The sequence below is a fragment of the Pinus tabuliformis genome, chromosome 5_2, assembly GCF_031772625.1.
Source record: "Pinus tabuliformis cultivar Carrire ecotype Pingquan chromosome 5_2, CPIR1, whole genome shotgun sequence".
NCBI classification, from domain to species: domain Eukaryota; kingdom Viridiplantae; phylum Streptophyta; class Pinopsida; order Pinales; family Pinaceae; genus Pinus; species Pinus tabuliformis.
The window spans coordinates 880,282,988-880,352,987 of NC_142306.1; the positions used below are offsets into that span (position 1 = coordinate 880,282,988).

Genomic DNA, 70,000 nt, shown 5'->3' on the forward strand with positions numbered 1-70,000 from the left:
GGGTGTCAATAAGGAGTTCTTGTGGATTTGGATTTCCCTTATCTGTTTTGTGCAATTTCATGATTTACGTCAAGTACTAATGTTGTTGATTTGGTTATAAAAAATTCACTTGGATTTTTCATTGTATGAACTGCAACATCTGAATATGCTTTTACTTCAACTAATTTATCATCTTCTTAAGTTGTGATATCGACTAGATTGGTATTCGTTCCATTTTTTCAACTTTGATTGTTACGTCTTTAGACTTCGGTATTTATTTCGTGATAAGTTCTTGTAATTTATTTTTCAATGATTTCTTATCATCCTTGAGTTTCTTAATCTAAGTAAGAATATTTTGGTTATGATTTACAAGTGATAGTTTATAATTATGAGTACATATCTCAACCGATACCAATGTAATGAACAAAGTTTGTACTTCGCAATAATCTTCAAAACACTTAGAATACCAAAAAGTTCATTGAGGATCTCTCTCTCTCTATATATATATAAAAGAATTGATATGAGATATTATTATTACAAATGAGGCCATGCTTATAGACCGAGACATGTGCCCCTTCATGAATGGTCATGTCCTTAAAGACATGCATATTCATTAACTAATTATTATTTAATTAACTATTATTATGATTATTTATTATTTATTATTATTTATATTATTTTTATATAAATTATATTCATAACAAAAGATGATTTCAATGAAGTTGAAGAAGAAATTTTGAGTTATAGAAAGACAATAAGGAATTTAAAGAAAATTAAAAGAAGGGTGGTCAACTGTTTAAAATGCAACCCTCATTAAGGGGTCTAAGAACATAAAGTGAAAAAATAGCAAAGAAAATTTGGAACAAAATGAGTTAAGGGAAGAATTGAAAAACAAAGATGAAGAAATCAAAAAGATCACATAATCATGGTAAGAACTTATTATTGATGTTAAGAATGTAAAAGGGCATTTACAAAAGGCAAAATCAAAATATATCATTAGTGAAGAAATGAGTAAAATTGTTGAAGAAGACCTAGATGACGATGAGACCGAAGAAGAAATGCAAGCAAGAATTGAAGAAGGAAGAAATAATTTGATGGAAAATATCATCATTTAGTTTTAGAAGGAGAAGGAAGTCAAGATTCAAGAAAGTCACTATAAAACAATTGAAGAAGTTGAGCTCTAACTTGAGAATGTCAAGGTTGAATATGATAGAATTATCTCAAAGTAAGCAACATTAAATATCATACATAAAGAATAGAGGATACCATTGTCTCAAAAAAAGAAGACTGATGGCTTGGGTGTGCAAAATGAAGGAAAACCATCATAGGTGAAACCATATTGATATATTCATTACTAGGAAAGTTTTCAAGAAATACAAGAAGATCAACATTGACATTACCAAGGAAGAAGATGGAATAATAAAAAATATTCATAGAACGAGGCATCATAAAACCATTAGTTGGTAAGATATTATTAGAGCACAACAAGTAAAATAAATTGGGGAAGCCACAAAAACATCATATTACTTGGTTTAATCATAGGAACCTTTGATTACAAATCTTCAAGGACATAGTTTTTGGAGAGTACTTGTTAAGTAAACCTGACTTGGTCAAAGAGTCAAAGTTACTTGGTCAACAATGGTGGTTTTGATTTCCCATGATTTTGTGCTCGTGGATTGCATGTAATGAGGCCTTTAAAAGGTTGGGAAAGACTTCATTGTAATGTGACTGGGATGTGAGCAATGAAGGTTCACTTATTTGGCTTGGCTAAGTTTTGGTCAAGGGATTAATAAAATATTATGTTAGCTGGATTTTTCCCTAGATTGGGTTTTTTCCAGAATAATCAATGTGTTTATATGTTTTTTGTTGTTGTTGGTAAATTTATCTTTCCTAGTTCATTTCTTTTGGTAAATTTTAATATGGTATTAAAGCCATGGGGTGAGGTCAAAGTTAAGAGAGAAGCTTAAAGGGTTTGTTCAACATCTGTGAGAGTCACAAGAGCCATGGATACATGCAAGGAGTTGTACAAGACAACCCATGCTAATCCTCTTGTTGAGACAATATTTATGTCAAGGATGCATCCAAAGTGTTTGAAAGAATGCTTCAATGAGATGTTTGTTTGCTTCAAACTACAGATTTTCGGTGGTGAAATGGGTGACTTATGGAAGAGAGATTTATTGGTTGTGTATTGTAAAGAACAACAACAAAAACAAATAAACAAATTAGTATGATGGAATTGAAATTTGTTACATGTAAATGGGCATATTATTGTAAGACCTGGTAAGGCACTCACACCCTAAGGAAATTGCCAATAAAGTTTGGAGTTAGACTTAGGTGATAGGGGGGCATGCCGAATTACTAGATAACCTGGATATAAACTTTGAGGGGGCTAGGGTATGGAGGTGATTAGTTGTTGATTCACTTGGCTGATTTGGTCAAATTTGGTCAAGGGAAACCTAAGTCAAGTTTGAATGGGGGATTGTTAGGTAAACTTGATTCTATGAAAGAGTCAAAGTTACATGGTCAACAATGGTGGTTTTGGGCACATGGTTTTAGTTTCACATGGTTTTATGCTCATGGATTGCATATAATGAAGCCTTTAAAAGGCTTGGGATGTCTTCATCGTAATGTGCTAGGGATGTGATTAGTGGAGCCTCACTTGTTTGGGTTTTGTCTGGTGGACTAATATAATATTTTGTTAGTTGGTTTTTATCCCCATATTGAGGTTTTTCTAGGATAAACATTGTGTTTATGGGTGTTTTTTCATTACTAGTAAATTTATATTTCTCGGAGATTTTCTCCCTATATTTTTCAAAAGTACCATGAAGTGACCCCAAGCAGGGCATGTATGGGGGTTAAATATGTGTGTAGTGAGGTTCTATATGCAATAGTGGTTTGCCTAATAAAGGGGCCACATGTCAATATATGAATATGTATATTTAAAGATCATGAAGTCATTATTAAGGGGGAACATGTGATTTGGATAGATAAATATGTTGTGGTATTTGAAATAGGTTCTCTTACTCTTTAAGGAGTTATTATGTAACTCATCTATGTTATCTCTTTTGGATTTGTTCTCCAAGATCACATTGGCATATATTGTGCGTACTCTGGTATAATATACTATTTTAAGGGTTGGTACATAACACATGCCGATTGATTTTGTAGCTCACCCTTTTCTATAAAAAACATGTACATAACAGTGTTTATAAAGTATTCAAGAACCTTTTATTAAAATAAACTAAAAAATAATTGCAACACTCACTATCTTGTTTTCTTGAATGAAGTTGGATGTGCTTTCAACAAGTTTAAAGCCATGACTAGATATTTAGATTATAAATATAATTTTCTCAAGTTGAGCAAGGATATGTTCCTTGTTTTTGCTTCCACTATGAGTAGTAGCTAACTCAAGTTCAAGAGAGGTTGGGCTAGAGTTTTTGATGTTTTGCTCAATGATTGGAACATGAAAAAGATAGTTAAAAAAGTAATATCAATAATATTAAATTTCACAAATTTGTGAAGTTTAAAGATTTGATATGGAATAATAATGAAATCAACATCAAGAAGAAGTCAAATCACTATGAACATTCTATCAATCCTAATTTGGCAATTCAAAACTAATTCTCCATTTTTACAAGTGTAAAGAACAAAATGAATATTGCTAAGAGTAGAATCAATGGTCATGATATCCATAGTGAAATTGGTCGTTGGGCTAATCCCAAATCGTCATGTGATAAGTGAATTTGTAAACTTTGTGATATAAAGGATGTCGAGGTTGAACATCATTTCCTTTAAGATGCCACACCTTTAACAATATAAGATATAAATTCACACAATTCCATAACTTAATTACTTTTAGGGCCTCCTTGCTCACAATAACTGTATGGAGATTGATACATTCATTTTTAATATGTTCAATTATAAAAATACAATTTCAAAGAATAATTACTTTTATACCCTTTTTTAATCCGAGGAGCCATCTAATCATGCACCAAACTACCCTCTTCTTGCTAGAATCTTGCATTAAAAAAATATTTCTCATAAATGTTTCACTATTTTGATCATAATTTTATTGATTTAGGTTGATTTGGAATTGGACAAAACCCCTTAGATTATTTTTCCACCATGCAAAGATCTTGGATCATGGTAGAACTCTAATCATGTTTGAAATTTCTATTATATTTTTGCCTTATTTGTGACTGGAAAGGGGTCTTGTTTGCCACAATGTTAGCTTACTCCTTTGTCTAATAAACCTTGTTGTGTTGTCAAGAGGTGCTCATCATACTACTATGGAAGAGATGTTGTAATATCTTGTTATGTTATGTTATGTTATGTTATGTAAACATTTTGACTCGGTCAATAAAAATAAAATAATAAAATTAATAATGAATTGTTGGTAGTTTTTGGGATCTAAGTTTTGACAACCCATGGTTTTTCAGATGGTATTTTTCCACGGTATTCGTTATGATGAAGCGTATTTAAAGGGACTTGTTTAGGCAGGCGACAAGTTCAACCAAACGACGATTTTTCGTTAGAATTTGACAATTGTTTTTCAAAAAATATGAAACTACAAGTGTTTGAATCATTTTTTTAATGGCGGAAATGTATTAGCACCCCCAAGAACGCTTGGTGCACCTAAAATTATAAAATTTGATAGTTGTAACCTAGATTTCCAAAAAATTCTATTACATTTCATCAAAATCATGCCGAAAAAACCATTATTTTCTAAGCGAAATTTTTGCTTGTTAGACTATGCTTATTTGAAAGATTGAAGAAATCCATTGTGGAATGTAGAGTACCAAATCAACTACGAACTTGATCCCTCTAGATGCTTGGTAGATCCAATTTAATATAGAGAGATCATAAAAATTATGATCATCAAAATCTAATTCATGTGTTTTATACAAGAAGTAAAATTCCTTTTTTTATACTAAATATTTTATAGTGAAACTCAAAATAATAACAAGTCAACCAAAAACCAATTAATATAGTACTTGAGGTTGACATGTAATGATGAAGAAGAGTAAGTAATAATTAATGATGATGATGTTGACTTATGTTCACAATAAAAGCTAAGAGAATGTGTAAATTTAATTATAACCACTCTTTCTTGGTTGGTAATTATAACCACTTTTATAGGTACATGCATACTTATATTTGCTTTGATGATGTTAATGTTGTTGCAAATATTTTTTGAATGTGTAAATTTAATTATAACCACATCTTCTTCTTTTTTTGGTAATTATAACAACTTTTATAGGCACATGCATACTTATATTTGATTTTGACCATGTTAATGTTGTTAAATTTTTTGTTGTTGTTGTTGTTGTTTTCATGATGTTATTATAAATTTATGTTGAGTCAAAGGAAGCTTTTATTGATTTTATTGATGTTATTAAATGAGTAACCATCACCTATTAAGTGGGGGAACAATATGGACTCTACAACAATGCATTAAATGTTGTATAGATTGGAATATACACTGCCAAATATATAATGGAATATACAACATTTAGATTCAAAAATGTATATCCTAACCTATATAGCATTTAATGCACTATTGTAGGGTGCATTTTGTTTTCCTTAAGCAATGGGGCATTCTTTATATATTTTTGGTGTAGTCTAACTTATAGGCGAAATATACTTTTTCATCAGAATCCAATAAAACAATTTCAAGAAAGAATGTGATTTTTTGTTGTTTAAAATGCATTTTTGAATGCATAAATGGATTCAGGACCCTAAAAAACTCCCTGGGGCACTTGAATTCTATAGATTAAACAACTTAAACTCAAGTTCTTAAAAATCTATTTCGGATTTTTTATTAAAATTAATCAAAAAAAATGTCATGAAAAAGGCGATTTTGTCTATAGGTTAGACTATGCCTATATTTTTTAATGTAGAAATCACTCATTGCAATTTAATGGTTATGACAACTTAAAGGAGTAAGCTAATCTTGTAGAAAATAGACCCCCTTTCTATCACAAATATGACAAGAATCTAACATAAATTTCAAGCATGCCTAGAATTCTATCATAATTCAAGGTCCATGCATGTTGGAACAATATTCTTAAAAAAAAAAAAATTAAGATTCTTTCTTTCTCTATTGATTCCCCCTTTGTAAAGAATTTTATTTTAAATTAATTTATAAAACGATTGCTCCGAGAGGTGCTTTATCGCTCAATATGAGGAAGATTTTGTCCGTGATGTTACATTTAAAAATAACTAGTATACCCTTGTAGCAGGGGAAGGGAACACCAAAGAGGAAGAGGTTAAATTTTGATTATGGTTATTTTTTTATTATTATATGTAAATGTATTGAATGCAAAATTAACAATTCATTTAAAACAAGTGTTGCAGGTAGCTTAGTGCCTGCCACTCAAGTTAGAAATTATGCTCTAGAAAAAATTACATAAAACATTATAACTTGCATTGGTCAATGCTAAATTAATAGTGGTTAATAGGCAAATCGAATCTTATAGTCTTGATTTGGAAGGAACTAATAAATTGAGATGTCTACACATTTACAATTTTACTCCTACATAAATAATGGTGGGAAGTAACTCCTGGTAAGTATATTTATTTACATCTTATTTTTATCCTTTTTTTATGTAAACGTTTGCTTAAATTATGGTGGGAAGTAATTGATGGGTTAAGTTATGTGGCCACAAAATGCCAAGGAATCATTGATCTACCAATCTACCTATTGTAACAAAAAATTGCAGGGCTAAATTTTTGTCTAGAAATGGAATTTGTTGTAGGTTAGTGGCACTAAGGGATACAACAATGTCCAACTATGTTTTCCACCACACTATAAAATTTGGTGCAGGCGTTGTCATAAAAATTCAGTGCAAGTCCACCTCCTTCTACAAATACACGCTTAAATATCTAAAAACTCGCAATTGCAATAAACATATGTCTAACATATTTTCTTGTCGCCTTCCTTAACACAACTAAGAGGGATCTATAAGAGTTATTACAATTATTGTCAATAGGTAACATAAAGTATCGTAGTCGGTATTCTCGACAACTATTTCGCATGCCATACTGCAAAATAATTGTTTATATAAAATAGTAACATGTTCCAGAACCCAAATATACTTAAATTATGTTTTATCTACATACATCATCTGGATCGTGGAGGTATCCTTGCCATTTCCAATTTTCATTTGCTAGCACTTCGACACCCAGTGCCTCAATGGCTCTTCCATGTTTTTATATAAGATGTACTACATTAAACTAAAACGTGGTTGGAGCATATTATTTCAACATCTTTGTCTCTTCAACCATTGTCGTCATTTATATTATTATGATGATCAGAGCATATATTTTATGTGCCATCCATGGAATTTCATAAAGAGTAGCATATCCTTGAATGTTTTGGATGACCAAATATGGTTGTAAATTACAAGATTTGTTAACAATCATTGTAAGTGTTGAAATTTGATAGATGAAGCTACCATCATAGGTCATTTTCCTATCAAACATCCAAGTAGTTAGAGCAGTCAGTTAAAAAAAAAAAAGATTGTCAAACCATATGCGTACATTGCTAACCACATGCTTACATTATTTAACCTGCCATTTTTTTTTATGAAATGTTTTTTAAATTTCGAGTATTGGTGTCTTGTCCTCTATAACCAAATATACCAAATGAAGATGTTGAGCCTCCACCAATGTCCAAGAACCATCAAAAGAAAGGAGATTTGTGGCCACTTAGGGATACTCTTGTCATGCCAGATGATTCGGTTACATCTGAAGACTCTAACGCTCATATTTTCACATCTGTATCCTCAAAAGTTACTCAAAATCTTCACGCACAATGAACTTTGATAAGTTCATGAATCATAATAACTGCAACTTGACTTATAAAGGTGAAGATAGAAATAATATGCAATCACTAAGGCACCAATCATTGGTTCCTAAGACATATTATGAGAGAAGTTCTGATTCAAGTAATAGAGTGTGTTTGGAGTAATGCAAGAGATTGAGGGAAAAAATCAGACTGTAGAGAACAAGCCCATGGACTATGGTGATCCTATGTATGATCATTACAACTTGAGGAAAGTCGAGAGCTATGATTAACGAAAAAGAGTGATAAAACTCTTCACTGAAAATTCTAGTCATTCTACCATTACAATAATTTCTAGCTAATTTTGTTCAATATAAATCAATCTTAAAACACAAGGTTATTGTTCTCTAATAAATTTAAGGAATGACTCTAATATTTTTTATATCTAAAATTTTAAGATATCGACCTACATCATTTTCTATTATTTTTCCTTTCCGTTTTGGAGGGTCCTCTACAATATAAAAGCTTCATCTTAATGTGATGTGGGCCTAAGTTGTAAGTTTTATAATTTTCAATTCACTCAGGTAGCCTCCTTGTGAATAATGCAATACTCCCTCCTTATAATACAACATGACTATGGTTTTGGTAATTGAACAAAACATTGAAAAATGAAAAATATCAAGTAACTTGAATAGGATAACACATATTGCACACCTAGAAACCATTGTTGCAACAACACCAACCCATAAGTGCTTGGAAGTATTGAAAACACATTCCCCTCCAAAGTTAACTCCAACATCCTCTATGGCAGTTTGGTTAGATTGATCATTGAGTTCCTCAACCTCGATATCTATATTTAGGATGGATTCCTTGGCATCATTCACAATGACACAATCATCAAGACCCTTATAATTCAAAAAGTACCTCGATAATTTCAAAATATTGTCATTGTCCTTCATCGACATTTTAATAAATAGAAATTGATGATCACCCTTAAGATTCCCATTTCTCCCCCTCTTCTGAAAACCCTGAGAGCCATCTTTTGTTGTCCCCAAATCAGAATGGGGTTGTTTTCTATAAGTGAGGAACATTTGCACGCAATCTCCCCATGACAATAACACACAAGAGAAAAGGCCCTTTGCCAAGCTTAGTTGATAATTGCTTGGTGTGCAAGTTTTTACATAATGGTTTAACAAGGGATCATATTGAGCACCTAAACGATAACGTTAATAGGGAGGCAAAAGGAACATAAGAAACCCCAATTTTACCAGAGTTGGTGGTCAATAAGTGTGAAGAAGCGAATTTGGGATTGACAAACAACTCACCCGGGCAATATGAATATGAAAATTCAAATGACTTGGTTTCACCATGTTTATAAAATGAAGATAACCAACCATTACCAAAATTATGACCTGTCCCTTGAGTGGACACTCTCTTCAGTCTCAAGCTCTCCGACATTTTACACATGCACAAATTGTTACTTTCAAATCAAAATCCTGAGCAACACAGTTGATTCGAAACCCTTGTAACAATCTTAAAGCAAAGAGAGAGATCCATAATATGGGTCTCATAATGAAACCTTAAGTGGCACACAATTATTGAATGGGAGGAAATTGATTAGAAAATAATGTGAAGGACAAAGAAGACGTTCGCGTGCTAACAACAAAAGTGCAAACACGTGCCCTTTTCAGTATGCTACCGACAAACGACAAAGGTCGGTGGGAGAACTCTCCCTTATAAAACACCTTTAGTATAATAAAATAATATTTACATCAACAAATTAAAAAATAATAATAACAAAAAAAAATCTCAATTATAAATAAAATACTTCAATTTCTTTTAGATTAATCACATTATTAGGATTTGGTTGACGTTTTGAACCAACTAATGTAGTCTATTAAACAAAGAATCCATGAGCATGTAGTCTATTAAACAAAGAATCCATGAGCATGTTGCAGATATTAGACACAATCGATCTTGCTCACCAACCATAGCCGAGCATGTAGAGAAAACAAAACGGAGTTGTCTTTAGTGCGACTTTTTGGAGTTTCCGATGCCGGAATTTGTCGGAAAAATTTGTGGTGAAATCTTGATTTGTGTTATTTAAACTAGTTTTTTGATTGTATATATGGATTCATAACCCTGAAAAACCCCTAGGGCACTTCTATTATGCAGGGGTTACCCATCAAACTGTGATTTTAATGAATTCGTACTGGATTTTGGAGAAATTAGACCGGAAAAATCCACCGGAAAAGCTTCCAAAAATTCACACTCAAGACATCTCCAAACAAAAAACCATGTCTGCATTAAATAATCCAAGGTTATTACCAGGGTTGATCACTTCCACCATAGGAAGCTTAGGGAGGCGTTTGAGATTGAGAGGCATGCCAAAAATCTTAATAGGGATGATGGTTGGAAATTAAGTAAGAACTGGATTCCGACTCTCACTTCTTGAGTCTACCTCCCTTTCTTCTCCTTTTTACTTTTTATTTCTACCTTTTTTTTAGGTTGTTTTCTTCTTTAACTTCTTTTGTTTTACTTAGTAATAATTTTTCTTGTTTCCTCCTTTATATTATAAATTTTTGTGTAACCCTCTAGATATTAGTTACTATCTTATTCCCCTCTTAACCTTCATTTTTCTAAATTTTTATAAAAGTTGAATCTTTCTCTACTATTTACTTTTCACAATATTATTATTAGGTCAGTTAATATAGCTAATATATGTATTTGCCTAATAACCTTTTTAAATTTAAATAATAAGAAGTAACCTCTTTTCTATTTTATATATTATTATTTATAGAACCATTTCTTAAGCTATAACTCTAGTTCTATTCATTGAACTTAGGTATATTTTATTTATTTGGAATAAGTTAGCCCTTAATAATATTTTATAAATTAATATCTATTTAGTTATTAAAACATTAAAATAAAATATTTTTTCCTAAATAGATAAAACTTTAAAATAATAATTTACTTAGCTTATTCATTAATTATTAAAGTACTGGAATAAAATATTTTATAATAGCTAGTTTTTTTTTTAAATATATAATAGTTTAACATTGTACTTAAGTTATTAATTAATTATTAAAATTAAAATAATATTTATTTATTCATGACAACGAGTTTTTAAGTAAATATCGCTGTTTTTAAGTAAATATATAATATTTTAATAGATAAATACTTACGTCATATTTCTAAATAATATTTTTCTTACCTTATTAAATAATTAATTATTAAAAGATTGGTATAAAATATTTATATTTATTTCGAACAACGAGTTTTTAACTAAATATATATTATTATTTTAATAGATAATTCATTACCTCTAATAATTAATAATTTTTAATAATATTTTACTTACCTTATTAACTAATTTACCAACCACTAATTTTCTACAACTATTTATTCCTTAAGATCGGTTGATTCTTCACCTTGTCCTGAGGATGAACCACATTAGTTGGTACGAAATGTGGACCAAATCCTAATAATGTGATTACTCTGAAAAACATCTATCTACATTATAAATCACAAAAATCTTAAATCTAACTTCAATTTCTATCTTAATTTTACATAAATAAAAAAATATAAAAAGCAATTTTTTTGACACATATATAATTTATTCCATATTCAAATAACACTAATATTTAAAATACAAATATATTTTAATCAATCCTAAATAATATAATTTGTATAGAAAAAATAAAATTATTATTATTATTTTAACATTTTCAATTTTAATTATAAAAAATATATATGAAATTCATATATAATATTTTGCTTTAAATTAATTTATAACATTAATGATATAGAACAATGATACATCATGCACTGTCTCTGCACCAAAGTAGACCCAAAATATAGAATATATGTCAATGTGTATAACACGGCTTTCATTCTCATTCGGATGGCGTGAGGATCTTTCTTTTATTTTATAATAAAGATAAAGTATTTCTTCAGTGGGTCCCACTTCCAAAAATTACTTACTAAAGGTAGAGATAAAAAGAATACTGCCACCCCCTGCCACTGAGTGGGATCCTAAGCATAAAGTAAGTCAAACATCCCTTTACACGTTCTTATTCCCCTCTATGTAAGGATTCCCACCACTTAGAAATATACACATTCCTGGTCCATTTATTTTTTTATATTAAATAATATATTTATATTATTACAATATTATTTTGCAATATTTAATATCGTTTAATTTAAAGAGGTTACAATTTTGTTAGAAATAAGAAGAGTTTTGACAAGATTTTGAGAAAATCTAATAAGAATTATGGAAAATCTAAGTTATAGTTGTCAAGTTTCACGATTTTGAATGCCTTGAGATTTTTGGTGATGTGAATTTATTTCTGACACTCCCATAATTAAATTTATAAAATCAAATTATGGAGAAAAGCTTGTCTTGGCCACAAAATTGTGACCATTGTAGACAAGTCCATTAAATATAAGTTAAGTTTTTTGATACTAAAATAAAGTGTAAGTGCTATAATTAAATTTAGAAATACTGATTAAATTAATTTGGATAATGGTTTTGAGTAAATTTTTGGAAATTAAATAAAATAAGTAGAAAAATATAATTAAAAATTTAAATTAATTAAATTATTTTTAATTTTTAAAATATGATATAAAATTGATGATGATGATGGTTAACATCCACTGAGACCAAAATTTGGTCTATCGGACCTAAAGAAACAAATTATTTAGTTTGATTTAAGATTTTATTCCTATGCTCAAAAAGCTTGGAGAGAAGCCTCCTATCAAATTTTTAACGATTTAAATTAATTCATAAAAATTCAATTTCATGGTTAATCATTTAAGTTATATTTTAAATTATGGAGTATGATATAAAATTAAGTTTAATTAATACATTATTATCTAAAAATTTAAAAATATTAATTAAATTATTCATTGTAATTTGGGATGGTATGAAATTTTATTTATATATATATATATTTTAAAAGAAAAATTAATTTTATATTATTATAACTTAGTAGTATAGAGATAATAATTTAAATTTTTAAAATTATTAATTAAATTATTCATTGTAATTTGGTATAGTATGAAATTTTATTTAAATAATTTTTTTAATAGAAAAGTTAATTTTATATTATTATAACTTAGTAGTATATTTAGATAAATAATCTAAATAACTATAGATAAATATACTAATAACTAGTGTCTACCTTTTTTTACTTTCTAATTTAATAAATAATCTTATTTTTTATTATGTTATTTGCAAAAATATAAATTTATATAAATAAAGTAATATTTATTTTTGCTAATCACTATAGATAAATCTAATTAACAATTCTTTTTTAATTTAATCGCAAAAAATTATAATCTTATAAAAAAAATAACCTAAATTTAAAATAATATGAAACATTTTTTTCTATTATCTTATTAAATTATATAAATCTAATTAACAATTCTTTTTTTTTAATTTAATCACAAAAAATTATAATCTTATAAAAAGATTAACCTAAATTTAAAATAATATAAAACATTTTTTCCTATTACCTTATTAAATTATATCAACCATAGTTATATACCATTAATAAATTTTATTTTTTAAATATATCATTAATAAATTTTATTAAAAAAAGAAGAAAGAAGGCTAACTTCGATCTTGATTTAATTGACAAATGTGAAAAGTGTACACAAGACTTTTTAGAAACTTGTTCTTTAATTAAATTGGAAAAATACAAGTCACGTTGAAGAGTCGAGGAAAAGAAGGCATAGGGGTTGGGGTAAGCTATATCAATATAACTTAAAGTTGAAGATTTGATATTAAGTATATGGGACTATAGGTTTTAATGAAAATGAAAAGGTCAAATGGAGAGGTTTGAATGAAGGCAAAACCTAACCAACAATATTTTAATGTAACTTAAGGTTTAAGATTAAGACTAAGACAAATTCCTTCCCCCACATGGGGTTTTAATCAAAATACTATAACCTTGTAAATAAAGAAGGGGTTGTCTGAGGCAAAGTCAAATTAACGTGAATATGAACCAGTAAATAGAGAGATGTTGGCCTAGGAAAGTCATATCAAATTAATATGGTTGGAATTTTAATATAATTTAAAATTTACGAATTAAGATTAATTATTTATAAAAAATTATGAATATATATTAATTTATATATAAATTATATGAATATATTTGTAAAAAAAATAAATTAATTTTAAATTAAATTAAGATAATTAATTTGTAAAATTATATTAATACATTTAAATTATAAAATACTAAATTAAACATTAATCAAAATATTTGAGAAAAGAATCCTATTATTAATAAAAATTTAATTTTTAAAATTATAATCATATATAAATAATTTAAATGAACATTAAATTTGGAATATTATATACAATATTAAATTTAAAATCAACTAAATCAACTATAATATAAAGTAAATTTAATAGTTTAAAAAATAAAATAGATAGTAAATTTAATAGTTTAAAAAATAAAATAGATAGTAAATTTAATAGTTTAAAAAATACGATATATGAATAAGATGTATTAAGAGTCGCTTTAAACTTTATTATATTGAGTTAAATGTATTTTTTTGAATTAAAATTGATTCTAAAATATAATTTGACATGGAGTATAATACAAAGAGTATATTTAATAATTTGTAAGTAAAATAGATCAATAATTTAGTTGGTGGAGAAATTTTATTGAACTTTATTAAAGTTAATAGGTGGAGAAATTTCCTTATTTGTAAGTAAAATAGATCAATAATTTAGTTGGTGGAGAAATTTTATTGAACTTTATTAAAGTTAATAGGTGGAGAAATTTCCTTGAACCTTATTACATTGAGTCAAACTATTTATTGGAATTAAAGTTGATACTCAAAATTAAAAATGATAAAAAAATAAAAAACAAATTCACTATCAACCACTTAATCTACTGATATTAAATATAACAATCATTTACATACATCTAATAACTTATAAATTAAATATATCAATAACACTATAAAATAAATATACCAATAACTTTATAAAATAACAAAAATTTTCTTAAAACTTACTTATTACAACTTATAAATTACAAATATCAATAACTGTAAAATAAATATACCTATAACTTTATAAAATAACAAAATTTCCTTAAAACTTACTTAGTGCATCGATTAGGAAATTTCCTTGAAACTTATTTCATTGATTTCAGAAATTTCCTTGAAACTTATGACGTTGATTCAAACAACTCCCTTGAAATAGAAGTTAATAAAAGAAGGAAAAAACAAACTCACCCCCCACCAGTCAAATGCACTAACAGTAGATATAACAATCCCTTACACACACCATCTGAGGTGATTCATACAGATATGAATCGTCAGCTAAATGCTGTACTGCGTATGGTCCATTTCACAAGCACCCACGTCATTGGTAAATATTGAAGCATAACATGGACACCACAAAGGAACTTGGACTGACCAGACCGGGGTGGGTGAAAATCAGTGTGTTCTTTTGTCAGGGTAAAAGGAAAGAGAGAAATAATATACAGAGCAGAGTTTGCTTAGGGTTAGTTGATTGGTGGGGGGAATGAATACTAAGTCCCAAGGGCGCTGGTTGCTTCTTTACTTGAAGTTGGTTGCAGCAGCTCACAAATCTCTCTTGGGCAGGAATCTTCCTTCCATTCTTATAATAGTGAGTGGCGGAAAGGTAAAGGATAGGTAAAGGATATTTGGCCGGCATTAAAGTTGCAGGATCTGATACCAATACCTACAGAGAATCAGAAAACTACTAAGGGCATGGATTTCAGCATACTATAAATCCAACTCTGCCCAATTCATTTCGAATTCAAATCGTTTCATAATTCTGATACCTTCAAGGTACATATTGCATCCTAATTATGTATTTTTAGAGGAGCTTCTTTCAGTTCGATGGTAAATAAGAAGTTTGTAGACTTTCCTTTATATTGTTTTGGATGGAGGTTTATTCAGGTCCAAACCCCAAAAATATTTGAGGTTGGCGTCTGATCAAAGGGTTTTCAAATCTCTTTCCATGCGATTGAAATAAGTTGTTTGGGACTGGGAAATTGTTGCCCAATTATTTCTGGGTGTTGATGTGGCTATGGCTATAGCTATGGAGCACCCAATTCAGGACATTCTCCGAATAAATAAATTGACAATGTCAATGCCGATAAGGAGTCTCTGCATTATTGGTAGTAATATCATCATTGTTTCTTGAAGTTTAGTAAAGAAGATGCTTGTTTTCTTCTCTGCCACATCTAAGTGTTAGTGTCAGGGCAAAAGTTCAAACCCAAATCCCCAAAACCAACACTAGTTGCTTAGTGGAAGTAAGGGGAATATTATAAGGTCAAGAAGAAAGCTCTATGGCTGAGGAGCGCAGGCTGCGTTCTTTGGAAGAGCTGCCAACCCATCTGCTTGAGGAGATATTGAGCAGTGGGCAACTGAGTGCTGCAGACTTGGCGAGGTTGGAGGCATCCTGCTATACGTTCCGGGCGTCATATGGGAATGGGCATGGGTTTGTGACATATAGAGGAGGAGGAGGATTGAAGTCCATGCCGGAGCTGGCAGCGTTTCAGTCATGTCTTGCGGATAGGATATTCTCGGCGATGCCGTTGTCTTGCCAGACCGAGCTTGTGAACCGATGCAGAGGGAATTGGAAGCTCGTTTTGAGGTTTCTGCAATCTGTGCACCAAGCCTTTGCCTCGGTGGACACTCCAAAAGGCAATGTACTACTTAGCAAGCGGTTTGGTTTTGCATTTGAGTTTGCTATCACTTTGTAATATGTATTTTGGTTCAGCAGATTTTTATTCATATTTTCATAGGAGCAGCTATCTCATTCTAGAGGCTAGAATTACAGTGAAATCCCTTAAAGCTGATTGTGTTTAGCTGATTTTATTTATATTAACATTGCAACGAAGTGGGTTTAGTATGGTGGTGAAGTATCAGTAAGCTGTGTTACATACTGGCTAGTTTCATTTTTTTGGTGTCAATGTGATCATTACTCCACTAGAAACCACTAGAAAACAGACCCATTTGGAATTCCAAGCCCACTCTTTATCACCTGGAGAAGTAAAATCATGGTTGCCTACTAGTAGTTTTCTAGACTCTATACAAACGCTACTGCTGTAGATGAATCATTTGGTGGATTACTACTCAAGGTCAACCTTGATTTTATCTAATTCAGGAAATGAGTGGCTTCGTTTCTCAAATACGATATCCTTCGAAGGAGTGGGGTCCCATTCTAACTCTGTGAGGATGGAACTCATCCTACAACTTGTATCTTGCTGCCATTACACCTACTCAGTGTGGGACATAAGCAGCTATGAAAAGCGGATTGAAAGATAAATGAAAAAACTTAGTCTTCCAGTCTTTATATCATTGCTTTGACCCTTACTTATCTGCTGTTATTTAGAAGGATCATCCTCTGTGTGTTATTACATGAGGTACTAATTGAAATAGAATTGCATGGGCAGGTCCAAGTTACCACTGGAAAATATCACACGCTTCTGGTTGAAGATGGGTCATTGTATACATGTGGATCAAGTATATGTGGAGTTCTGGGGCATGGGCCAGAAATCACTCAGTGTGGGGCATTGACTCGGGTTGAATTTCCCTTGGGTTTGAGCGTGGCTCAAGTATCAGGCTCTCATAATCATGCTGCTCTTGTGACTCAGAATGGAGAAGTTAGTAAATTTGTTGGAGAGCTTACAGTCATAACTTATTGAATGCATTTATGAATTTGAATGTGATCTGTTAAAAGTACGCATTTTTTTCAAAATTTTGGAATTTTTGACTAGTTTGTTCTGTTCCTTGGCAGGTTTTTACGTGGGGAGATAACTCTTCTTTTTGTTGTGGCCATGGAGAAGTCGGGTGTGTTATTTTCAAACCTACACGTGTTGAAGCTCTCAAGGGGATCTTTTGCAAGCAGGTAGTTCCACAATTCTTAGAACTTTCTATGTTGGTAGAACTGTATTGAATTTCTCTTAGAGCACGTTTACCTGAAGTCTGGTCGTCTATAGTTGGTCGTTTGCTATATTTTAATGATTTTCCAGTCATGTCACGCATAGACATGAAATTGGCTCCGAAGTTGCATTAGAATCCCACATGCCTTATAAGTTACAGCATATGTGTCATGGCTTAGGTTCATTTGTGTAAAGTTTAAACCATGCATGGTGATGGGACAACATAGTTGTTACGCAGCAACATGACTATCAACCTCTGGGGAGCAAGGTTGACTATCATTCAAAGGTTCCTAGATAATAGTGGCTTGCTTTCCTAATTAAAATTTCTCAGAATTCCGACTTACGAACTATCATGCTTGCATATCTGAGACTACCACAGAGGATAGAATGGGAGCTATAAGAAAAGTTAGCCTTTGTCCTAGAACCTGCCATACCCTTGGTTGAAATGTGGAACGATATTCACATGTGCCAGATATTCTGGCTGTTGGAGAATGAGTTGTGGCATTTTTTAAATTTTGCTTCTTTTCCTTTTACTTTCCTGGTCTGATATATGACCTGAAGAATGAAATAAGGACTTAGATTCTCTCGAGTATTAGCTGTTTAGTACCCTTGAGAAAGGTTTTCCTTGCAGCTGTTCTTTGACTTTGGTCATGAGGTCTGTTGGGGTTTATCACAAGACTTGGCAATTCAAGGATTAAATATTTTATTCTATCTAGTTATCTACATTTCTTCATATAAAGACAATATATACTTGCTTATTCCCTCCATCCGTATATCCTCATCTCTTCTTCTAGTGGGCTCATCTCATGGATGCAGAAGATGTTATCCATGCAGACTTGCATGGCATAAACAGTTCGGGTCCAAACAGTTTATGTGACAGTTGCCCATAATGTCTTGAGAGCTTACACGGTATAACGACCAGGGTGACATTGAATAACTAATCTTTTGCATTAAGTATCATGTCAGGTTGACTGGTTGACATGGGCTATTGCATTTCCAAAATTCCACATATATAGATACCCACATACACATATATACAGTGGTATTTGAGTTTGCTGTCAGAAAGATGTGACCAAGCCTGTAAGTTGAGCTTAATGTTTGCTGACTCTTCTAAAAGCCCAGTTTAGAGATGCTGGCCCTACCTTAAGAATTGCATAGACAAGAATACAAGAAGACTAAGTGTTTCAATCTGTTTGCTTTGCTGACTAATATCCATGCTGTAACACATTGTTTTGAATGTGGAGAGTCTCGAACTTGCGTGTTAGGATTGGGCTGTGGCATGCTTGTATGCAAAGTGGCATTACTATTGCAAACACACTAATGTAACTGGAAATTGTAACAGAGATAATCTCAAAACAGCAGAAGTAAAAAGCTAAAAGCAGACATTCAAGGGGATTGTAATTTGCACTTGCAAATCCACATGTATGGAGGAAGACTTCTCCAAGAAGGAAGAAAAAAGAAATTGTATTAATGTTTACATATGACCAAAATGGTCAATGGGACAAGAAAGTACATATCATTGTAGCAATGTGGCAGTGCCAAAGACAAGTCCTACCTGCAAAAATAAGTAAAAATAAAAGTGAAGTGCCAATGGGGGCTTGGCTTGTGGTTTCCCTCCACTATATTTCATTTCCCCTCTAGCACAAAGTGCCAATGGGGGCTTGGCTTGTGGTTTCCCTCCACTATATTTCATTTCCCCTCTAGCACATGTTTGCCCCTTTGGGCGGCTGCCATGGTCATAAAAGCTCGTAGGGTTTATGTGTAAGACTTTGGGATCCTATTAAAGGATTCCATCAACTTATTTTCCTTGGTGTTGTGAGGGTGGTATTCATCAAGAGTCAAATGAAGCTTTGTAAAACAAAGAAAAGAAAAAGATAAAGACTACAAAGGGTTTAACACAAGAGGTGAACCCTACTTATTGAAATAGAGATAGGTAAAATTTTGCATCAAGAGAAGCACTAAGGTCCACTAGAAATAAAAGAGGAATTAGTGCCATCGTCATCATGCTCAACCATTGTGTGAAGGTATTGGAATTTGGTACAACACCTAAGAATGCCCTCTAGGGAATGTCCTAGGCTAAGTGGACCAAGCTTGCTAATATTAGGTTGGGGGGTGAGGATGACAAGTGCTACCTGTAGGAACCATACCATTAGGAAAAAATAATCAATTTCATTCATGGACATTTTTCTTTTAATTGATGCTCTTCCATTGACTATGATTGCTGGATATCAACCAACTTCCATGGCCATGACAAACTATGAGTGGCTAACTTGTGCCAAAGGGAATTGAGGCTTGGGCAGGGGGATAACAACACTCTCCTTTATTAACCTGGTAGGTCCCCATTCATCATAGTTGATGTATAAGATAGCTTTAGTTTATTACTATTCTATACGATAATCACTTTCATCTTTTGCCAACTAGGAAGGAGGTGACCAAGGGCATCAAAAGAGTATTTGAACAGGGGAAGTTGATCCATCAATATGCAAGCTGTTTGAAATTAACATGAAACATTTGAAAACTACCAGTGAACTCTCCTCATTTGGCAGGGAGTGGGGGGTGAATTGGGAAATGGCCTTTGAGAATTAGAGGGTAAGATATGTTTAATAGTTTTTGTTGGCAACTAAGTCCATAAAGCTTTGGAGGTGATGCAGCAACTCAATCAATCCAAAAACAATCTATATTCAAAATGTTGTGTTACAAGCTGTGCCCAAATAATGGGCTAGGATGACATCCTCTTGCATTTGATGATGCGATGAAGTAATAGGGTCTAGACTCTTTGGCCTAGGTACATTTAGACTCAAGAAGGATAAATATTAAAACCCCATACTTTTAAACCATACAAGACCATGTGTCTATTGAAGGAGTTCATGAGGTCTAAATTAGATTATATGTCTTGGAAATGGTGTTCAAAGTGTTGTTGCTCTAGGAGGCCAACGAATCCATACTCCTTATCAACTTGGGGTTGGATAGCTGGCCCCAAGCCAACCCTAGGTCCTAAAATCCAAAACCTCAAATAAGTGTTTTGTGGTAATTGCAACCTCCACACCCTTGAATTAGAAATGAAAATATGAAATAGTCTTCTTCCAATAGACGATAATAAAACCACATCATTCACAAAGCGAAGTATAGAGATTAGGACATGGTGGGTGGAGCTAACTCTCACCTAGTTGGACATGCTCATGCAAGAATGACTCTAACTCGTCATTGTAGATCTTGAATAAGGGTGGTGACGATGGACATCCTTGCTTCACCTTGATTGTGCCCTTGATGAAATCTAACAATTCTTGTGTTGTGCGATCTTGAATAAGGTTGGTGAGGGGGCACATCCTTGCTTTACCTTGATGGTACTTTTGATGAAATCTAACAATGCATGTGTTGTGTAGAGGTGGTCAAGGATGCCCTCTTAGAGATGCCTAATCTCAGTGATGAGAGTTTTTGAGATATCAATGTCTCTGATCCTTTAGAAGAGGGATTCCCTTGGAATAAAGTCAAAATCCTTCCAAAAATATACAATGCAATATAAGACTTTCAAAGAGTAGTGCTTTGCCTCCTTAATATTGGCTTGTAGAGTGAGGATTTGGTCCATTGTTTGATACCTTGGTCTAAAATTTGCCTATCCTCTACCCCAAAGATCTCTCCTCTCCATGTCCTCGAACAATATCAAGTGAAGAGTTGTGACACAGAGCTTCAAGATAGCGTGTCCTGCCATAATCGTTTTGTGGTTGTTTGTGTTAGTGCAAGGACTCAACTTATGAATTAAGTGGGTAAGATGGTGGGACCAGGTCAGTGGAAACCCTAAGTGCACAACATGATTAAATAAGTCGGTAATGTGATGTGCTGGTGAATGTATACCATTCTTGAAGAGATTTGCCTAGAACCTTGCATCATTTGTAGCCCTCAGCATTGCGTTAGCTTTAATATTGAATTTCTGATTTGTAGTCTCCTATTGGCTAATTCCATTGTAGAATCTATTAGGACTGGTCCTTTTCTCCATCTTTGTTTTGGTTTGCACATAATCTCGCTGTACCTATTGCTCAAATATGTCATTCATTGCTTTTTCTTGAATTTCTTTAGCTCTGCTGTTTTATATTTATTAAATATTTGCAATACTGGGGATAATAGGACAATTATAAAATGTTTGGACTGTTCTTTACTGCTATATCTATTGACAATTCAATTACAGTCTGGTGTACCTTGAGAAACTTATTATTAATCTATATGTTTCTTTGTTTATAGCTAGAGTGCTGAGATGTTGGTGTGATGAGAAATAAATGGGTGGGATCTCTCTCAAAATGCTTACTGTATTTCCAAGATTTCTTGAGGATCACCGAGTCAATTACCTTTAGTGTCATAGTCTAATCTGTTTATCTTAATCACTGTTTTTTTACCAAATGTCCTTCGTTATTCTTAAGTGGAGAAGTGATAAAGATGTAATTACTCAAGTAGAAGTGCACAGATTAATTGAGGAGTTTGTCTTGAGATCTTTGGTTTTGCCAGGCTTGACATGGCATATTTTTTACGATGCAAATTTTACTTTTACTTTTCCCAGAAATAAAGTTTTGTACTGGAAATTAGAAGTGAAACCTTTTGTTTTTTGTTTATTTTTATCTCTAATTCAAATTTAATTGTTATTATTGTAAAGGTGTGGAAGGAAGTTTATCAATACTAAATAGCATAACTGGTTATAATAGAAGGTATGCTATTTGCTTTTGCAGGTTGCAACAGGTCTCAGTTTCACTGTCATTCTTACAAGGCACGGGCAAGTTTACACATGCGGCAGCAACTCACATGGTCAGTTGGGGCATGGTGATACTCTAGAGAGACCTATTCCAAGGAAGGTTGAGAGATTCAGTAGTCTTGGTCCTGTTGTTCAAATTTCTGCAGGTGTCAGTCATACTATGGCAGTTACTGAGGATGGTACATTATATTCTTTTGGTTATGGTTCCAATTTCTGTCTTGGCCATGGCGATCCACGAGATGTGCTGCAACCACAGGCAGTTCAAGCTTTCAAAAGGAATAATATTCATGTAATTCGTGTATCTGCTGGAGATGAACATTCAGTTGCACTTGACTCTAATGGATATGTGAGTTTCCATAACTTGTCATTTCTAACATGGTTTACTTTTAACTATATCTGTGCTTTACAGTTCTTTGTTATAATTCCTTAATGGGTTCATAACATCCATCTTGGTTAGATTTTTCATTTTTGAAGTATGCATCAATTAATCATTGCTCTTTTGGAGGTAATGATATACTTTCACACAATGTTCCACCACGTTTCCGGGATAAGGGGACACAAGAACGGGGAGTTGCACAAGGGGGATGTGTGGGAGCATCCCCAAATTTTAGGGAAATTCACTGGGAACAGGGGGACGTTGGGGTTTATATATAAACCCCAACACCCGTTCCCCCCTATATATATGATTCAAATTTAATAATGGAATATAGTGATTCATACATCATAAATGATGCAATAGCAGATACTAAACTGTGAAGACTGGAATAGTAAATTGAAATTACTCAAAGTAAAAAATAGTAAAAAAGTGAAGAGTCAAAGACTCTGTCTAAGGTCATCAGTATCTAGAGTCAAGACTCAAAAGTTAAAACTGAAAATGAATAATGGACAATGAACTAATGTTATCAGAACTGGAATGGTCATCGAACTAGTTGACCCCAAAACTAGGAACCGGAAAAAAATCGGACTAAAAAGCTGATCAACCAATAAACACATAAATATTCAAAATTGAAAAAAATATGCAAACATTCATGTGCATCGATATGAATCCAAACCATTATACACAAATATGTAAAGTTTCTCATATATATAGCAAGGGTACATATAACCAAAATAACATAGAGTGCAATCCATCTTTTAACCAAAATTACATCAACAAATAGGCTTTAGATGGAGCCTATAGTCCAAAAAAAATCACACTACAACAAATACCTACATATCGTCAAAACCATTGTCTATATTGGGATCATCATCAACAATATCACCATTTCAACATTAAAATAAGATAGAAAAAGCTTAACATGTCAAATCGAGAATTTGTTTGAGTGGTAGTTACTATTTTATTAGGGTCATTATAGAGGATTTCAACAATCGTTGCCACCAACATCGAGGTATATAGAGGGCTTGGTGCTCTTCATTAAATGCTTGTTCCATACCCTCATACATGATAGAATCCAATGGAAACGTTGCAATCCCTCCATTCCTAAAATCCTGAAAACTGCGAAGTATGTTGGATTTTGAGTGGGGTCTAAAATGCTATTTTCTCCATATGAAATCCAACGAGGTTGGAACCACTCTCAAACATCTCGAGTCAATTAATGGTAATGTTAAAAATAAGTAAAAGGATGAAAATGAAAGTCACTTTCATTTTCATCCTTTTACTTTAAGAATTTAACATTACCAATAATTACATAGCATAAGTAGGGGCCTAGGGTTGAATATCAAGCTTTCCCACTCATTAATTTTTGTTTTGGGAAAACTTTAGTGGGGATGCCCAACCCTTTTTGAGGGGTGATGTCCAAAAGCACTTATAGTTTTAAAACTTAGACTCGGACTCGAAATCGATTGAGGGTCAACTCCGGCTCAGTGTTGACTCAAACTATTGATTCCAATGACTTGGCCTTTGTAAAAATTAGATTAAATATTTTTTTATTATGAAAAAACATATTTTAAAAGATTTTCATTAATGTTTCCAAACTCAAAGCATTAGAATAATAGAGAGAAGACAACATATTATTAAAGTGCGCTCATGAATATATCTATTATATCAAAATGGCACCCAGTGCACTGTCCAATACATGTAATATATAAAGATTAGAACAAAAACACATAACCAAGGAGGCTCTAAATGGCCTCTACAACAAAACAATACAACTGCAGGACTACAAGTCACTAATACAAAATACTATCTAGTGATCACTAGTCACTACTGCTAGACAAGGCAACATCATCTAGCTCAAACTCTGAATCGAAGTCAGACCTCCTCAATGCTGCTCCAAAAACCAACTCCAACTGCTCACAAACTCCTCACAAATGCTCAAACAAATGCAATGAGATAGTTGTGAGGAAATATGAGGGGGTTGGGTCACCTTTATAGGCGTGGGAGAGGGGTAGAGGGGCTAGGAAATAGTTTAAACAAAAAAAATGATTTCAAGTCCACCCAACCCGCCTTTTTTTTCCCGTTGCCGAGGCCGACCGATTTAAGTTGGGCTCGACCAGTCCGTTATTGAACCGGCCAAGTCGGTGACCAACTCAACCGGTTTGGTAACGGACCGATCGCTGAATTGGATAATTGACCTAATCGGTCCGGGCAGGGGTATGGCTTGGTCAACTAGGCCAAGACTGAGTCAGACAGGCCTAGTTTTAAAACATTGGAAGCACCCCTTTGGGGAAACATGCCCCCTACAATGGGGAAATATTTCCCCAAGTTTCCCCAAAAGGGTGACATGGAGAAACGTTTCTCAAAACATCCCCCCACCTTGGGAGCACAAGGAATATGGGGTGCATGCTCCCCCACCCTGGAGGATGCATCCCCATGGAACATTGCTCTTACAGTATCCATTAAATTTGTTATTGTGCTCTTTTTGGCATCTATTACTCATTCAATGAACAAGTTTTCTTTCTTTTTTTGCCATTTTGTATATATGGTTGTGAGTTATCCCTGCTAATAGATATTACTAAAGTGTCATCACTTTCCTTTCTCATTTCATATTCTATATTTAAAGGAAATAAGAATTTTTTTTTGAGTACTATTGTTTCATTATATATATATATACTATCATTTTCATATGCACGCTTGATTTGCTAGATAAATATTAAATATTATAATGGTCATATTAGTACTTCAAATATTTATGATGTATATAGTTAAGTTTGATATAATTGGCATAGATCTATCTTAAATATTTTGTTAAGCATCGAGAAGAATCAAATTGAAATGGAGATGCAAATCTCTTAGTGATTAAAAGATCTCGAGTTAAGATGGATCTACATTGATGTGTTTGTGCTGTTAGTTTTTTCTAAGCCTAGCAAAATAATTAATGGGCCATTAAATTTTTATACTCAGAATTTACTTTTATTGAAAATATAGAAAACTCAAATATGAAATCTATGCACAATTAACACAACTGAGCTTCTAACAAATTATGTACAACATAAACAAGAAATCCAAGCTCATAAACTTTTACACAAATTTGAACTTGGAAAACCCCAGTGGGGGGGAAAACCAACAAAGAGGAATTTTATTAGGCTTCAAAGAATAAATTAGGAAAATATTACAACAATAGTTCCAGAGAATTTACCACCAAGAATAGCCCTTGAAAACGACCCATCTCTTGTGGACAGTTTGTAGGCCTCTCCCTCTGTAGCATACGACCCCTTTCTCTTCAACAAACTCGGCCCAAGACATGACCTCTCCTCCAATAGAGAACTTAGCCTTAAGGACTCCACCTCTCTCTCTTGCAACTCGTCTTAGGCATGGCCCCTCTCTTCAGCGGATGACGGCTTGAACACCTCTCTCTCTCTGCGAACTCGATCTCTTCTCCTCAACTACTTGACCTTCCTTCTTCTCCCCCAAATCGGTCCTCTTCTCTCTCACTCGATGTGATCTCCAAATCGTGTCCTTCACCCACTCATTCCAACAATTTATAATTTCTCTCATAACCCTGTTTCCTTCTTGAGATCTTCAAAGAAAAGATCAAATGCTGAAATTCGATCTTATCACTTCTGATTTGGTCAAAAAAGAAATATTAATTGCGAAAGTCATAAACTTTAGAAATTTGAGTTACAAAGCCAATGATAACTAATTAAATAAAATATCATGCTTTTCCTAAGTTTAAACTTAGAAAAATTATTGCTGAAATAAGTAATTATTATGGTATCATATGCATGCTTGGACACAAGGCCGATGTAGGGACACATGTCCGAGCTACAATTTTAACACTCTGTCTTAGGGAGGAAGGTGTTTTGCACCACCCCCAACTTGTCCTTGAAGAAGATGAGCTTGCCTTTCATCAAGGCCTTCGTGAGGATGTATACAACCTGCTCATATGTAGGTACATATTGTAGCCAGAGATATTGTGGCCCTTGGCTTCCATCTCCATATGGTGAAAAATAAAGATGGAAGATGCTACTACTGCTACCAACTACCAAATTGCATCTTCCATCTCTATCTTTCACCATAAAATCAACATTAGGAGCCATATGTTCAACCTTTATGCCCCCATGGACATGTGGGGGAAACTGGTATGGTAGGAGAACCTTCTAAAACACAAGGAAAGGAGGGAAGGACAACATTGGATGGTGGCAGGGGTGTCAACAGTGAACACAATCATGCCCTTAATGAGGAAAAAAATGTAATCCAGAGAAGGGTTGTCCACCATAAAAGCAACATTATGAGCCATATATTCGACATTTATGTTCCCATTGATGTGGGGAAAAGTGGTATGGCAGGAGAACCTTCAAAAACGTAGGGGTAGGAGGGAAGGCCAACACCCATGGTAGTTTTGTGGGGGGCCCGGGGGGGGAGGGGGGGGGCAGGTGGATGAAGTTATCGAGAAAAAAGTGGAATTTAGAGAAGTGATTATAGAGGGTTTATTAGAGAATCTGACTTTGGAACTTTGTTTTGGTATATATTTTCCCCACAAAATGGGCTCTTTACATGGAATAGTAAGCAAGGAGGTAAGAACTTGATAACATAAACATTGGATTGGTTCTTTGTGATGACTAGTTATTTAATGAAACTTATTTCAGTTAAAAAAAATGTGTTTCACATATCCGCATTTCAAATGTAGAAAGTTGGTAGTGTAGTTGTGCATCTCAAGTTAGATTTAGGATGTCTGATCTCCTGCAAAATTTAAAAGGCTTGAAACCAAACTTGAAGATTTGGAATAAATTAATGTTTTGGAATGTTCTCTAGTGTAAGCAATTGTTGGAAGAGGACATGAAAAGGCAATGATGCAGGAGGGTTTGACTTTTTGGAGGCATGGAGAAGGGTTGCTTTCCCGATATATGAATGCAGAAGAATAATAGGAGGAATGTTTTGGAAGCAAAATCATGGATTTGCTAGCTCCAAGAAGGGAATCACTACACAACTTTTTTCCAATAGGTTACAATGCTTAATAGGATCATAAACAAAATTACTATCTTAAGGTAAACTTTAGGTGAGGTGGTTGAGTCCCTAGATGGGATTGAACATTATCTACTGGATTTTTCAAGATTTCGTTGACCAAACCAAATGGGAATAAGAAGGAAGCGATACGATAAATCTGTGGTAATATTTTGAATCTGATTTCTCAAGAGCAAAACCACTCCTTAATGCAAGGAATAACGAAAGAAGTTCACACATTGTTTTGGCATGTGAAAAGGGTAGACACTAGGGCCTGATGGGTTCCCAACAGAATCTTTTCATGAATATTGTGATTTGGTGGTGAAAGACATTTGGAAGGTGGTGGAGAAATCTCGATCAAAGGGTACTTTGCTGAAATTCCTCAATGCAAATTTCATAACTCTTGTTTTGAAGGATGAGGATGCTAGGACAGTTGATAAATTTCAGAAAATATTCCTTCGTAATTCCATCTCAAATATAAATTATAATCTCAAAAATTATAGCAAATAGGTTCAAACTTTTGTTGGGTGGATCATATCTAGGGAGCAAAGAGGCATTGCTGGGGATAAACAGATCTTAGATGAGGTAATACTGGCTGAAGGATCTAATACACCATAAAGAACAATAATAGAATAAGATGATGTTTAAGTTTTCTTTGTCATAGGCTTTGGATAGATTGAATTGGGTTTAGTGATAATTGGATTAAGTTTGTAATGAGCTGTATTTTGCGAGCTCTTTTCATCTTTTTAGTCAATGAAACACTAGCCCCTCTCTTCCACCCAATTATGGGTATTCACCAAAGGGATTCTTTGTCACTTTATTTGTTCATCTTGATGGTAGAAGGCTTAGGAAGATCTTTGAATTCAGTAAAATCCAATGGGTCTTCTAGAGGCATCAATATACCATTAGACATGGAACCAATCTTATGTTCGCAATTTGTAGATGATACAATGCTAGTGGGTGCTACTTCGATTAGAAAATTATTACTTCTTGCTTCTTGCTTCAAGTGGCCTTATGAATGGGAACAAATTAAAGATATTCTTTGAATGAGGATGGATGTTCAACAAAGAGTAGACTGGATTTTGAAATCCCAAAAAAGCTTTCTTTCTTCCAAATATCTAGGGATCCCATTGGTGGAAAACTCAAGCAAGAATCACCTCCAAGAAGAGGTGATCAATATAACAAGAAATAAATTGAAAAACTAGACCTTTAGAGCCTTGTCATTCATTAGTAGAACCTTTTTCATAAAATCACAATTGTTGAGGCTATTTTGATATACATATATATTTCAATTCTAGTGACACCATAGAAAGTGCTAAAGGAATTGCAAAAATTGCAGGAGTTTCTGTAGGGAGGAACTACGATGGAATGAAGATGCATCCTTATCTCTTGGAAAGACATTTGTCAACCAAAAGTATGAGCAAGAGGAAGAGGAATCCACAACCTTTTCATCATGAATAAATCCATATGTGGCAAGGTTATTTGGGGATGTTTAAAGATTCACTAGCATTATGGGCTGCTATATGAAGAACAAAATACAATGTTAGGGTGGATCTAGATAAATCTCATTCAATTTTAAATGTAAAGAAATCCTTCATTGAAACAATGTTAAGAATAGGAATCCACAACCTATTTATCATGAATAAATCCATAGGTGGCAAGGTTATTTGGGGATGTTTAAAGATTCACAAGCATTATGGGCCACTATATGGAGAACAAAATATAACATTAGGGTGGATCTAGATAAATCTCATTCGATTTGAAATGTAAAGCAATCCTTCACTTGAAACAATGTTAAAAAAGGAGCTATATTAGTCTGGTCATTGAGCTTTTGGAAAGTGAATGATAATCAATTGACTTTATTTTAGGAAGATTCCTGAGATAAAGATACCTCTTGTGAATCTTCATTTTACCTAGGATATTAGAAACAAATTTTAGGAGGTTGGTTGGAGCTTTGTTCACTGATACTAGTCTCAAGAGATTCGGCCAAATCATGAAGGTTCGTTAATAAGAGTGTGGACATCTTCGAGTTCTTGGCTTATATCGTAGAAGAGGACAAGAGGAGATTATGGGAGCAATGGGAGATGAGAGTTATACCCATTAAGGAAGGTCCAAATTGTTTGAATTGGGGCTTTTTAGGAGATGGAGAATTCTCGATCAAATAAGCCTTTGATTTTTTAAAGTTTTTTCTAAGCTAAGGTAATCTCAATAGGAAGGATAACATGTGGAATAAGATATGGGGCTTAGGGACTTGGCGAAGGGTGGCAACCTTTCCCTAGTGACATCAATGGGAAAGAATATTAATATAGGAAAATATGCAAAAATGTGGCTTTCAAGTCTCCTTTTGGTGCATGGGTTGTTATCTGGTTGAAGAGTTCTTTGACCATCCATTCATCTTCTCCCCTTTAGCAAAGAAGGCTTTGGACTTGTAGTAGGGCAACGAATGGCAACGAATTAATTATGTGTTGGCCTAAAGGAAACTTCTAGAGTAACCTCACAAACTTTGTTTGGGATCTCATTCCATGTTTCTTTCATTGTAACTTATGAAAAGAGAAGAACTAGACTCTAGAAGTTGTTCTAAAACAAGGCAAGAGAATCTTAATGATTATGAAACAAATGGAGTAAAATATTAGGGAGACAATCCTTTCCAATTCTTGGAAGGTAGAGGAATATATGCTGAATAGGGAGAGAGGAACATAAGTAGGGCATGGGGCATTGGCTCAAATCATTTCGAGGCATACAGGGCATGGGGCATTGGCTCAAATCATTTCGAGGCATACTTTGTTTCCCAAAAACCTTATGACTAAAGCTTGGCCCAGTGGCTGCCTTTGAGGCACCCTTGTTTTGAGTATTTTAAAGGCTTTCAAGGTCTTTTGATGGTTATATTTGCATCCAATATCTGGATGGGCATTGCCGATTCTGTTGAGATTTAGCCAACAAAATATGGTCTTTGGTTTGCTATCCATTGAGGTTTTAGGCACCTAGAAGTGGAGGGAAAATTGTTGATAACAGTCAACCTTCTCAAGAAACTTATTGTTTCTTCTTCCAATGACTCCCTAGGATCCACTGGTGATGCCAACCAAGTATTAATAAGATGGGAAAAAACCTTGACATCTTTTGAACATTTAAGCTTTTATCATTTTTGTTAGGGTGGAAATTGAGTCGTGGATTTCCTTCCAAACTTTGGGGTGGAAACACATTTGTGTAAGATTTGTTTTTCCATCACTTGGGAAGAAGACTCTTTAGAGCATGTTTTAAAGCAGACAATTGGAGATGTAAAATATGAGGATCGGAGGGAGTATGAGAAGCAGAGGGCCCTGGATATCCACTGTGAATGCCCAAGGGGAAGCTCCTTTGATTGCAGACTTAGGTTTTAGTTCTTCAAGGCACGAGTCAACTGAGGTTGGGGAGGGTCTCTATGCGGGCAATCCACCTCGATATCAAGAACAATTCTGGCATATCATCTTTTGTGAGAAATTTTACCTCAAAAAAGTGTTGGTTTGAACTAGCAATGCTCTGAGGTTATATTGTTTACAAGTATCATCATGTTTTTCATCTTCTTTATTTTTTGTAAGTGTTTTGAAAGGCCTCAGATCCTGGAGTTTGTCTGAGAAGAGATCCTTGGCCACGACAAAAGTAGAGGGTATAATTATTGTACCCTTCTTCATGGATTCGTCCACAGTCTTCCATATGCCTTTGCCTAGCCAATCCTAACTTTCCTGAAAAATTCTATTGGAAAGCCAGCTGGTCATATTGCCGTGTCCTTTGGTAAATAGAAGACTACCTGTCAAACTTCTTTCTTGGAGACTGCTTGGGTCAGGTTAAGGTTCTGCTCAAGTAATCAGTTTGGGCGTTGAGTCTGTTGGTGTAAATTTGGCCTTTAGCAACACTTCTCTACCTGTTAGACTCATAGACTAGACTCAGTAGGTATTCCCAAAGTTCTTTTCAATTTCTGCTGGCGTTATAAACTCCTTACCTGAGCCTGCTTTCAATCTGGTTATTCTGTTTATACTTTGATTCCTCAGTGTCACACAGTGGAAAAACTTTTTGCCCCCTTTCCTGGAGTCATTGTGTTTGAGACTTATGTCTCCAAAAGAATCTCTCCCCACTGTTGCTGCTTCTATATTTGATGCGAGGGCCGTTTTTCGTGATCCTCAAATCCTGGAGATAGACTCTAGTCCAACATTCTTATTTGGACTGCCCTCATGCTCTCTTCCAATTGCTATTTTGATGGAAGATATTTCCAAAAATCTTTTGATTCCATCTCTTCAAGATTCTGTTTTAGAATCTTTTGATGCGAGTACAACATCTTTTTGGAGAGTGTCTATAAAAATTCTCCACACTGTTGTTTCTTCTACATTTGATGTGAGGGTCTTTTTTATCCTCCAATCCTGGAGATAGACCAGTGTCCATCATTCTTTCTTGGACTGTCGTCGGCTCTCTTCCAATTGCTATTTTGATGGAAGATATTTCCAAAGATAGTTTGACTACATCTCTTCAAGATTCTGTTTTAGAATTTTAGCTTTTGCTGAAGTCTAACATCTTAAACATTTCTTGAGTTGGGATAGTAGCCCACCATCATTTGTTAGTCAATTTAAAATCTGGATGTGAACAAGCAGATGGGGACATTCCTGGGTCCTGAAAAATTTGAAGCTGGAACACTATTGGCCAATGATCAGAGCCATCTCCTGGCAAAGTAAGGACCTCGACTACAGTGTCTCTACCAAGGATTGGCTCATCGTAGAGAAACTGATCTAGCCTTTTTTGCAATCAGATTTGTGCTGCCCCTTCTATTATTCCATATAAAACTCTGGGGGAGTATATCTACTAAGCATATTTCCTGTATTAGCATTCTCAACCTTTTGCTTGCTTCATCAATCCTGTGGGTTCCTCCTTTTTTCTCTAACAGGGATGTGATTGTGTTAAAATTCTCCACCCACACCCGGCTTCCTTCTCCTCTGTTGTTCAACGTGGCTAGACCATCCCAGTGTTGTAGTTATCTGGGAGGTATAGTGGGGGCATAGAGATTTGTCAAAATTCCTGATGGGTTACTCATTATATCATTGTAAGGTCCAGATAGCCACCATTTGATGGTTTTCAAAGTCTAAAATCTCTGTTCTTGGGTTTGGTGAGTGCTCTTCTTTCTTCATGTGAATCCATATCGACCACCTTCTCCTGCTCAATATAAATGATATGGGGACAACCCCCCATGAGGTGGGCAAGTTCATGGCACTGCCTAGAATGGAATGGCACCTGCTCATAATCCAGTGGCTAGGTCGATTCCCAATCTTGATAATCCAGTTCAGTGTATTCTGGGAGTGGATGTGAAATATTCATGTAAATGCAAATCTGGGCACTGGAGGTATATTTCAATCTTTGTAGCTTCCAAAGCCTTGACATAAATGCCAAGCATATAACAGTGTTCCACGGGGACGCGTCTCCCAAGGTCGGGTGTGCGCACCCTTGCACCCCACGCACCTGGGACGGGAGGATGTCTAGGGAAACGTTTCCCCACGTCCCCCTTTTGGGGAGACATGGGGAGACGCAGGGGGGGACGTTTTCCTAGTGTGGGGGACGTGACTCCCCCTCAAAATAGGCTATGCGTCCCCCCTTAAATTTGCTTGTAAATAATGATTTATGATAGGGAAAACCTAGTATTTGACCATATTTCCCTACTAATGCTATGCAATTCATGGTAATGTTAAATTCTTAGTGTAAAAGTGACATTCTCCTTTATCTATCATTTTCATAATTTTACTTAAATTTTTAACATTACCATGAAGTGACTCAAGATGTTTGAGAGTGTTCTGACCTCATTGGATTTCATATGGAGAAAGTGGAATTTTAGATCTCACTCAAAATTCAGCAGGCTTAACAGTTTTTCAGGAATTCAGGATTCGATGGATTGCAATGATTCCAATACATTTTGTCATGTACAAGGGTATGGAATTAGTATTTAATCAAGAGCACCAAGCCCTTTGTGTATTTTAGAGTGACTTCTAGACTCATCACTCCATTGTTTTTGAGTTTTAGTTATATCAATTTACTATTACAGTCTTTAGACTTCAGTATCTATTATAGTCTATTTTGCTTAGTACTAATTAGATTCTAGAATGATAAATGATGAATTTTAATTTTAAATCAATTTAGAATCTAGAATGATGAATTTAATTTTTAAATCAATGTAGATTCTAGAATGGTGAATAATGAATATGGATCAGAGTATTTCATTATTGAATCTCGTGGTTTATGGATGAATCATGTATGTATTAGTAAGGATGATGAGTATGGATCAATGTATTTCATTATTTAATTCAATTATGTATGTATCATTCTATTTATGCTTTCATTATTGAATATGAATTTGAAATATATATATATATATATATATATATTAAAATGGAAAAAAATATATACCCCGACGTCCTCCCATCCCCCCTAAATTTCCCTAAAATTTGAGGGTACTCCCATACGTCCCCCTTGTACGTCTCCCTGCCCCGGAGTCTTGCTGGAACAATGGCATATAATGAATGCCTTCCAAATCCTCCGCTCTTCAGAAGTGCAATGGGAGTGAGTATAAAGTTTAAACACGCCCAAACATCAGCCTCTTTTTAAGTCCTTTCTATCTGGATCAAAGTGCTCATGCCAAAAGCACATATACAGTATGGAAGAATTGAAAAATATGGACCACCTTCAAAAATTTGGTCGCGATCCTTTTTCCCAGAGAAGATCCACTATGACGAATCCTTGGCAGAGCTGTTTTGCTCAGTGGAGCTCTTCAACTTCCAAGTCATGTTAATCTGTTGTCACACTGCTCGTTCTGTTGGCCAAAAACCTGGAAGCTGCAAATAATCACATGCTCTTGGAGGTATTGAATGTATCCTCCAATCTCTAGAGAAACAATCTGCAGGCAGGTTTTCTACTGCGTTCTCCAGGCATTGACATACTTTTCTCCTAGGCAACCTCTGCCCTTGCCAGAATCTGTTGCAGAAAAAGGCTGCTTCCACCTTGCAACTGCCAATGCATCTTTGACTGAGGGAGGGGCCGATGGCTATCACCCCTAATCCTCCCTGAGCTGGAAGCCATTTTTCCAGCAGGAACCAAAAGCGCTAACCCTTATCAGTGGGGCTCATTCTGCCTTTTGCATATAATCATGCTATAATTGAATTATGTAATAATGTCACTAATTGGGTGTTAGGTGTTGGGGAGCTAAGTGACATTTTTGGCCTATATCTCCCACCTCACAAATTTGATTATGTGTTACATCATCACCCCATGGAATAATCATTGATCCAAGTCTCTTTTCTGTATCCTTTCTGCTGTGTAATTTCTTCCTTTTGTATATAGATATATCTCTGACACAATTGGCTCTCTCTTTATATAATTTTTTCTTAGATACGTATGATAATGCTCAACCCTTGAACCTGGAATCACTCTGTTCAGCTTCACATTTGTCTTTCTTATTTTATGACTGAAAAGGAAGAAACTTTAATCTGGTTAATTCAGATGATGAATGATCCCAATCTTTCCTGTAATAGAGAGAGAGAGAGAGAGATTCATGAAGTTACTCTTAGCCCTGTTGCCTGGATTTTATCCAATTTCTAGCATTTTCAATGATGAGTTACTTTAAGAATTGATCTGATCCATTTTGCACACAGTCTATTCATTGTACTTTTCAATAGATAAGATGAGATAGTTTTACTAATGTCTGACAAACGACCACATAAGCAGGGCAATAGGACTAAAAGGTGCATCCAGTAACAAAAGGTGCAATGCGGGAGTGTGAAAGTTGTTAAAAAATTAGAATGGCAGAAAGATTTCTTATCTTGACAATTACTTGTCATGTATTTGATTTCTTATTAGCTTCTTTTATCTTTTTATCTTCGAACAACTATCAAAAACCAAAAGCATGAAGATCAAGACAACAAGTGACAGTATGTAGGCTCTCAGCCAGGGAAAAACCCCCTCTTCTAGGGGAAAATCCAAAAAATTCTCTTCTTCTTCAAGAACCAAATCAAATGAGACAACCAAGACCTTTTGACCAACAATAAGACCTCCTCCAATCCACCAAGTCAGCCTCCCAAGATGACTAGTCAAACTCTAGTTAAGATCTCCAAAAGTCAACACAAGTCAACTTCCTTCAAGTTTAGTCAAACTTCAGATTTCGGCTTCCTGCATCAGAATTTCAGCCTCTACTACAGACTTGCAACCTTCGGCCCTCCTGCAACTCAGAAATCTCACACGTGCGAGGGAAAACAAGAGAAAAATGAGGTTCTCTCCTTCGCTAGGGTTCCTCCTTTCTTCGCTAGGGTTTTTCTTCCTTCTTTAAGCCTTTTTCACCTCCTTTTCTTGCCTTTGCACTTCCTTGTAATTGCAGATCGAACTTCACTTGGATGTATGCACAATAGGTCGAATGCACTGCTTATTGATAGGCTCTTGTGTGAGGTCAAGGTTCCTTCATGAGGCCGACTTGATGGAAGTTGAGGCCGACTTGGTGGAGGAGGGCAAACTTACATTTTTGAAACAAATACAAATTTCTTTCTTGATGCAAAAGCCCAATAAGGGTCTAGAACATAAGGACATTGACAATGACTCATGACTCGACCCTAGAAGCACACAATGGGTGTTTTGACCTATAACCCAGTGAAACATGAATCTTCGATCACTCACAATTAATCGCGAGTCAAACTCTGCTCTTCCCTCAAACGATCCGATTCAACTTTGGGTGAGTCAAACTCATGTTGACCAAGTTTGCCTCATGGTCAACATGAGTTTGACTTGTGACTCACCGATTAATTGCAATTTAGGCAACTGAGGCGATTTTCAACCCTCAACTCGGCGAGCATAGGTTTTAACTTTTAGGGTTCCTGCATTTTTTGCTGTGTGGTTTAGTTAGGTGAAAAATTAAACATTAGTCTGTAACTGACTTCTCACTGCTCAGGCCTGCAACTCATACGTTGAGAAGGTAATAGAGGCATGGTTTCAGTTTCAATTTACTCTGCATAATAGAGTCATAGTGTAATAGAGGCATAGTGTGCAGTGTGCTCCAGTGTAGCTTCAATGTGTGCTCTGTCAGAAATTTCAGTAGCAAACCATTATTGTATCATTTCAGCATCAATCAAGAGATTTCAGTCACTGTTTTTTACTGATTAATATGCAGTACTTTATAAACTTTCAGAAGCAGATGCTTCTGGTTCTATGTAGTCACTGGTTAGGAGTCAGGACTCAGTGCTTTGGATCATGTTTGGACTCATAATATATACGAGATACTTATTCATTCATGATATTTTGGACATCTATTGATATTATGCATTGTTTGGACATGGCTTTATTGAATATCAAAGAAAAATGTTGTTGTTGTTTTTTTTAAATTCAATATATGTGTATATCTTTATTTGTTGAATTCACCGATTTTTCCCTAATCCGATCAAAACTCTTCGCTCTTTTGCCTCGTCGATTTATTGCCGATTCCGAGTCTGGTAACATTGCTATAACCATAATAAATAGAGCATGAAATCCATGCTTACAAAAATAATTTTTCTTTGATCTTTACGATAGTTTTTCTTTTTCTTCTCTTTACAAATACATGAGATAAGAATAACATCATGTCATAAACAACAATTATGAGGACCGATACTAGTTACATTTTCAACAAAAGTGACTCCTTGAAAGATGCCAAAATCAGGAAATTTAAACATAAGACTCTGACTAAGCATCTAGCTAATCAAGCTAATAAAGATAGTAAGAAAGAGCATAAAAACATAGACCAACAGTACTAATGTGTACTAATTTATATTGCCAGAGTGGTTTTTTTTGATGGAATTGTTAATGTCAATAGGTGCATACATGGGGGAAAGGTTATTGTGGAGCCTTGGGGCATGGTGATGAGAATGATAAGACGGTTCCAGAATTTGTGGCCATTCTTAAGGAGCATCGGGCAGTGCAGGTAAATCTGTGGTTTTGGCTGTTCGGATCATTTCTTTTGTGTGATCACATTTAATCTATAGAGCTATAAGTTGTATTGAAAAATAATGGTGCAGTTTTTACTTCTTTAGGTTTGTGCCAGGAAGAGGAAGACCTTTGTTCTCTCTGATGATGGGTTGGTATTTGCTTTTGGATGGATGGCTTTTGGAAGCTTGGGATTTGTGAATAGAGGTATTTCGGACAAAGTTGTGAGTCCACAAATGCTTGAAACACTGAAGGGTTATCACGTTTCTCAAGTAAGCACTGGGCTGTATCACACAGTTGTGGCTACAAACAAGGGTTTGGTTTTTGGTTTTGGAGACAATGAGAGGGCACAGCTTGGGCAAGATTCCTTGAGGCAATGTCTGGAACCAAGAGAGATTAAGATGAGGGATATACTGGAAGAGGAATCTGGGACAGGTATTGTAACTGTTTAAACATCGGAAATGGCAGGTGCTTATGGAAATATCTCTTGCCTTATACTTATAAGAAATTCCACATTTCCAAACACAAAACACACAATGTTCAGTGTGTTGTAAAAGGAGCTCATCATGTTGAGCTCCTCATATAGTGTAAATTAAAATGGATATTTTCATTGGATAAACTGTGGGAGAAGGTTCTGGGGTATTATTGGGGGAAAGCTTCTGACAGAGTAAGCATAATGTATCTGCAAGTTCTGACAATTCAGATCCTATTTTAGAATGTTGCAGAGCTTTGGGTAGATTCAAGTGAAAGGTATTGCCAATTGTCAATTATCCAGATAAAATTGTCCGTTTCAAGTTACTGGGAATGCATCAGGTTGTATCCATGCATCTTGTGGAGGTGGCAATTTTCTTCAGCATTAAAATATAGATAATCTATTATTTTCAGTCCATGCAGCATGAAAATAGAGAATGTGGTCCTGATATTTTGGATTGTATATAATTTTGCTCCAAAATTGGGATGGAAAGAATGTAGTATTTGTTTGCATTCCTTGTAATATTGCAAAATGTTCTATTATTTTTTCCATAAAAAATAGACCGCATAGTACGTATGTTTGCAACAAGATATAAAAATTAGGCCAAACAGTACTATGTTTTCAATAAGAGGGCTGCATCATTTATTTAACTTTTTTAGCAAGAGCTTTAGGATATTAGGATGCTATCCAACTGTCCTGCTTATGGCCTTTCCTCCACCAATGTGACAATAGGTTGTTTGATTCCAATGGCAACTGAAATAAGATGTTACTCTTTTCATTGAAGGCTTGACTCTTCCCTATAGAGAACTGGGTATCAGTCAGCTTGGTAGCTTCTTTTCCTGTGCTTGCTTGCTGAAGGATCACATCTCCTATGCTATCCTGCAAGACTTTTATTTGAATCCCATAGTTCTTTAACTTTTTATTGTGTTCAGTATTTGGTTCACTTCTCTTTAGTTGTCCAGCAATCCTTATAATTGAATCATAATTTGTCGTTCTTCAACTTTTTAGGGTATGTTCAATATTCGAAAACTGATGTATTATCCAGTATATCTCGGATTTGTTGTATTCATTATTGATCTCCGTTTTTAGACTACATCTTCAAAAATGAGCTGCAATCTGTGTAGATATCTGGAAAATGCCTCCACGCAAGGAGAACCAAAATAAAACACTTTAAAAAGGTGCATGAATGAATTTTTGTTGTTGTTTGTGTGAATTTGGATTTTTTAACACAAATTATATATGCACTCGTTTGCTATTTTACAGTACAAGTGTTAAAATTGATGTCATTAGTTAGTTTGCTGTAACGTGCAAATAGTTTGTTCTGACAATCATGTTGACAAAGGAAGGATGTACCACAACATGGCGAGTTTTCAATGAAAAATTCAAATTATCTTCACCTCATTGCTATATTTCATGCATGGCGTGCTAATATTTTTATGTTAATTCATGTTAATGATGTACATACCTTCGTGTTGCGAGGATTGGGTTTAAATTAGTACTCCTTGTGTATGGAAGAACATTAATAATTAGATGTATGATGAATAAAGGGACATGAGTGGAGTTCCAGTCAACCTGATAATGAGTAGATAAATGAATGAAGTTAACTCTATTGGATGGAAATGAGAAAAATACCTTACCAGTGTTGCGCAGCTGGGAAGATTAAATGTCAAGGTTAGGTATCCTTTTGATATTTGTCCAGGATTCTCATCTCAAAGAATTGGAAGGCTGAAGTGGATAAAGTCTGTTTCACTGTAAGGTCTCTGCAAATTTAGCCAATAGGTTGACAACAAAGTGACAAATTCCAATAAAAAATCACTATTTTTGTAATGTTATATGTGCATATATCAGTAAAATTGGGAATTTGTTTTTAAAGATTATGTCCTCAAGAAATTACTACTTTCTTTCCAAATTTTTGGAGGATTACCTGCGCTTTATAATTGCTGAAAGCTATTAAAATTAAGGACCACTCTATACTATATATTGAATATTACTTTGTTATGCAACTCATTGTATGGTATTTAGTAAGGATAATGAGATGAATAAGATAGCTTCATTGAATGATAGTTACATGTTGGAAATGGTTATGTTAACAAAACATTGATGAAAACTAGTAAATTAGAAATCAAGGCTGGGCAATACAAATGGTTCTGTTATCAGACAGGCTTATCTGAAAGCAAAATTCAAAATTTGCAGTGGGACTGAACTAACGGTTGAAATTGGCCCTATGATATCTGTTGTCAATCTCATCAATCAAGTAGCTCATAATCATGTTGATATGGTTCTAGTTACTGGTTTTGCCCTTGGCTTGTAGGTATCTGCTTAGAGCAGGCATTTCAGTATGCTGCCTTTCACATTATTCCTCTAATGGCCAAACCCATTCCTTAACCTTGGAATTGATTTGGGCTTCTCCATTTGTAATTTTTACCCTATTGCTCCTTGCCGTTGTACTTGGTGCACTAATGATTTTGCAGTGTGCTCTACAGGGGCCAAAATGTTTGCTTCTAATTATATTGTTTACATAATAGCCCTCTAAACAAAAAAGGGCTCCAGTGGAATTCTATACCATGTTAAAATTTGCTTGGCAATGTCTTTCTATTGTCAATGAATTAAGATTCACCTTTGGCTGTCTTATTTTGATCGCACAAAAATATGGGGATGAAAGTTGGTGATGGTGTTTTATTTTTTGCGAGTCCCAATCAACCGTTGATCGAGATTACTCACATCTTGCTCGAGAGTCTATTTTTCTCTAAGTTGTGTGTGCTCTAATTTCTAACCGAATACAGATGTTCTGAACTCCATATATTTTCGTTTAAGGTGTTTTCCTTCCCCATAGTCTTAAGAAAGTGGCTGGTATGTGGTCTGTTACTCTGATTTCTTTCATAAAGTGTTTACAAAGATGGCTCCTAAATATTCTTTCGAGGGCTGTTAAGTTTTCTTGCCTTTTCTATGATTTCATTTATTATGACTATGACACCTCAACCCTGGTTAAACTGTACTTTCACAATTGCATGTTTTCTGTGAATGCCTAATGGAAGATTTCCATGCAAGAATAAGGCTCTGGTTATCCAAATGTCGTTTCTTAATTATAGACATGAATGGTTATAACTTATATCTTTATCAATGAGAATAACATACCTCGGTGATACCGAAAAGGTGGATGGCACAAACTGAGTGAGGATTTCAAATATTGCGTCAGAGTGTGCAAACACTAACTGAATTGATAAAAAATGTCTCTTTAGGGATTATTTTTGCTATTGAAGCAATAGGAATTCTGATAGACAAATTGAGGACAAAAAATATATATATAGTGCATACATGACTTATTCAGGCTTTAATTTGGAAGATCCCTTAAATGCCGCAGATGATTTAGTTTTTGAACCCAGGGCCTTGTCTCTCGCTGCTTCTTGTTGTTCTACGTCTGTTTTCGGCTTTTTCCTTATTTTGGGTTTGGGGCCCTCTGGCACCAAAGTAGAGATTCAAATGAGAGATGAGTAATATTGGCAATCCGACTTGGAGATGGTGATCTTATAACGACATGGGATTCTCTCATGGTAGGTCCTTGTGACTTGTGATTTTTGTTTTGGTTTGTTGCTTGATTTAGGGTTAGATGATGTTTTGTAAACAGCTCATTTTCTCTTTTCAATATTTCCTTTTTGAGTTGTCTTAAGTGCGACTTTTTGGAAGCTTTTACGGTGGGTTTTACGGTCTAATTTCTCTAAAATCCAGTAGGAATTTATTGAAATCACAAGCTTTATGGGTAACTCCTGCACAATCGAAGTGCCATAGGGTTTTTTCAGGGTGTTGATCCACATATACAGTCAAAAAACCAGTTTAAATAACACAAATCAAGATTTCAGCTCAAATTTTCTGCCAGATTTTGTCACCGAAAATTCCAAAAAGTCGCACTAAAGACAACTCCTTTCCTTTTCCACTATTAATGCATTGGGGTTGAATAATTAGGGTTAAATACTTGGTTACAAATAGGGTTTGCAATGTCCTCAAGGAGTAAATATTTTAAGAAATAAGGCTTTGAGTGGTTCTATTGGTGCATTGGGGTTAAATACTTCCTTACTAGTAAGGCAACCCTTGATGGATAAATACTTCAATAAATAAGGCTTTAAAAGACCTAAATAGGTAGGGTCTAAGTCAACCCTCCATCTCCTTGTTAAATCTTATAGGCAGTGAAGGAAATTTGACAACCCTTGATGGATAAATACTTAAATAAATAAAGCTTTAAAAGACCTAAACACGTAGGATCTAAGTCAAACCTCCATCTCCTTGTTAAATTTTATAGGCGGTGAAGGAAATTTGACAACCCTTAATATCCTTTGAAACTCTTATCTAGGAAATAGGTGTCGAGTCATTAGGGGTGACTACTTTGTTCTAGCAAGGCATTGAAAGACCTTATTGGGCATTTGGGTAAATAGTTTATCACACTAAGGGTTCACAAGGCATAGGTAAACATGTTTTTTTTTTTAGTAAGAATTTGAATCACTGTCAAAGTATAAATTCTTCAAGAAATAAAGCCTTGAAAGGACTAATCTTAAGGAAACTCTTGATCTCCCTATCAACAATCGTTAACAAATTAAAAAAGTTGACCTTCCACCCCCTTAGAAAGCCTTAGCTAATGAAGAGGTGTCATGCTGTTTGTGGTGAATACTTTGTTCCATTTCAAAAGACATAAAAAAGGTCCTCTTCGGGCATTACCATAAACATTGACACCACAACTTTGCAAGGTCGGGTATAGTACGACTTTGTAAGGTCCATGTTACCACCCAAATTGTATGTGTGTAATATAAGCCCCAATCCACAATGCATAATCTGATGAGAATCTTCGGGAAGGTCACCCATTATCACCTCAACAACTTGTCCTGTTGGTTTAGGATGACTCTCCAGTAATGGAAGGGAGGTTTCCCTACTAGGATCACCGAGGCATAGTCAATTAGGCACAAGGTGATGTCAATGGTAGCCCCTAGTGAAACACTTTTTTTGGATATTTTTATGAGCTTTTGTATTTGAAAAAAAAGAAAAAAGGGTGATAAAAGGATATGAAGATCAATGCCAATATCTTATTAGGGCATGGAGTCAAGAGGAATCAAGTGGCAAGGTGAGATTAAGATGAAAATCCTCTTAAGTCAGTCACCTAGTGTTTGTGGACTAGGTCAAGAGGTTCGAACCTGATAGATCCTTGACTAATCAAGGAAAATTATGAAGTCACAACCCCACTAAAAGGGATCTCTCCAAGGGGAAGCCTCTGACCACAAAATTGACTGTAATTAAGTGGAATCAAAACCCTTACTAAGGAACTTGAGAGTATCACCTAGCAAGAAGAGTTAAAACATACTCCAAATTGGCGAAGGAGAGTGTGTGAGAAGACCCTCTAGATGCCCTCCCTCCAAGTGATAAAGTTTCCCTTCAAATGTATCGATTTTTGAATCTTTATGGTAGTCTTGAACAATCATAATGGTGCCTTTAAGGATGTAGAATTATAAGCAAGAAAGAAAAGCTTCTAAGTAAAAGATGTTCACCACATATAAGCCATTAAGACCGAAATCTGATAATATTATTTCTATTAAGCTCCAAGGAGTAGAATTTCCATGAAATTATGATTTGCTAATAAGAACAATATGAAAAACACTTTCTTTTCTTATAAACACAAAATTTGTCTACTCAATTTGTAGCGGAATTAGGAACATAAATAAAACACAGTGACACAATTCAAGACAATTTTTTTTTTTTTTTATAAATTTGTACTAGGGAATCCAATTGGGAAAACCCTCTGCTTGATGAGATTTTTATTGATAGCAAAACATGAGCAATTGATCTCTTACAAAATCCAACCGTTTCAATATGAAAGACACACTTGTCTTTCTTGCTTGTTCTAAGCTCGAAACCCTTGCAAGACCGCTGATCTCTGTTGCCATCTACCAACTTGTGCACAAGCTTCTCTTGCACACTCTTCCTCTCACAAGCTCCACTCACAAACTTGTGCTCCCTATTGCTTAGTCTCACCAACTTTTGCTCACCAAAACAATGATTAAACTTGTGCTTTCGTTCCTCCTTTAAAAGGCAATTCGAATGGTTAAAATTAGTGAATTTTCTAATTAAGGAATTGAACTAGAGCTTTTCTAGTTAACAAAAGTCAACAAAACTAGTTAAATGGATCCTCCTAAAATTTAGGAGGCTAACTTCACTTTAGTTTTCAGTTCTCAATTTAACTCACACTAGAAGATCAAAACTCAACCTTCAACTTCAACACATTAGTTAACTGCCTCATGCACTCTTAATTTTTAGGGAAACTCCTAAATTTTAGGAACTCAAGGATGCACAAGAAGGAACTACACTTGGATCTGTCCCCAACACTACCAAGTTCTCCGTTGTTGCAGTTGCTCCATTTGAACTAGAAAAATTCCTTGCTTTCTTCTACGGAACTTGCTTTGAAGACCAATTCTTTCCCACCATGGTCTGTGAGTCCACTTCTTAAGTCATAAGTGCCATGTACTTTGTGTACCTTTTTGTCTGCTTCTTGATGCTTGAAGACTCCACTCTCTTTTGATCTCCCTTAACCAACTCCTCTGCCCACTTGGCTCGTACTTTCACTATACTGGAAGTCTCTAACTGAATGGCTACCTCCACTCGCCTTGGGCTATGCTCCTCATCATCCTGTTGGTCAGCCCAACTGCTAAATAGCGTAACCTGAAATTGAGATACTCGCTCAGGCTCCATCTTGTGATCTCTATCTCGCTCTAGTTGAACCACCACTTCTCTATCCTGTGAACTCCCTACCTTGTTGCTCAAGGTTGCACCTGTGCCTACCTACAAATTGTAGAGATTTTTCACCCTTACACCTATCTTCTTCTTACATTTAGAAGCTAAGTGCTGGAGGTACACCTTACCTCTGTTGGAGATGACATCATATCCCTTGTCCTCAAGTGTAGCTACCAAAACAAGATTCTACATCAATCTTGGAACATAAAGAACATCTCTGAGATGCAGGGAATTGTCTGACTCCCTTTGAAAGCTAACCATACCAACTCTAGTTGCATGCTGACCATCATCTCCTAGCTCAATCTGAACCTGCATGTCCTTCTCTTTCAGGTGGCTAAAATTCATCTTGTTCTTGGCTATGTGGAAGGAAGCTCCTAAATGAATATACCACATATTGTTATCTGTTGAGATTGTCATGCAATCTATCAAAGAGAAACCCTTCTCGAACTGGGCAGAAAAGTCATCTACCTCTGTTGATGTAGCAACATGATCCTTCCCGACCCCCTTCTTCTTACCAGGACACTTAGAAGCATAGTGTCCAAACTTATGGCAATGGAAGCACTTGATCTTACTTAGATCCTTCTTCTTGCCCTTCTCATTGGACCCAACCTCTCCTTGGCCCTTCTTTCCCTTAGCCTTGCTACTCTTGCCTACCAAGGCACAATTCTCCTCGTCCTCTATCATAATTGATCTCCCTTCTATGTTCCTCTTCGAATCTCTTCTTGTATGCAGTTAGTCCAAAACATTTCCCACTTTGGGAAGTTCTCTCTTCCACTAACAACATTCTAGAACCCTTTCCATGACCTGTGAAGTCCAAGTAAGGCAAAACTCATAAGATCATGATCAGATACAACTTCACCCACCCCACCTAGTTCATCTCATACCAGAGTGAACCTTGACAAATATGGGACGATGGGCTCATCCTTTCTCATCCAGATACTCCTCAACTTCTCCTTAAGTGCAAGCTTCCTGGTATCATTGGTACTTTGATACAACTTCAAGTTTGTATCGTACATCTCATACATTGTTTTCTTATCATGGATGTGAGGCACTATATGATCTTTGACCCTTTCTAGAATGATCCTCTTTGCCTTGATATCATTCTTATTATGCTGGGCCAATTGCTGGGGCTCTTGAGGTGGTGCTATTGCTTGCTTGATGTACTCTCCCACCCATTATCTTCCAGCACTATCATGATCCTCCCTATCCAAGCTATGAAGTTCGATGCTCCCTCTAGACAATGATAATCTCTCAACCCTTGGTAAGCCATATTGCCTCCCTCAAGAGCTCTCTACGAACTTGTCCACTAACAGTCTTGTAGTCTTTCACAAGAACTGTACTTAGGGTCTCTAAAACTACCTCTCCTAACAAACCAAATGTCCTTCTTGTTGAAGAATGTAACTAGATTCTGTCTTCATAATTGTATTTGAGTCATTTCGAAATGTACTTATCAAAAGAATTAAAAAGAAAACATTTATTATTATTACAATGACTTATTAAAGCATGGGTTTCATGCTTGGGTCATCATTTTATCAGTCAAAGTCCCCATTGAGGACTCCTAGGATTTATATTGAGTCATTATAGTCATTGTACATTTTATGAGACCCTTCTTGGGCTTTTGAATGATTCATGTAAACAAAATTATTGTTGAGTCAAATATGTAATTTGTCACCTCCACCCCAAGTCGGCCCTCGCCTGATGAAATCGGCCTACATGAGAGCAATTAGACTCACAAGAAGGCTATATATAGAAGTTCAGTTCGATCTATTTGCTCGTCCACTCAACAAGTTCGATATACACAAGAAGAAGTGCAGTAAACATGCAAAGTTCAAGGAGAAGGAGAATTTCAGGATCAAAGTTTTGGGCTCTCTTTCTCTCTCTCTCTCTTTTCTACGAAGTTACTGGGAAATTGTAGGGATTGAAGTTCTACAGTTGCTGGGGTCGAAGTTGCAGGGGTCTAAGTTGCAAAAGTCAAAGTTGATGGGGTCAAAGTGTTGCTGCAACATAGATCGAAGTTTTACTGCTGCAAGGTCGAAGGTCTAGATCAAAGCTGCTGGGAGGAAGCACTAACTTGGTGATTGGAGGAAGTTTGTGTCTAGGTCGAAGAGTCTTGGATTATCTCGTGAAAACTATTGAAGGAAGAGGTTTGACTGGGTTTTCCCTTAGATAGGGGTTTTTCCCTGACTGCGTTTCTATATCTTGTGTCTCTTGTTTTTGTGATCTTATATACATAATTTGGTAATTGCTTAGTGAAAGACAATGTAATAAAAAAGTAAAAGAATCCAACATAATTCATAAGTAATTATCAAGAAAGAGAAATCAAACCCTAATTCTACTAGCATTGATTTCTCAACATGGTATTAGAGCTAAGGTCAAGGAAGATTGGAGATCACTATGTTGGCTCGAAAGAAATAGTTACTCCCTCTATGATAAGATACTTGAAAATGGGATTCAATATTGCAGGAAGTTGGATCAAAAGAATCATCTACAATTGATTCAATAAGGTCAAAAGAAAAGGGTTCTTGGCTGCACTCACGGGTTCACTCAATAATGATAATGCATGGATTATTGATAGTGGAGCATCAAAACCCATGACATGGGAAAGTAAACAACTTCACACTCTATCAAAGGAACCACCTTCTCATGCAATGGAATTGGGAGACAACAAAAGTTACGTTGTTAAAGATCTGGGATCAACTTCTTTGAAGCTGGAAAACGGAGCAAAGCTGCGTCTCAACAATATACTTTATGTTCCAGGTTTGAAAAATAATTTACTTTCAATTTCTTTCTTAGAAGATAAATGAGATAGAGTTGCTTTTGTTGATGGAAAAGTTCTAGTTTGGGGAAAAGATTCAAGAATCAATCAAACTAGGGTTATTGGAGTTCGTGAAGGAAGTATATATAGAGTCATAACACCATCTCCTCAAGCCTTAGTTCACATGGAAATCAATCCCATTGAGCTATGGCATAGAAGATATGGACATCTACACTACAAGGTCATTCCCTATCTCAATGAATTAGTAAATGGCATCCTCAATATCAAAGAAGACTGTGAAGGAATTTGCAAAGGATGTGCTTTGGGAAAGAATACAAGGGAACCCTTTTACAAATAATGAAACAAGGTCTAAATAAATATTATACCTCATTCATTCACATGTTTGTGAGCCAATGTCTAATAAATCACTTGGAGATCATCTTTATTATGTGATCTTCATTGATGATCACTCTAGAAAGACATGGCTCTATCTTCTCAAGAAAAAGGATGAAGTATTTGAGAAATTCAAGGAGTTTAGATATGAAGTGGAGACCCTAACCGAAAGAAGAATAAAGACTTTGAGATTCGACAATTGTGGGGAATACACTTCCAAAGAATTGATTGCATATTGTAAAGAAGCAGGAATTAAGAGGGAGCTCATTGTTCCCTATAGTCTCGAGTAAAATGAAGTAGCTGAAAGGAAAAATAACACAATTGAAGAAGGTATACGAACAATGATCTTTGATCAAGACTTACCAAAATTTCTATGGGGAGAAGCAGTAATGACAACAATATATATACAAAATAGAAGCCCTCATAGAATTCTTGAGAACATGACACCTGAGGAAGCATTCACAAGAAAGAAGCCAAGTGTGGACCATCTATAAATCTTTGGGTGTCTCGCCTATATCCACGTTCCAAAGGACAAGCAAAAGAAGCTAGATTCTACAAGCACTAAAGGGATCTTCATTGGCTACAATATTTCTTCAAAGGCATATAGAATCTACATCAAGGAAGGAAGATATATTGAAGTAAGCAGGGACATTATATTTGATGAAAATCATGCTTACAAAAGATCCAAAGATATTTCTATTGATTCCGATGATGAAGGCATACCACTGTTCGAAGAAGAAGAGCACCACGACAATCCTACTACAATTCAAGAAGAAGACGAAGGACCATGTGAGCTTATTCAACTTGTAATTATACTCAACACAAGGAACAGGCCAAATTGGTTCAAAGCTACTCTTGAAGATGGCGAAGGACGTGGAGCTGCAAAATGAACCTTTAGAGAAAGCAAAAGACCAAAAATATATTATGGGTATGTTGCCTACATGGAAAAACAAATAGAAACTGAAACAACTACATTTGAAGAAGTTGCTCATCAAGCAGTATGGAAAAAGGCAATGCAAAAAGAATATCAATCCATCATGAAGAATGGGGTTTGGGAAATCGTTCCTAGACCAAGTGAAAAATCAATTGTCACTTTCAAATGGATCTACAAGATCAAGCACGTTGTTGATGGAAGCATAGACAAGTACAAAGCTAGATTCGTTGCAAGGGGTTTTTCTCAAAAGGAAGACATAGATTATGAAAAAACCTTTGCACCTACTGCAATATATACTACTATAAGATCCTTGGTTTCATTCACTGCTACAATGGGATGGAATATCCATCGAATGGATGTAAAAGAAACATTTTTGAATGGAACCACTGGTGAAGAAGTATATATTGGGCAACCTGAAGGCTTTGGAATAAATAGCAAATACACTCATGTTTGTAGACTCAAGAAGGTCCTATATGGTTTGAAGCAAGCTCCTAGGGCATGGTATGTAAGAATGGATGCATACCTTTTAAGAATTGGGTTCGTTAAAAATACTGTTGATCCAAACCTATACATCAAAGTTGTGGATAATGAGCCAGTCATTATTCTACTATATGTGGATGATCTATTCATTACAAGTGTCAAGAGAAGGATACAAGAATGTAAGAAGATGCTGGCAACTGAGTTTGACATTGAAGGATCTGGGACTGATGCATTATTACTTGGGTTTAGAAGTATGGAATACACCTAGGGAAATATATATGGGGTGAAGAAAGTATATAATTAAGTTGTTGTAGAAATTCAGGATGATGGATTCCGAGCCCATGACTATTCCCATGATCACCAATCTCAAGAAGTTGAGAAGCTCTGACTTGTTAGTTTTTGTAGCATTAGATGTGTTCTAGCTATGAAACTTTGTGGAGAGGCTAAGATACATGAGATCTCCAAGACCCATAAATTGTTTTTGGAAACTCCGCCTAGAAGTGACTTAATTAGATTATTAACCATTTTTTTAATGTTTTCTAAGTCTAAATTTAGGAAAACTTATTAATTAATCAGTATTAATTAAGTCAAGGTGAGAATCATCTAGAAACTCACACGGATCGATTCCAAGATGATCCTAGCCATCGATTAAGTTTTAATCTTGGCCATTGGAGCTCCAACAATGGATTATAAGAGGAAGTTGATGGGCACTTGGACAACACACTTGAGAACTTGAGCAATTCAATTTCTTGGCAGATCGATTTCCTGAGTAGCAGCAGTAAGTTGCCAGAGAGAGCCATATATTGAAGAAGTGAGTGAGGGGCAGGGAAAGTGATCCAAAGGAAGTTTTTCCAGACCCGGAGAGGCAGTGACAAGAGGACCGAGTTATCCTAGAGAGGCATCACAAAGCTTTGTGCAGTAGCTTCAAAGAGGGTGGTTCGATTTGCTAAGAGGGGAAGACGTCTTCAATTCCATAGGTCGGGAAGGAGTCCCAGAGTGCCAGAGAAGAAACTTGCCAGCTAGTAGAAGGCATAATGACTTCATCAGAGACTGGTCAAAGACTTGACGTTTAGCAGACTGCACAGTGCAATAAAGAGGCTGACACAGAGGGTTAGAGGGTTGAGTTTTCTGAAGGCAAGTTGTGTTGGAGATTGCCTATGGAGGAAGGGAAATCCCCTTCAATAATTTTGCGTAGTTTTTTCTTGCAGTGGATTGCTAGTTTCAACATCCAGATTGTACTCAGATTTTCGCTGCTACTTAATAATAAAAACCCTCATTGCTGCACCGGTTTTCCCAAGTTGGGTTTTTCTGGGGACTTTTGTCCAAAAATAATTGTGTTATATTTTGTGTGTGTGCTAGCATTCTCAACTTCCAACGTTTTATTTTTCTGCAAAATTTATTTGTGAAGGTTGCAAGGTGTTTATTTAGATATTTGCTGTAGCAAATAAATTGTTAAATTAATTAACAATTAGGAGAAATTATACCAGTTGCTACAATAGGATTTTAGATTTGAAATTTTCACATTGTATCAAAGCGTGGTTGATCAACTGGAGAGCTCAAAAACGAAGGAAAGGAATTTCACTGCTCAACAAGGGTAGCAAGACAAAATTCCCAAGAACAATGTAGTCTTTTTGTCAGGAGGTTGAGTTGCTTGAGGAAGTTCGATTTTTCGGAGGGGCAGAAAAATTCAATTCTTCCAGGTTGAGTGATTCCAGAGGTAGAGGGAGAAGCTCAGTGCTTTCGTTGGACATAGAGGGTTTTTGCTGCAGATCAGTAGAGCATAACCAACGTCGGGGTGTGTTGACAGTGCTGGACCCGCCAACATTCAGGGGACCTCCCCGATATGAAGTCCCAATTAAACCTCACACCATTTGCTGTAGGAGTCCCATCTAGTATAATGGCCCAATCACCAAATACTTAAATATTTTCCTTCGCTCTAGCTGTTAGCACAAGAGAGTGATGCAATGGTATCTTCGAAAAGCAAGGTGAGTGTGCAACACAACTATGTCTAGGTTCTCTTACTGCAAAAGGGGGGAGAAAAGTGAGCCTCTAAGTGAGAGGTAATAGTACCACCAAAGAAGAGACGCACATGAACCAGAAAGACCCATCCGATATCCAACGAAATAGTCCACAACAGGAAGATCCCTCTAACATCCAGTGGAATAGTCCACAATGTATATGACGGTCGTTATAACTGATAAGCAAATAAATGTCTATCTAGTATCCCGTGGAATAGTCCACTGGGATGAGACAACAATGACAACCATTACAACACATTCCCAACAAGATAAGCACTAAAATAACTGAAATAGTTCAACTATCTTAGTACATGTGAAAGCAGACATGAAATAAAAACGTTCACAAAATAGTCTTACAAACATTCATAAGTCATGCATGAAGAATGTGATGGACTTAAAAGGCTTCTCAAAGAACTAGCTGATCTCTCTAATGCCTTCTAGGAGGAGCCAAGGTGAAAATTCCTTTTCTCATACAATGAGGGGGTATATAGAACCAAGGGGTGATGCTTACCCCTTGAGATTCTTTGACTACCCTCATGATTGTTCAACTTCCTATGACTTTTCAACTTACATGACTCTTCATATTCATGTGGGTCCATTGGACTTCCACTTTAAAATATATTTGATTTACAATATACATGGCCCACAATAGTGATGTAGCATATGACAATTCATGACATGACTTGACATGACACTGCTGACATGGACTAGCTTGATGATGTGGCAATGTTAAGCCATTGTTGCTGCTAAGTGATAGATGTGTTTTTGGATATTATGCTTTCTCTTCTCCTCTACATAGCTTGATGATGCAGGGTCTTCAATGATCTTTGGTCTTGGGAGGTGGTTACACACTTGTGTTCCTTTTTATTGCTCTTGGTAGGTTCATTCGTCCGTTCAACTACAAGTGAGTCTTTAGGCATGCTTCCTCCTTCTTCTCTTTCTTCATCATCTCGCCATGATTTGACAATGTACTTGTTCCTGCAATTCACTCATGATTGGAAGACATCAATCCGAAAAATCCCTAGTCTAAGATGATGCATTATTATCCATGAATTGAGCTAGGACCAATGACAGACTAGGAGAGAGGGCCCAGTAGCTGTGCATTGCAGTTCCAAGTGAGAAGGAGAGGGGTTGATCACTCAGACTGCACAGAGTGCAGCCTAGGCTTGACTGAGGAACTTTTGAGCACAATCCTCATTGAGGAGAAAAATTGCACAGTGGCCACTAAGAGTTAGGATTGCACAGTTTAGGCGGACAATGGCTGATGTGGGATGAGACCTTGGGAGGCAGATCTGCGCAGTTCTCAGAGGCAAGGGGGACTGGGTAGTAGAGAGACCTCGAGGACAAATCTGCGCAGTTATTGAGGTTAGTGAGCTCCGACTGAGGGAGGACACTAGGGAACCTATGGCACAATAAGTATTGCAAGTTACAAAAAAAAATAAAAAATTACATACATGACATAACACAATGAATTTTTGATAAACAAATAAAAAAACCTCAACTCAATCCAAAATGGATTCTCTTCACTCTGTGCAACAAAAATGAAAAAAAAAACCATCAAATCCACTCAAAAATCATTGGTAATCAATGGGTTATAGAAACCCAAGAAAAAACAAGAAAAAAACCAAAACAAAATGGCCAAATTTGGTGACCATATCTGGAAACCACACTTTGTCGAAGAAATTTGATCAAAAGATGAAGTTCTCTTGCTTGGGATGCTAAAATCTCCAGGCTTCCTCTTCCTCTACCCTAGTAGACACCTTCCAGGCTTCCTCTCCTCCTCAACCCTCAAACCATGCCGCTATTTGTTCAAAATGACAAAAAAAATCATTTTTTCCCTTATAAAACACATTGTCCGGGAGCCTGACGATTTTTACCCTTCGAATTGCGATTATTTCGAAAAAATTGAGATTTTTTCAGTGATTTTTTGGAAAAACTCTCAATTTTTTTGGAAAAACTCTCGATTTTTTTGGAAAAAATCATGATTTTATTAGTGAAATGGAAAACTCGCGATTTTTTGATGTTATCACGATTATATCACGATTTTCGTAACACTGCTTATTAGTCCTCATCCCTATCAAACTGCTCCAAAATTCCCTTCTAAAGTTGCGACCTTCTTTCCTCTCCATGCTCCCTGCCTTTGCTGGTTACTGGGTTCCTTCCAACATTGTTTTAGGCCTTACAACCCCCTATAATCCTGAGGTACAAGGCTTGACCCTCTCCCAAACAATCATAGATAATGTAGTCTAAATCTAAGGTCAATACCACACTTGTTCAACACAAAAACCAACCCAGAAATAATCCTTTCCAATTCGGCCTTGCTGTTTATCTATTCAACCCTCAAGAAACTCACAAGAAGCACTAAAGAAAGTCCTCCTTCCCTTCACTTGCGCTGCGCCTGATCTGTGGCCTACTTCAGATGCTTTCCTTATAAATTGTTGCACACAAATGTGCTATATTTATTCTGATCCACGCTTTGATACCATGTAGAATTTCCACGAAATTCTAATATGTTGATAAGAACAATATGAAAAACACTTTCTTTTCTTACAAACACATAATTTCTCTACATAATTTGCAGCGGAATTAGAAACATAAATAAAACACAGTAACATAATTCAAGACACCTTTTTTTACTAGGGAACCCAACTAGGAAAGCCCTCTACTTGATGAGAACTTTGTTGATAGCAAAAACTGAGCAATTGATCTCTTACAAAATCCAACCATTTCAATTTGAAAGACACACTTGTCTTTCCTACTTGTTCTAAGGTTGAAACCCTTGCAAGATTTTTGATCTCTGCTACGCTCTACCAACTTGTGCACAAGCTTCTCTTGCACACTCTTTCGCTCACAAGATCCATGCACAAACTTGTGCTTCCTATTGCATGGTGTCACCAACTTGTGCTCACCAAAAAAAATTGTGCTTTGTTCCTCTTTTGAAAGGCAATTCGAATGGTTAAAATTAGTGAGTTTTCTCATTAAGTATTTGAACTGTAGCTTTTTTGGTTAACAAAAGTCAGCAGAACTAGTTAACTAGATCCTCCTAAAATTTAGGAGGCTAATTCCAGTTAAGCTTTCAGTTCCCAATTTAACTCACACTAGAAGACCAAAACTCGGCCTTCAACTTCAACACATCAATTAACTGGCTCATACACTCTTAATTTTTAGGGAAACTCCTAAATTTTAGGAACTCGAGCATGCACAAGAAGGAACTCGAGTTTGACTCCTTTAATTAAGGCACAAATCAAGGAATCAAATTCTTACTGCCATTTTCAACAAGGAGTGCTCTCACAATCCAACCATGGGTATAAATGAGAAGGCTCTCTATTTATATAGTGATATCTACTTCCATTACAATAAAATATCATTATTTGGTTTAATTCCTTAAGATCTAGTGGAGAAAAACTAAATCTAACTCACTCCACAAATTAAGTTAACTAACACAACAAAAAAAAATAAAGTGGTCAAGCCACATGTACAATGATTTGATGAGTAAAACCCTAAAAAGAGGGGTCAATCCACCCAAGAAGTGAAGAAATGGGCCAAGATTCCAACACATAGCTTCCAAAGGCTCCTTCATTGTTGCAAGTGGTCAATGTTTGCTTGAAGGTGCCTCAAGAATGGTCCAAAGTTGATGTAGATGGTCCACAATCAATGTTCAAAGCATGGTGAAGTCAATTCCAAGTGAAAATATTCCAACAACCTCCCCCTTTTAATGACCTCATGAAATTGTGGCAATATTCTATCAAGGGGGTGGCAACGTGGCAACATGTTGACAATTCTAAAAATTAAGTGAAATAATGGCCAAACACCTCCAATGAATGTTCCAAATGAGGGCCCAAGGTCATACCTTTGGTTAAGGTAGCTCCGGGATGCATGCAAATGAGCTTTTAAGTCAAAATTTATATCATAAAATCCCACATAAATAAATTGGTGGAAAATTAAAAAGAGATTAATCTTCTTTCCACATCACTATTCTTCAAGATATCTTTCTCCAGAAACATCCACATCATCCCAAGCACATTGAGAGAGTGACATGCCATCCATATAGCCCTTCCAAGTCAACAAAGCTGCAATAACGTCCCACAACTGCTATGTGAACTAATAGTCCCTTAAAATAAGCAGAAATTACCTCACAAAGTGATAAATAGGACAATGCTTAAAGATCTTCCACACAGCGTGCCTAGGAGGTGTCCAAGCATCTACAAACAATCCCATAATTGCTTCGACATATGTGAAGTGCCTCAAACAACATTAACTGCCTTGGGAAACATGGAAGTATCCTAAATCAGAATGCAACCAGCCCATCAAGCGGGGCCATTCTATGTCACCAATTTTCCCTTCTCATTAGAAAACAAGTGATAACACAAAAAAATTGTTATGGGTAAAACCTGCTAAAAAGAGGGGTAATAGTTGACTCCAATTGTGCGGTACATGCTCTTCTTAGGGGCATGAGAAATCTCAGAATCTCATCACTTTACAAGTAAATTCCACATCACACATCAAAGGAAAACTGTTACCCTATTGTCCAAGTGGACTTATTCCACTTTCTATTACACTGAAGCATGTTCTTTCTTGAAGGGGTTGTGAGGTAAAGTGGGTGATCCAATGCAGCCAATTCATAATCTCCAAGGTACATTGACCTCCACCCTTGTGTCAGATCCTCATGTCAAACAATGAAACATTGAAAACCAAATGTTTGTGGGCTGGCCTCTTCATCATTGCTAGCCCTAAAGTGACCCAAGGTACCTGCAAATAAAATATATATTTCATAGGCAAATAGGAGCTTCTACATAATCTGTCATGTACTCTTGAAGTGGTTGTCTGTGTGAGCTTTTTGAGGAGGAAAGGTTTCACAAAAGAATTAATTTCTTACTCCAGATCATAACAACAGAATCAACATAGAAAAAATCTAAATATGGTTTAAATTGTTAGTGCATAGTACTTTGACCATGAGATCTTGTATACGAAAAACCATTCATTCATAGTTGCTCACACAAAAAGTTTCAATTCTGCAGTTTTTCTTTGGCTGCTATCATACACGTTCAAAACCCTGTCTCCACCATCCAGTATCATCTCGAAACAGAGTTTTGTTTGGGGCACCCTTGGTCCTATATCGCTGTTCTACTTTTGGGTCTCTTTTTCCGCGTTGATAACCCAAGTTTTATTTTTTAAACTTTCAAACAAAGAATGGGGACATTAAGCGCACTTGCTATCCAGAGAATTCTTTATAAACCTGGTTGTGTATTTTCTGTGGAATGGAAAAAAGGGAAACATTGCCTTTTCCAGCAATTACATCATTTGCCTCTGCTTGCTTCAAGCGACGGATTTCGCTTGAAATGCTGTTTAATTAGATAGGAACCACCATTTGTATTGTGCAGGCTCCATAGTCTTCCTCCATCATTATTTAGGAGAAACCTCTCGATCTCAATCCCTTCCGCGAATGCTCAAAAGTCGAACTTAGTAGAGTTTGTGTTCTAGCTATCCGGATGCCAACTACGCTTGGAATTTCATGTGCAATTTGTTAATGGTGTATAGGTTCTCGATCTCTCAGAGGGTTCAGTCTTCTACGCTTGAGGAAGTGGACCTATCATTAGCCTTATGCTCGCTGGGTCTGTAGGATGACTCGGATAGTATTGAGGATAAACCACACTAGCTCGATAATGTGATTGGGCAGTCAGTTTAAGGATCAATGGCCTTTGATAATGGATTTTGACCCTATTTGAAGGCATACTGGTGCCATTGAATTCTGAGTGAGTGACCATGTTGCTTCTGTTAACCTTGGCGCCAGGGATCTGGTTTATCTCGAGCTCATGTTGCATGGTAATAAATCCTTCTTGAGTATCATCTTTGTGCTGATGATAACTGTGCATAATATGTAACTCTTCTCTGTAAATCCCAACATGTAAGGGACTTGCCATTCGCCTTAGTTTCGAAATCGACTATGGGTGCAAAGATATGTTTGCCGGTATCCAACATCCGCAGTGTCATCAACCCTAGGCTCAACATACTAGTCAAAAATAGGTAACCCATCAGACCACGTGAAGTATGATCTACACCTGTCACTGTTGTGTTCGAACTCCAGCAATGATTCTGAACTTTTGTGTATGTTATCACATTGGGCCTATGGTTTTATCAACCTTTATTCGAATTACATCAGTGCAGTATGGATAACCCCCTTTTACATCATAATTCTGACCAGGGTTTCCATTAACGTCCAGGGTTTCTTGATCTGTAAGGACAATGCTATTCTGTCTCAATTCTGGTTGCAGATCATGATCGCAGATGTGGATACCAGGGTTTGAAACAAAGATCGATTTTTACTTTGGGTTTATAGAATCTTCTTCAATCACTGCGCTATTATCTTCATCATATTTTCCCTTTGATTGCTCTTCGATAGGAACGTTGAGTCCTTCATGCCAACCTTTTTCATCTAAAACCTCCCTGAGGATTGAAATATATGACCAGATGTTGTACAGGTCACTGAGCTTTCATTATTTTCTAGAATTACAATAGTTTGCTACATACCGTGATTCCCATGACTAAGGTTGGAAATTCTCTCTTCTCTAGTTTCCTCTTGAAACCCAGGCCTGCAAGGATACTCTTCAAAGCTTGAATCTAAAATTGGAAACTAATCGCTTAAATCTAAGGTGGAATTGGCTTTTTTTTCTTCATTATAGGAGCTCAAAACTATGTCATCTTCCCTATTCTCATCCATCCTGAAAGAAACATCAAACCATAGTCTTTGGTGGAATTGGCTTTTTTTCTTCATTATAGGAGCTCAAAACTATGTCATCTTCCCTATTCTCATCCATCTTGAAAGAAACATCAAACCATAGTCTTTTGTGTTCAAAAATAGGGCACCAAAATGTTCTTCAAGACTAAAGTAGAATTTTCAACAACATGATCATAGTTGGCCTGTTCTTCAAAATCTGGAAAAATATTTTCCTCATCAGGATTGCAAAACTTTTCTTCAAGGGCTGCCTGTTCTGCACTTTTAAGGCTAGAACTTCCTTCTTTACTAGGCGGACCAGGGCCCTGTTCAATGAGGTTCTGAGCAACAAACAATTCCGTGATTTTCTCAACCATAGGCTACCATTCAAAGCCATCATTCCACCGCTGACAGAATGCCCTTAGAAAAATTGAAAAAAACATGAATGTTCCCTAGCCAATGCTGATAATTAGTCTCTTGCGCATTTTTTCAAGTTTAGGGATAAAAATTCAATCACTATGTCTTCATGGGTTATACATGGAGTAAGCTCCATTTTTCTTCACTTTAAAGTAAGGCTGAAAATCGGAAATCTACAGTGAATGCTGATCACACCCTAAAAAATGCCATGATTGAGTTGCCAAAATCAGCTTGCTTAGGCCTTTTGGGCAACCAAGAAAGGCTTTCCAATTTGGGCAGCCAAGAGTATGACAGATCTACAGATAGAGTCAAGAAAAGATGGGATATGATATGATGAAAATATACTTGCGATGATTACATAATGCAGTTGGAATTTCTTCCTAGCTGAGAGGGGGTGTTAATTTTTGGCAATTCAGGGATAAATTCTCCCCATTTGGATCACCAACGGATGCGGCCCTCAAATAGCTCTGATACCATGTAGGAATTTACAGGGTAAGTTCCTCAGATAGAACACCAAAGGACACCTCTCACAAACATATCATAGATCAATACACCAGTATTGTTGACGTGGTTAAAACCTTCAAAGAGGGAAATAGTCCATGACTTTAGCCAAAGCGGCCACTTCAAGTAATTTATTAATACAAGAATGAAAATTTACATAAGCTTCTCTCATGAACGGTTACCCTACAAATGACCCTCCATTCTCTTTAAATAGAGATCATGGACCAATCGGGTGTTAAGCCACGAATCAAGTGTCGGTAATACCGAGGAGAGAATGAACCATCTAATCACTACATATCATGACCGTCGGATTGTAAGTTACAAAAGTACATAGTAAAGAAACACACTTTACCTAACTCTACACTAGACCATGTTATACTTAACTATTTCCTATGTGTTGGGATATCCTAACATCAACCACACCCATCTTGGGCATAAGATTTTAGTTTTTGTATCCTACAAACTCAACCACACCCATAGGCCTTATTCCGTGCAGTTGGGAAGCTTATAACCGCACCCTTAAGACTTTCTCCCAACGGTTAGGGCTTGGACTAGGAGAAACCTCTGCACAAATCAGAACTTGCCAAAATTTCTTCAACAACATCAGATGGTTATTTATGTGTAGAATCTTTCCTTCAACAGTGAAGTGTCCTCTTTTAGAATAATATTAGGTGACAAAATCTCATGAAGAGTTTCTCCCTCTGAATGAGAAGCCTCTTCATTAGAGGAAATTTCAGCCTAAAAGTACCCATGAATTTTTCACGTAATTTCCATGTCATAATATGTAAACCAATCAAAATCCTTTAAATTTAAAAAGAGGTACATGTCCTAAATAATTTTAAATTGTTTCATTTGGGTATCTGAGAAATATTTTATTATTAATTTGGGTACACGTGAAATATTTTACTATAAATTTGGGTATTCGTGAAATATTTTATTAATGTTATTTACCTACCTTAACCATATGAATTAGAATATCAAAAAAATTATTAATGGGATGTAAATCTTGCTATTAGTAAAAAAATATAAATTAAAAATGCGGGCCCATTTGACTTTAATGACCATGCCCAAAAAACACCAAAAAAAATAGTTAAATATAAAATATAAATATTGATAATTATATTTAAATATAAAATAATTAAAAATAAAATATGTTGATGATGATGATTAACGTCCACTAAGACCAATGTGGTCTATCAGACCTCAAGAAAAGAGAGTCTAATTGTCATTCTTCAAAATCTTGTTTCTGTGATCAAGGAGCAGGGAAAGAAGCGTTCCAAGATTGCTATAGTTGGGCTGGCTTAATAAGTCAAGAAGATTGGAGGTGTGGTTGATGATAGGGAATTGAGAGCGGATGTGGGCAAGAGATGGACAATCTAAAAGGAAGCGCTTTTCATCTTCCACCTTCTTAGTATCACAAATATGACAGATTCTATTGTCCCAGGGAGTCTTGGGAGTAGACCACTGCTTGGTCTCACTCTGAAGCTCATGAGAGTTAGTTCTAATCCTAGTGATGTTCATTTTCTTCTTAGTGCTAGTCAACATAGAGAGATAATTATGGTTATCAAGGGTGAGGTTGATGACCTCCTTATGATACCTTAGCTTCCTTTTACCCTTTAGCTCCTTAGCATCCCACATCTTGTCCTAAAATTTACTGGAGGTAATAGTATCTTTGATACTCTCCTTGCTTCCCATGATGATCTCCTCCATAATCCCCCAAAGGTTGAGCCGAGACTGAGCATCTTGATGCCACCCTCGCGTGAGGTGTAGGTGGGGGTTTTGACTCAAGTTAGAAGCAATTTTTGGGAGCCTCTTGGATTCCATATTGTGAAGCTTATTTTTATACATCAGATATCTAAACATAGCCACACTTTCAATGGGGGACAAGCCAACTTCGATCAAGAGGATAGGATAGGGAGTATTTCCCTTGATCTTGAGGTTATAGGTTATGAATTGCTTTTGGATCATCTCAATCTTTCTCCATGACTCCCTAGATATACTGCACCTCCAAACTTCACATCCGTATAAGATAACATGGGTGACAAGAGTATCAAAGAGGAATCTTTTTTAACTCCAAATGTAAAGATCGACTGACTTACAATTGTTTTCAAGCTCATAATAAGCTTTCCAACCTCCAATAATTCTTTTCTCGATGCTATAATTCTAGTTGAGCTGATGAGGAAAGTCAATACCCAAATATTTATAAGAAGAAACCTGCTCTAGACAATGGTTATCATAGATGAAACTACCATGGGTAATCTTTTTGGATTTAATGATCATGACTTTAGTCTTGTCGCTATTAACTGTCATACCCATCTTGGAGCAGTAGACATGAAGATTCTTAAGCTGTTTGTCTATGTCATCATGGCTCCTTGCAAGAAGAATGCCATCATCAGCATAAAGGAGAAGAGTAATGATAATACCAGTGAGCTTGATGCCTTTGCAACCTAAAGTTTCTAGACACTCCTCTAGCTTATCGATGTAAACACCAAAAATGATAGGGGAAAGGGGACAACCTTGCTTAACCCCGATATTGCATTTAATATCTTTATACCGCCCTTTGTTGATCTTAAGATTGGAAATGGCAGTGTCGTAGAGGCAGATCACAACAATCCTCAGTTCAGGAGGAACCATGATCTCTTCAATCCTTTCCCATAGCTTATCTCGAGGGGTAGTGTTGAAAGATTTTCTAAAGTCCACAAAACAACAGAAGAGATCGGTTTTACTATTGCGAAACTCCTCTGCGATGATCCTAAGAGTGACAAGGTTTTCGATAGTCGAGTGATGTCTCCTAAAACTAGCTTGCCCTTTATCTCTTTTACCTTGGTTCTCAAGCCAAAGGCTAAGCTTTTTTTTCAGAATGAGCCCAAAAAGCTTGGCTAGGATGTGGCTAATCATAATGGTCCTGTAGTTAGAGGGAACAATTTTGTCCCCATTTTTGAAGATATGCACAATAAGGCTTTGTGTCCAAAGCTTAGGTAAGCCATGCTTTACAACCAAATTGAGAAGCTTGTGGAGATGAGGAATGAGGATAAATCTTCCCATTTTAAAGATCTTAGCTTGGTAACCTTCAATATCTTTGACCTTCCTAGCGAGCTTATTAATTTCAAACTCAACGTTTTCCAAAGAAAAAATATCATCCTTAATAGGAGTGTTTAAGATGGTGCCCATGGTATTCGGAGAATCATACGACTTCTTAATATAGTTATTCCAATGTTCTAGGGGGGTAGAATGATTATCTTTAGTTTTACAAACAAGCACATTCCACCAAAACTTTTTGGGCACAACTTTAGAAATGTGGAGAAGATGCTTTTGTCTCTTATTAATATATAACCTCTTCTTCCTCTTGATGAGAGCTGTGTATATACTTATATTCTGTAGCTTAATGCTTTCATTAGGGGCGTCTTTGATTGCTTTCCTGGAAATTTTACAGTCTTTGTCATACCAAGGGTTGGAAGTTCTATTATTTTTCTTATACGAAGTCTTATTAGAGAATTTTGCTAATGGTGGTGGAAAGGGTAGTAGTAAAATGGTAATAGATTTGATCAATGCTGTTATTATAAGTCAAGGAGCCCAAATCCCTTAAGAAATGGTCGACATTACTTCTATTGAAGTGAATGTGACTTTTGCTTTCACTATTCTCCTACATGTGGGTGGTATGCATAGCAAGATTGGGGGATAAAGGCAAAGGTTTGTTGTCAGATTCAGGATCTTACCCGTTAAGAAGCTCAAAGTTTGTAATATGGTTGAGGACATGGATGTCAGAAATCACATAATCCACGACGCTGCTACCCAGCCCATGGAAATAGGTCATTTGACCGGAGAGAGGCCATTTATTAATACCATTACATATGATTAGGTCTTGGGAACTGCAAAGTTTGAGGAGCTCGGTGTCGAATAATTTCTCCATTATGTCTTCAGATTTTCTCTTGAATCCATTAGTTAAGTTATCATCCTCATCAAGCCACAAGGGGTTGGGGTTAGAGTTGTTGCTTAACATAATAGCTTGATTAGTAGCAGTTTGAGCATTAAAGTCCCCAAGAAAAAGGATATTGCCTTCATTCTGAGGCTGTAGATGTATTTTTCTAAGGTATTGAAAGGACAATTCTTATCCATATTGTTTTTCTTATAGGATGTCGAGTTGATAGGGGTGAAATAATAGATTGCAAGAAAGATCCTATTGGTTGTAGAATCAGAGATCTCGATCCAAATTAATGTATTTATTGAAGGGATTTGTTTTATGAAGTCGAATATGAGAGGAAACAATGTTCCTAATATAACATGCTATACCACAAAAAACTTTCCTAGATGATTTCTTATTCTAGGCAGATCAAAGAGTGAATCCATCAAGGTGAGGGACCCTAGATTGTCATGCTCCCAAGTTTCAACTAAAAGAATAAGATCAATATCACTCGGGATCCAACTTAACGTAGGACCTTCACACCATGGAAAACCACGACAATTCTAGAAGAGGATCCAGAGTGATGCCATTCTCTATTTATCACTTGCGTTTGAGACTCCATCTCTAATAATAGCTTTTCTATTCCTAATGATTGTTCATTTCCTTTCTTTTCTTGCCTCCTTGACCTTTTGTACTTCTTTCCCAAGTTCAACTTGGTCTTCTAGAATGAGATCTTCATTTATAAAGATTCTTGTTCCTTTCAGGGTTGGGGATTTCCTAAGTATATCTAATTTATGGTCATTACAACTGACCTTGACACAGATTAGTCTATGTTAAAAATAGTTAACTATAAAATTAAAATACAAAATAGTTAAAAATAAAAATTTATAGCTATTGTTAAATATAAAATAGTTAAATAATAAAAATGTATTCCACAAAGGACAAATTACCGGATTTTAGCCAAAAATATAAAATATATAATTAAATATAAATTACTTAAATAGTTAAAAATACTTAAATATAAAATAGATAAAAAATGTAATCAAAAAGGACAAATTATCAAATTATGTCCCAAAATATATAATATATAGTTAAATATAATTAAATATAAAATAGTTAAATAGTTAAAAATATATATTCTAGAAAGGACAAATTACTAGATTCAAGCCAAAAAATATATTTGAGGTCAATGCCGTTAAAAAAAAAACAAAAAAAATAGTTGAATATAAAATGTATATACACAGTTAAATATAAAATATAAATATAGATAGTTAAATTTAAATATAAAAAATATATAAACAATTATTTTAATAAAAGTGCCATATATTGAGGGATTTCAGTAAAAGTAAAAAATTAGATATAATATATTAATTTTTATTATTAAATCTCGTGCTAATAAATATTGTGGAAAATAGATAAAAGTAAAATAATATTAAAATTTGTCTACATGGCATTTTTTTTATTAATTTCTTGATTTTTCCTTAGGAGACCATTTTTAGGTTGAAATTTCCTCTAATGCAATCATCATCATTCACGACATCAAGTTGTCTATCATAATATTGTCATTCTACAACAAAATCGTTAGATCACAAACTATACCAGGTTCTCAGACATATATCATAACAAGTCATCATTAGTTGTTCCATCATCACATATGAACATGTCATCAAACATTCATAAAGGGTTAGTGTCATATAAATGTATCTTCATATTTCAAGGATCATAATCACAACATTAAGTTACGACATCAAATTTTACCACTTGTCAGATTTGCTATGCTTAACAAAGTATTACCAAGATCAACAAGAGTATCGATCTTATTGTCACGCTTTTATCATGCTTATCGCAAGCATTAACAATAGTATCAAGTTAACATATATCAAAATAAATGTATCTAACCTTCTTTACGAGATCATGAAATACACCATGTCTAAAATGCAAGATGCTTGCCAGATATAAAGAGCACCAATATATCACATGTACCAAAAATCAAAATTACTTTCATATGCATGCATGAGGATGATATTCTTGTCACACCTCAAGGCTTACCTTGCCATCCAATATTGTAGGTATAATACTGAAATAATTTACTGTACATATCTTGTAATGTTCATGTACCTTTTCAGCTTGTGACACTTATATGTCATTGGCAGCTGTAGCACTAAGTCAACTTTCCACTAGCTCTTCTCTTCCTTCATTAGCTTTCTTTTCTTGCAACTTATATGATCCTTAAGAAGGATTTGCTTATCACATCTCATCTAGAGGTTATAAGAATCCACATACTCAAACATGCAGGAAGCAATAATTAAATCAATAATCCAGAACAAGAATAGAATCATAAAGAAGTAATATAAATCTAAAAGGTACTTATCTTTAATGAGAGGTGATCATCTTCCTCTTGAACCAGCCTTTCCTTCAATATTTTCATCGACTTCATCAACAATCAGGCCTAATTGAGACTAGCCCAACTAGGGTTACACTAAATTTAACACAAGTGCTAGAACAACTTCTCACTGATCATGCTAGGGTTTCAAAACTACAAAACTCAAGCCATTATCTTATCCTGGGGTTTCTTCCAAACCCTAACCACATGATATCCATCAACCCTAATAACCAAATCACTTGGGTTTCCTTCAAACCCTAGAATTCTTTTAGGGCTCTTCCATCTTCTCTTGCTTCCATAAAATATGTCTTCTTAGGGGTGATCTCATTGACTTTTCTTAAGACAACACTTATACCATGTTAATTTTTCTTAGGGTTATATTGTTCTTTGCTTTAGATAATTGAATTTCATTATTTGCACATTGAATTCACCCCATAGCATCATAACATTATTCAGCAACATATGAAATTATATAGAAAGAACAATATCATCATCAATGTAGCGGAACATGAAGGAACAATAAAAGAAAAAAATTCACACATCCCTTTCAAATTCTTCTTCTTATTAGATTGTCATTGAATGTTTCAACAAAGAGAAAGTACAATGATCCATTTCTTCATTCACAAAAGTATCCAACAACGTCAACTAAACAACATCCAAGAGATGAAACCAATAATGATAATAATCAAAACCTTGATTCAGAAGCCTGTGGTCAACTGTCAATATCTACGGTCAATTGGAGAATTCTGCAGTCAACTGATGGAATGAAACCCTAGTTTCCAGTTGCATGGAGAGATTGTATGTGTGTGGGGTTGAAACTCTCCAACCACACGGATGATCATGTGTGCCCGCGGTTGCAACTGAAAATTCCATGTGGCAACCCTGCAGCTGCAAATCAAAACCCTAGATATCACGTGCGAGCTTTAGATGTTGCAATTTTAGACATGTACGAACCAATATCTACAAACCACTTTAGACCCATGCAAGCCAAATAAAATAAATAAGAATGATGATTATGATGATGATGATATCCTAATGGGGATCACTTGACTTGCATTTATAGCCATCCATGGGTGTCCAATTTCTCTTTTGGGTTGACCTATCCTTTTGTGCACGTGGATTTCCATATTGAAAATATATTTTTCCTCAAACAAATTAAATTCTTCCAAGGTCTAGGAGGGGTCTTTCTTGATGAGGAAGATTGTCCAAAGGAGGGAATTTGTCCCTGAGCTACTGTTGTAGCGGCTACAACCACCCTCCAAATTTTTTCCTATGCTTCGATTTTGGAGCCTTCCTTCCTATCCACAGGAGCTCATCTTGCATTGATTAAGGTATTCATGATTCAATTGAGACTTATATATTTTTTTTATTTTTTCTTGAGTTTTCTTACATAGCTAATCTCCCTAACTCACAATCTAATCTCTCGACTTGGTCTTACAACAGTTCCTGGGTTTTCCTCTAGAAACTGCATAATCCTTGAGGGAAAGCAACCTTGATAATAGGAATTGCGTCGTCTTGAATGTCAGTCAGACTTGAGCTTAGAAACAACGCAATCATGGAAGGAAGCCCAACACTAAACCTAGAAACTGCGCAATCCCTTACCGAGCTCAGAAACTGTGCAGTGCACTGAACTAGAAAGTTGCCCAATTCCCCGGAATTGCATAAAATTTCTCGGCAATATACATGGAAAGCTTCCTCAGAAAAAGAAAAAAATAAAAAAGATAAAAAAGAAAAAAAGCATCCCTAAAAAATAGGGATCTATTTTTAGTATCCTGAAGGAGGCACTTTCACTATTTCAAGAAACTTCCGCCAAGTGTCACTTTTTCCTTGATTTTAGGAATGCACATCATAAACCTTAATTTGCTCAAATCTATTTTATTGACACCTCTAGAGCTCATTTTCACATTCGATCTTGGAGCTCTAGCATTCTCGAGGAGTTCAAGGAACCTTCGGTATAATCGTCGTCGCTTTTCCAGGTGAGTTTCATTTTTTTTTTTTGTCTTTTGCCACTTTTTTTGTTGTTTCGCTTGTGTGAGTGTTGTTTTACTTATTTCTCTTCATAGTTACTGGCATTTCAACTTGTTTTAACTTTTAGAAGTGTTGTTTTAAGTTTTCATTTGTCTTTCACAAGTGTCACATTAGTTTCCCTATTTTTGCATAGATGGTCGCTGTTGCGGCGACTCTCCTCACATACTTGATTTTCCTTTCATTTGATTAGTTGCTGCACTTGATCTACATTGATTTACTCATAATTAGTTAGTTTTTCACTCAAATTCACATCATTACTCACTTTTACTTGTCTTTCACTCTTCCACCGAGCATGTCTACACTTGCCTTGGCCAAAGATTGCCTTGCCCACATGGGCACTGAACAATCCTAAGGCTCAAGCCACAAGCTTGGCCTCTGGAAATGCACAGTGAAAAAACAGGCTGGCTCCAACTTTATACTGCGCAGTTCCAGGAGCCAGTCTGTCACCTTGGCCATTGGGACCGTGCAATGCGTAGTCTCTCCCATACCACTACCCAAGCTGAATTGCAAATTGCATAGTCGCAAGCCATAAGATTCAACCATCGTTGCTGGGAATGTGTAGTGCATAGTTCCCACAAGAAACTAGTTGCTCTTTTCAATGAAAATTGTGCAGTCCTCCCCACCAGATGCCCAAATTTTTTCTTTAACATGCCTTGAAAGTAGATTTGCTAAAGAGTGATGTTTTATTTCCATGAGTGTCTTTTCTGTCCCATAGGTACACCGGTTGTTGAGTACCTCTCCAACATTCATTGTTACCTTGTTACCAAAGAGAGTTGGTTCAAAAGAAACCACTGAAAAACAATATTGGGGAAGCAATTTATTAAGTGCCAATTAACTTGCCAGTATATGCATACACTCAACTGTTTATAGAAATGGAATCATAACTGACATGGTAGCAGGTGAAATATGTTTTTGCAAAGGACTTTGAGGTAGACTTAGAGGACCGACATGATTATCTCAGTATTCGGTAGTCAATACTACACAAGGTTGCATGAAAATATCCAGCCTTCCTATGTGACGATGTCATCAGCTGGATAGTCTCACACATTCATGAGAAGGCCATGACATTGAGCAGTGCTAGCAGACAAAAGCTTGCCATCTTCTAGGAAAAATATTATCAACACATATATCACATGCCCGATCCGGTGGAGCGGATGGACTCACTTTTCTAGCCACCCACAACTATGTGAACACAATTGTCAAAGGCTGGGTAAAAGATCCATCAAAGTTTTGACAGACACCCATCCATTTATATAAGACAAAGTTCCTCAAGAAAGCTTACCAAGTCTTGGTTATTTTAGATTTCAGGATCCATGGCCAGCAGAGCACGAAGACCTTTCCTAAAGGGTGGGCAGTCTTATTGAACTAGGTTGTGAACAAGGGGAAGCCGTTCAACTAGTCATATTTGTTGGCTTGATAGTTGAGGGCCCATGTATGACAAGCCCAAAGTCCTCCCAATGGTGAGCAAACAAAGTTTTATATGTTTGCATATTTACTGGATGCAAATTGTGCACAAGAATAGTTCCCTGGCATGAAATGGACATGGACACCACGAGAATATACTGTGCATATCTATTGCAAGTTGCTTTCAGATTGCAGTCATCAAGGAGTAATGGCACAACTAACTAACCACTTCATCATCCCACTTTACAAGATCATCTTTGAAGAAGATCCACCTTGCATGTCACGAGGAGAAATGGAGGCAATAACAGACATCGCAGATTGGTATGCCTCACCAGGTGGCACCTTCCTTAGAGTGTTCGACAGAGAGAAGCCTCCACATGTTTTACCAAGGTATGCCACCGACAAGCTTGTCATGCAAGAAGTGTCATATCATCTCGCCACAGGGTTGTCAGTAGCTTTGCATAGGAAGAAGAAAGCACCATGGCCCACTCTTCCTTTGAAAATTGGATTATACGAGATAAATAACTTGAAAGTCGCAGATGTCGAGGGAAAGGAAATATTCAGGTTTGCATTCGGTACTTGGGACTTTAATCCATATGATCCCCGTGGTATTTGTAAATACCACTGTGCGAGAGTTTACTTTCCATGGATCAGCGGGGCATTCCATTGGCTAGAGGAGGATCCATGGAGGAATTTCTACAATGCCTCTAGACTCCGTGAGCTGGTCAGTTTAGTAGGGACTTCACAGGCTACTCCACAGATGACAAAAATTCTAGAAGAAAAAATAGCAAAAGACAACAATCCCATGTGGGCCAAGGGAAAGAGGAAGATTTCCGACAGTCTAGAGGGAGAAAAAAGTTGCAAGATGAAGGAAAATGTTATTATCTTGAAAGAAGCTTTAGCAGTAGAAGTAAAGAGGAAGCAGAGGATACAAAGAGCAAAGCGGAGGAGGAGATAAAATCATAGGTTGCAGGAAGCAAAACTGAAGCCGTAGGAGACAAAGAAGAAACTAACAGAATAATAAGAGTTGGGAAGGAGGGAACAAGAAGAGAAGCAGAAAAAGGA

General features: G+C 35.7%; 1 protein-coding gene across 1 annotated transcript; it reads left to right on the plus strand.

Moving 5' to 3' along the window:
• The first annotated feature begins 15,604 nt into the window (after positions 1-15,604).
• Positions 15,605-38,653, plus strand: LOC149162117 (ultraviolet-B receptor UVR8-like). The gene is made up of 6 exons (XM_089437148.1): positions 15,605-16,464; positions 17,212-17,421; positions 17,556-17,666; positions 22,416-22,784; positions 37,660-37,767; positions 37,877-38,653. Exons 1-6 carry the CDS (start codon positions 16,102-16,104, stop codon positions 38,219-38,221), a joined length of 1,506 nt encoding a protein of 501 aa, XP_089293274.1. The 5' UTR covers positions 15,605-16,101; the 3' UTR covers positions 38,222-38,653.
• The last annotated feature ends 31,347 nt before the right edge of the window (positions 38,654-70,000 follow it).

Coding starts and splice junctions, on each gene's coding strand:
- LOC149162117 (XM_089437148.1), top strand. CDS start 16,102: ATGGCTGAGGAGCGCAGGCTGCGTTCTTTGGAAGAGCTGCCAACCCAT. Junction 17,422..17,555: donor TTGTGACTCAGAATGGAGAA/GTTAGTAAATTT, acceptor GTTCCTTGGCAG/GTTTTTACGTGGGGAGATAA. Junction 37,768..37,876: donor AGGAGCATCGGGCAGTGCAG/GTAAATCTGTGG, acceptor TTACTTCTTTAG/GTTTGTGCCAGGAAGAGGAA.